Source organism: Cornus florida, unplaced genomic scaffold, assembly GCF_030987335.1.
Source record: "Cornus florida cultivar Cherokee Brave unplaced genomic scaffold, ASM3098733v1 CherokeeBrave_3.0.0_Hap2_Chr11, whole genome shotgun sequence".
Taxonomy (NCBI): Eukaryota; Viridiplantae; Streptophyta; class Magnoliopsida; order Cornales; family Cornaceae; genus Cornus; species Cornus florida.
The window spans coordinates 73,967,295-74,038,060 of NW_026775581.1; the positions used below are offsets into that span (position 1 = coordinate 73,967,295).

The window sequence follows — 70,766 nt, forward strand, 5'->3', positions numbered from 1 at the left end:
GGAGTTTGGCCCAATCTCACTGGTTGGCACTCACATAGTGCCTTAAATAAAGCTCCAGGAGAGCGTTGATGCGCTCCATCTGCCCATCTGATTGGGGGTGGAAACTCGTAGAGAAGTTGAGATCCGTCCCCATCTTCTTAAAGAGCCCCGTCCAAAATCTACCCGTAAAGCGCGGGTCTCTGTAACTGACAATGTTTTGTGGAACTCCCCAAAGCTTGACCACATGGTCAACAAACAACTCCACTGCCCTCTCTGCTGTGTAATCTGTTGGTGCGGGTATGAAGGTGGCATACTTACTGAACCGATCTACCACCACTATAATGCTCCCGCAACCCTCTGACTTGGGCAAGCAAGTGATGAAATCCATAGAGACGCTCTCTCATGGTCTCTCTGGAATAGGCAGTGGCTCCAATAGGCCTGCAGGATGTTGTTGCTCAATCTTGTCTTGTTGGCACACAAGACAAGTCCTCACATATGTCTCCACATCATCACGCATCCGAGGCCAATAGTAAGAATCTTCTAGGAGTGCTAGTGTGCGCCGCATACCTGGGTGACCAGCCCATTTGGTGTCATAGCACTCCCGTATTAGCTCCTTCCGCAAGTTGCCCCACCTGGGCACAAAGAGTCGGTCCCCTGTAGTGAGAAGTAAATCATCCCTTAGCCAAAAGCGCCGAGTCTTCCCTTCCTTAGCTAGCTGAATAAGGCTTTTGGCTAGAGGGTCATGCTGCAACCCCTCTTTGATTCGCTCCACAAGAGAGTGCTGGGACCGACTAATAGCTGCGAGCTCGGCCTTGCGACTAAGCGCATCTGCCACGACATTGGCCTTGCCCGGCTTGTATTCAAAATGATAAGTGAACTCTGCTAGGAAGTCCTGCCATCGAGCTTGCTTGGGGCTAAGCTTCTTCTGTGTCTGGAAGTAGCTGGTGGCAACATTATCCGTCTTAATCACAAATTGTGCCCCGAGCAAATAGTGCCTCCAAGTACGTAGGCAATGGCTGACCGCCGTCATTTCTTTCTCTTGCACAGTATAGCGCCGCTCGGTGTTATTAAGCTTGCGGCTCTCATAAGCTATGGGGTGTTCTTCCTGCATCAACACGCCCCCAATAGCGAAATCTGATGCATCCGTGTGCACCTCATATGGCTTGGAGTGGTCGGGCAAGCTAAGTACCGGCTCCTCCGTAACTGCCCTCTTCAAGTCATCAAATGCCCCCTGGCATAACTCTGTCCAACTCCAAGCACGCGCCTTCTTGAGAAGGTCTGTCAATGGGGCTGCTCTCGCCGAGTAACCCTTGATAAAGCGGCGGTAGTAGTTGACAAGCCCAAGAAATGAGCGTAGCTCTGTCACCTTAGTGGGCGGCTCCCACTCTTGAATGGCCCTCACCTTTGCCTCATCCATCATCAGCTTGCCATCCCGTATCTTATGCCCTAGGAACAACACCTCCTCTTGGGCAAATGAGCATTTCTCAGTCTTCACATAGAGGTCGTTCTCCCGTAGGACCTGGAAGACCGCCCTCAAGTGCTGCAGGTGCTCCTCTAGAGTGGTGCTAACACAACAATATCATCCAAGTACACCACCACAAAGCGATCCAAGTAGGGATAGAAGAGCTTGTTCATCAAAGTACAGAAAGTAACAGGTGCATTGGTGAGGCCAAACGGCATAACAAGAAACTCATAAGAGCCATACCTCGTCACACGCGTAGTCTTAGGCTCATCCCCGTCTGCTATCCGCACCTGGTAGTACCCCGAGCGCAAGTCAAGCTTAGTGAAGTAGCGTGCTCCACCAAGCTGATCAAAAAGATCGGCAATGAGAGGAATGGGGTACTTGTTTTTGATAGTCACCTTGTTGAGCGCCCGGTAGTCGATGCACATGCGCAAGGACCCGACCTTCTTCCTCTGGAACAACACTGGTGCGCCATATGGGGCCTTTGATGGTCGAATATAGCCCGCATCTAACAGTTCCTTAAGTTGCCTCCGCAACTCCTCCAACTCTGAGGGTGCCATCCGGTAAGGCACCAAAGCAGGGGGTTTAGAACCCGGTTCCAGCTCAATCTTATGATCCACCTCCCTCCTAGGTGGAAGCTTCTTGGGCAGCTCCTTAGGCATCACATCCGTGTACTCGTCTAGCACGGCTCGTATCTCCTTAGGCACCTCTTCTTGTGGGGAAGGGACTAGCTCATCTTCGGGTGTCTCAAGTAACGTAGCAAGGTAGCTAGTCTCTCCCTTCTTGAAGCCCTTCTTGAACTGCATAGCTGACAAAGCTTGGGCTTCCAACTTGGCGCCTCGCTCCACCGGCACCATGCATGCTGTGTTGCCTTCCATAATACACATAGTGTTAGCAAAAGGAATGGGGAAGGCTCTCACCTTGTCTAAGAATTCCAACCCAAGGACTAGTTTGAAGTCGTCCATGGGTACCACCGATAGGTCTATGTGGCCACCCCACTCGCCAATGCATGCTTGGACGCCGTGTGCCATGCCATGTATAGCCTTTGCCACCGAGTTAACTGCCTTCATGGAGCCCCCTTCTTTGCTATACTTGAGGCCCAACCTCTTGGCCTCGTCAAGGCTCACAAAGTTGTGGGATGCACCCGTGTCCACTAAAGCACGTGTGGGTCTCCCATTGATGCTCGCCTCCATGAACATTAGCCCTTTAGCCGCCGCCTTAAGGACTTCAGTTTTAGCCTTAAGGACTTCAGTTTTAGCCTTGATGGCATTAAGGATTTGCAGTGAACCCATCTGCGCCTCTTCCTGTTGTTGCTCTTCATAGCGGCTCGTCATGGCATTGAGGGTCTTCCGCTTTGGGCAATCTCGTACCCAATGTGGTCCATCACATATGAAGCAAGAACCCTTAGGCTTGGGTGCTCCTTCCTTGTTCTCCCTTCCCTCTTTGCCTCTATGGCCACCACCTGGCTTACGGGACCAATCCTTGTGGGGTGTAGCGCCCTTGTCTCCCCCACCTTTGCCGGCATACCTCCCCTTGTCCTTGTCTTTGTCTTTTGGCTTGGACGAGGGTTCCTTCTTGGAGCTGAAATCAATAAAGGACTCCGCCTCTGCAATAGCTGTGGCAAGGTCTTGCACGTTGCGCCGCCTCAACTCCGTCTTACCCCACAACTGCAATCCATCCATGAAGAAGAAAAGAGAGTCCTTGTCGGATAGATCCGGGATCTCAAGAGTCAAGTTAGTGAATTCCTTCACATAGTCCCAAATCGACCCAACTTGTTTTAGCCTTCGGAGTCTGCCCCTAGCTTCATCCTCGGCATTCTTAGGATAGAAATGCTTCTTAATTTCCCTAATGAAATCAGCCCAAGTATCAATAGAGACCGTATCTTTACCTATGTCACCATACTTTTTCCTCCACCATAGCATGGCATGGTCGGTGAGGTAGTGGGTCACCGTGCGTATCTTGATGGTCTCATCGGTCATGCCCGTAGCCTCAAAGTATTGCTCCATGCTGAAGAGGAAGTTCTCCAACTCCCTCGCTACCCGGTTCCCACCATAGCACTTAGGCTTGGGAATATCAACCCGGGGTGCTACTACCCCCGTAGTAGCTGTGCCGGACGCCACCGCCCGTTTGCACAATGTCCAGACTGCTCGCATTTCCTCCATTTGCTCGCGTAAAGTGCCAAGCTCCTGATCAACATAGCCACGTAGGGTGGCAAACTCCCCCAACATAAGTTCTCGAAGTGCTTGGAGCTCCTGCCGAAAGTCACCACTTAGGGCATTGAGTGACCCTTTGACAGCATTTTGGACCTCAACGTCCTCCGACTCCACCCCATCCATGCGCTGGTAAGCATCCTCAAGCTGCTCCAACACGTTGGCTATGGACCCCTCCATCTTTGCCACACGTGCCTCTAAGCCCGCCATGATGTCCTTCGACCTAGCCCTCATCCTCACTCCGCCTAGAGGGGGATTTGTTTCCCTTCCACGTAGAGTCTCCTCTTGGGTGCCAGTCACGTCTGATAGCTCCGCCATAGCTTCCTCCACACAAGGTGTGGCGCCTCACGACCTTAGCTCTGATACCAACTGTCACGGACTTGAACCTTTTCAAGCTACCGTGCGGCCTTAGACACTTTCAAGCCCCCTTGAAGCGCTAAGTCAGCCTACCCGAGTGTGCTAGCTTAGTGAAGACTAAGGCTAGACAAGTGTTTTGCTTACTTGGGTGTGTAGGAAGAGGTTAGGCAAGTGAGCAAGAGAGTTTGGAAATGTATAGAACTTGTATTGCTTGAGAGGAGAGATTACAACTTGGTTGCTTGGTGAGGAGCAAATGAACTCCCACCCCCTATTTATAGGCCTTTGGCCTTACAAGAACATTCTAGATGTGTACAAATGTGTGGCCTAGATTTAGTGTCTAGAATCCTCCAGAAATATCTACACAATTCTAGAACTATCTACTATGTACAAGACAAGTCTAGAGAATTCTAGAGAACTCTATACAACTCTAGACAAGTCTAGAAAAGGCTAGACAACTCCACACTAATCTAGAGAATTCCAGAAAGTTCCATACTTGTGTAGAGAAGTCTAGAAAGCTCCAGTCCATGCAGGCTCCATGTCATCGTCTGCTGGGCGTCTGCGTGGCGCCTGCGTGGCATAACCTCTTGGTAGCGGGGTGTGACATCATGCTCCCATATAATAAATGATACATTAAAGGTTTGTTGTTTCATATTAATGCACATGTAATGAGCAGGAAATTCAATGCATGAATTACATATGAGCATATTAAATGAAGAGAAGAGCCATGAATCTGTAAAAAATTAAAAACTATGTTTTATTACCTCACAGAAACAAAAACAAACGGAATTTGCCCATTAGGGATTATACATTTGGGCCGACAAGCTCACCATTCACCCCAAAGAAAAAGGTAATTGGGTTATATTCCAACGAAGGGGATGTGGGCAATGTTGGCCAGTAATCACCTCCATCCTCCAAGCATCTTTCTTTAAGAAGTGGACATTTATCAGTCTGAAAGCTTTGAAGCGTGGAAGGCAGGCCTTCATTTGGCAAGGATCGAACTTAGGGCATTCCTGGATATATGTGTGTGTGTGTGTGTGTGTGTGTGTGTGTGTGTGTGTGTGTTGAAGAGAGATCAGATTTTGGAGGCCCTTTAATGAAATGGATTCCAGATCCGGCAGACATTCGATACATAATTCACTTAGAGTTACGGGAAGTAGATAGTACTTGTCATTGTCATTGTAGTCATCTTCTTCTTCAAAAAAAGGAAAAGAGACCAGTTCTGGATATCCACATTGAATAGAGAACCGTCGAAGAGAGGTGAGTCTGCGCAGACCCCACTCTGACAACGACTTGAGTACTTTCCCGCAATTACCAATAGAAAGTTTAATTAGGTTGTGGGGCAAATTCCAATTCCCTTGACATAAGGACGTCTCAAGACCTGGACAACCACATATATTGAAGGATTCTAGGCTTTGAAGAATATGATCAAAAAATGACAAAGACCTCAGAATTGATTGTTGGTAAATATATGCTTCATGTGACATTTAAGATATAACAAATCTTATACTAATATGTCATGAGATAATTAACAATATGCTAAGAAATCATTAATTAAATATGTAATTCTATATTTAATTAAATATGCAAAATAAAGTAATAAAATAATAATAATAAATAAAGAACCTGGACCGAGGCTAGTATTAAATACTATGTCCTTAAGACAGATTCACCCTGCTGTGGTGCTAACGAACTCAGTGGCGTCTATCTCCCAGGATACAACGGTTTACATCCACCAGTAGCAGCACTACAAACTCGTGGATACGGCGAACCTCCTCCGTGTAATACTCTCTCTGACTCAAAAATGCATCTATACTATATAAATACCGAATTGGGTGCAATCCGAACCAAATGGTTCGGACTAATCTTAATATGGCTCGATGAAATTGGATTAAGGTCTAAGTGGCTTGGACCACTTAACCTATGGTTTGAACCCACTTGGGTTGGGTTTAAGTCTAGAGAGGGAGATAAAAGATAATGAAAATAAATGATTTGCAAATGATACAAATGGGGGTATTTATAGGTAACAAGGTGCCTTTTCGGATTGAGTGCAACCCTTTGGAAAAAACTAAAAAGTAGTTTTTAAGTAAGGTGCCTTTACAGATTGGGTGTGTCTCTTCATCATTGGACACAACCATTTATATGTGTCTCTTCACACTGGACACATCTACTCTAATTGGTTGCAATGGTTCACATGGTGTCTGTTCACCAATAGACACATCCACTCCAATAGGTTGCAATGGTTCACATGAATAGTTATGTCTGTTGGTTTTGAGTTGCAACCCTTTAGAAACAGATGCAACTCTTTGAAAAATAGATGCAACCATTTAGAAATAGATGCAACCCTTTGGAAAAAAACTAACTTTTAATTTAAATTCAAAAACTAACCACCCATTTAAATAAGCCCAGCCCAAAATTAAAGGCTCAATCTAAGATTCCATTTAGTAAAAAGAATAATTGGACTTTATAATTAGGCATATGCAATTCTATATTTAATTAAATATACAAAATAAAGTAATAAAATAATAATAATAAATAAAGAACCTAGACCGAGGCTAGTATTGGATACTATGTCCTTAAGACAGATTCGTCCCGCTATGGTGCTAACGAACTCAGTGGCGTCTATCTCCCAGGATACAATGGTCTACATCCACCAGTAGCAGCACTACAAACTCGTGGATACGGCGAACCTCCTCCGTGTAATACTCTCTCTGACTCAAAAATGCATCTATACTATATAAATACTGAATTGGGTGCAATCCGAACCAAATAGTTCGGACTAATCTTAATATGGCTCGATGAAATTGGATTAAGGTCTAAGTGGCTTGGACCGCGTACTTAACCTATGGTTTGACCACACTTGGGTTGGGTTCAAGTCTAGAGAGGGAGATAAAAGATAATGAAAATGAATGATTTACAAATGATCCAAAGGGGGGTATTTATAGGTAACAAGGTGCCTTTTCGAATTGGGTGCAACCCTTTGGAAAAAACTAAAAAGTAGTTTTTAAGTAAGGTGCCTTTACAGATTGGGTGTGTCTCTTCATCATTGGACACAACCATTTATATGTGTCTCTTCACACTGGACACATCCACTCCAATTGGTTGCAATGGTTCACATGGTGTCTATTCACCAATAGACACATCCACTCCAATAGGTTGTAATGGTTCACATGGTGTCTGTTCACCAATAGACACATCCACTCCAATAGGTTGCAATGGTTCACATGAATAGTTATGTCTGTTGGTTTTGAGTTGCAACCCTTTAGAAACAGATGCAACTCTTTGAAAAATAGATGCAACCATTTAGAAATAGATGCAACCCTTTGGAAAAAAACTAACTTTTAATTTAAATTCAAAAACTAACCACCCATTTAAATAAGCCCAGCCCAAAATTAAAGGCTCAATCTAATATTCCATTTAGTAAAAAGAATAATTGGACTTTATAATTAGGCCTAAGCCCAAGCCCAAGCCCAAGCCCAAATTTAGCTTATTTAAATTTCAATTAGTTTCAACATTTTTTCCATGTGGGACAAACACTTCCCACATTTTGCATACCCATTTAAGCTTATCAAAACACTACACTTTGGAGCTAATTTCTCATTCACCCGGAAACGGATTTGAGAAAATAAATATACCACATTCATTTCCTTGCGGAAAGAAACGCGCTCATCTAGAGATCCGTAAAAAATTATTAGCGGAATCTATTCCAAACCGTATCCAAAGTATGCCCCCGTTTCCAACATTGAGCAATTTCAGATTACAAGCGATCGGAGGTTGGGGGGAGACAAACAGCTTCCACTTTCCGAGAAGGACTCCAGACTTTGACAATCTTGTATATCAAGGAATTCAAGGCTTTGAAGAATCTGGTTGGTCGCAAGCAAGGATCGGAGATTCATGCAATTCCAGATATTAAGTGATCTGAGGTTGGGTAAGCCTCTTTCTCGGAAGGACAAGGATTCCAGACCATCGCAACTTTGTATCCACAGTTCACGGAGAATAGCGAAATTATTATTATTTACGCAACCCCCAACCCCAAATAACATTCCAACCTTTAGCCAATTCCAGATGTGTAACTCTTCAAGTGAAAGCATACTTATATTAATGTTGTTAAAGTCCTCCTCCTCCTCCTCCTGTTGCTGCTGCTGTAGCATTATTGTTGTCTCGGAAACGTTTGAGAAGTACTCCAAATTCATGCAATCATCAGTATGCTTCTTAAGCGCAGTGGGTAATGTTTCAGTGGGCCAGCACCTCAATGATGAACAACTTGCAATATTCAGCTCTTCAACACTCGAGATGCCGTCAGGTAGGGACTTCAGCGCATTGCAGTTCTCTATCCCAAGTCTTCAAAGTGTGGGTGGGACACCTGTCTTTGGAAACTGCACAAGTTTTGGACACCCAATAATCTTCAAAGATGTGAGAGACATGAGGTTATTCAGCTCATTTGGCAACTTCTCAAAATTCACACAATCTTCTTTGTTCAATTCCTGAAGATTAATGCAAGGTAGCCCTTCATCATTTAATTCATCTCCAAAGGAAACAAGTTTGGGGCACGACGCAACGGTCAAACTCTGTAGATGGACAAGATTATTTTTCTGTGTAATCCCCCCACCATTTTGCCACAAAGCCATCAGTTGGTCGCATTCTCTGAACTCAAGACTTCCAGTGCTCCAAAGGACTGCACCACTGCTTCCCCAAGGTAAGATAGCCCTACAACATTGTCAACTGTCAACCAGGTTAGTGTAGTTAGATCAACAATACTGTCCAGCACCACCTCGTGACACTTTAATCAACTTGGGACAACAACGTATTGTGAGCTCATGGAGGCAAGGGAATTGTCTTCCAGCTTCTTCAACACCAATTGAAAGAGAAGAAAACCATTCTTCCCATGCTGGCATGTCCTCAAATATCAGTGTCTCCAGTGATGGAAAAGTAAAACAATCCCCACAGACCTCAGCCCCCAAATTTTGTACTTCATGCATGCCTCGAATGTGCAGCTCTTTCAGTATGGGTAGTTGCCCCAGTGGTGGTAAACATTTGCATTTTCTACAACCTTCCAGGTTCACCATTTTAGAGAATGATGGATCACCTATCCACCTTGGAAATTTTGTGCCTCCGTAGAACTCAATTTTAAGTCTTTTTCATGTTTTTGTGAGATTATAGCTTGTCAAGTACATTCATTTCAAGGTTTTCATTTCGAAAACCATTGAAGTCACTACACCACACCAGCTCCAATTCATCAAGGTCCTGCTTAACCCTCAAATTTGCCTCATTTGCATCTCGAAGATCCATAATATTTTGCAACTCTGTAATAGAAATACTCCCCCGTAAAAGCCTCTGATTTCTTAATTCTTTTACTCCTAGCCTATCATTTTTGCCCACAACGAACTTTGACATTGTTTGTAAATTCGTCAATCTACCATCCCTGAGGGGATCTCTCATAATTGCACAGTATCACTAACGTCAAGATGACATAGTTTAATTAAATTTTCAATGTTTAAGGGCAACATACAAAGTTTTTGGCAACTGTGCAATAATAGTGTTGGTAAATTGTAAAGATTACTTACAGATTCAGGTAACTGATTGATTGAAGTCCTAGATAAATTAAAATACCTTAAATGTTTCAAATCACCAATTGAGTCCGGTAGCTCGGTTACGGAATAACCAGAAAAAGACAGCACCCTTAAACATTGTAACTTTGGGAATATATCAAGCAAAACCTTGTTTGCCAAGTAGCCTCCTCTAGTACCCGACAATGGTAGAAAAGTTCGCAAATGTTGCACTTTACAAAGAGGCATGAACTTCTGAAGTACTTCAAAATGTTGACGAATATATGACAAGTGCCGAGCTAATTAAGAATTTCAAATTGGTTATCACCCTCCAACTTATCTAGCATATATCCCCAACAACATGTAGAGCTAGATCATTTAGAAGGTAATGCATTACAAACCGTGATTTACTACAACCTGATTCTTAGAAAAACCACCTTGATAATAGATCATCAAAACATTCCTCGCCAAAATCTTCCATCCGTTTCTTTTCTTTTGATAGCTGCAGCAGACCTACCCCCATCCATAACAGAATTAGCTCATCTTTGTCAAATTCAGTCTTTTGGAAATATTGTACAGTAAGCAAAACACTCCTTTAAATGAGAGAGGAGATGATGATAGCTCAATCTAAGAGCTGGAAGAATACTACTTCTTTGTTGGGATAAATCCCATATCTTGCTATTCAATATATTCTCCCACTCTCTTTGTCGTGATTCATTGTGCAAGAGGCCTCCTAGTGTTTTTGCTGCCAAAGGCAAGCCTTTACATTTATTCACTATTTCTTCACCAATTCCTTTCAGATGTGGATGTGCATCAAAGTTTGCTCTCCCAAGTGCATGATGAGCAAATAAAGAGAGACATTCATCTTTCGACAGCTCATTTAGAGGGTAAGCCAGGGAAGGACGCATAGTTGATGTAATTTTTGCAACCTTTCCAAGGCGAGTGGTGACAATAATTTTGCTCCCAGGTGCCCCATGCATAAAGGGAAATCCCATTCTTCATAATTCTGGTTATCCTTTAGTTTTTGTTGAAGCATATTCAGAGCTTCCAACTCATGAGTTTTCGAAGTGACCGCCTCAAGAATTCTCCTTGTCATTCTAAGAACATCAAAATCATCAGAAACACAAACCCATGCCTTCATATCAAAAGGACCCTCTAAACGTTCGTCATCATAGACCAACTGAGCTAGAGTTGTTTTACCAATACCACCCATGCCCACAATGGGAATGACACAAACTTTGTCAACACTAGCTTCCTCCCTCAACTACTCCTCAACTATAGCCTTTTTATCTTCTTCCCTGCCATAAACATCACATTTGTCTACCAAAGAAGTCGTTTCCCGCCTTTTTCTTACTGTGTTAAACCTAATCCCTCCAACATTCTCTTTCAAATCCAGAATATTCTTCCGGGTTTCAATATCTTCTAATCTGGTGATGAGTTCCTCTACTTTAGCCATCATACTGCTACCAAGCCTAACAGCACTAGGAGGAGTGAAGCATGAGCAACAAATTGGGAATTTGGGATGAGCTTTCGTACCTTACTAGTACTGCTGCTAGCTTCAGATTCTGCCATAATCAGCTCGCATCGCAAAGTTTGAGTAGCGAAATCGTCGAGCAAATCATCCAAATCATAAGCCAAGTCAGTGAGATCCTCCATCCACGATTTGACTCGATCATCTGTGGTTTGCTTCTCCTCAGCGTTGGCGAGAACAGCCCGAATATCCGGCAACATTTTCTCCAATTTCTTCAACTGACGATCGATTCCCTCTCGACGGGCATAGTTTGACACTGAACCAGAGACCAATTTGTCAAGCAACACCTCAATGATCGGCCCAAGAAGGATCCCAACAACCTCCATCGATCGTTTCTGAAATCAAAGCAATACCTAAAAGAAGAAAGAGATGGGTCATTTTCTGAAATCAAAGCAAAGTGGGTTTTGCAAGTAATCAAATTAAAACCAAGTGCAAGACAAAAAGGGTTAACGGGAATTTTCAGAAGTCTTTGGACATACCTTGCCAAAAGGGTTTTGCAAAATTGTGAAAGATTGAGCAATATGATGATCAAAATGGGTTTTGCAACGAATCAAATTCAAACCAATTAAGTAAAAGGACAAAAAGGGTAGAGCAATTCAAAATTGTCGGCCAATGTCGAAATACTGTTATTCATAGCAATTGGAAAAAGCAGTTGATCGAAAATCAGAGAAGCAAAGCATCAAATCATTTAAAGGACAACACTCTTTTTCTTAGGATGAGTTCCTAACTTCTTTCTAATTAAGGTTTAACACGCTTACTTGGCATCATAATTAAAGGTAGTTATATCTGTGTAACAAGTTTGACTGGCCCAGTTTGGTAGAGGTGAAATATGCTCCACACTATTCTAATAAGGTTTTTTTTTTTAATTATTTATTTATTTAGCTTTTACAATAAATATACTCTTCAAATTGTTACGAAAATATTTTTAATATTTGTTGTAAAAAGCCAGTTATATTTTTTATTAAAAAAAAAAAAAAAAACCAAAACCAGATTGACAAAAATGTGGTGCTACTATTCTCCCACCTTGTAACTATTACATGTTTTGATATCTAATTAATACCAATTGGATAGACATTTTAAACTTTGTATTGTTTTCAAAATTGTTATGGGAGACTGTAGGATGTATTAATTAAGTGTTCAAAATGTATCAACAAGTGTTCCAAACATAGAGTGCGTAATTATACGGCACATTCATAAAAAGTGTTTGTACTCCTTGAATTAGTAACTTTAGTCTTTAACCGAATAACATCTATCATCCATATAAATTTTTATCAAATAACCAAAGGCTCGATTTTCCGCAAAATCCTTGATTATGCCTGAAAAATGCTCATTAAAAGGTCTAGGAGCAATGTGCTTTCGTTTTTGCCAAACATAAAACATTGTAGCCCAGCTTTACGCAGGAGCAAAAATGGATACAAAGAGAAGCGGATTCTTCCTGTAAATGAGATTTTTTTCTCATCATCATAAATTGAACAACTGTGAATCTGTGATGGCAACTTGAAACACTAGTAGTACAATAACACATTCAGAAACATAGCTAATTTGTTACCAACATCCGATTTGAATTTAATTTGAAGCCCAGATTGGGTTCTTCTGGCTGCTCTCCTTTGACAAATTTCAATGTGCGAAATCATCACAAGTACAACGGATAGGGCTAGGGGACAAATCTCTCATCAGCTTATGAAGAAATATAGCATTGAGCTTCTAGCTCAAGTGGTAATATCTTCACATTTACATATGGGTGGTTAAGGATGAAATACTATCACAAAACTTTTAACCATCCAGATCATAAAACAAATACAAATACAAAAACAAAACAAAACAAAACACATAAAAAAATGAAAAGGCATATTCCAATGAACTGAACAGGCAGCTATTTGTTAAATTTTTTTTATTCAGTGTACTACGCAAATCATTATGTAGTTCCAACCACAAAGCGAACAGCCCGGGTTTATTAGTGGATTGAATGAAACCGATATTTTATGCACACCTAAAAAAATAAAAATAAAATAAAAAATAAAAAATAAAAATAAAAAAGATAAATTGAAGAGGCCCCCGTAATTTGTACAGAATACTGCCACATATCTGATTCAGTATATATGAACTACACTTTCAAGGATGATTGTGAGGGTGTTGCTGAAGCCTTGCAGATTGGGCACCAATTCTTCAGCTGCAGCCACTGGTGTACGCAGACCATATGAAATGCATGCTCACATCCCAACCTCCCCACTTCATCTCCAAATGCATATTCTTCCTGCAAAATATCCCATAAATCTATATAATCAAATCGGGCAGTAGGTTGTGATTGGATGGCTGCAAAAGCAACGTCTCCATGGATGTTATACTCCGAGTGGGTTAATTCTAAGCTGAAGAATATAAGAACCTGTTTCTGGGATCATTGGGGGTGGGGAACCAATGTTTTGGTCCATATGTATATACATATAATTGATTGTATTGCAACAATGAGAATCAATTTGGAGCAGTTTGGCTCTCCAAAACCAAAACACATTGTACTTGCAGCAGATATAGCTAGGTCACGACTAGGATCAATCGCAAACTGAAATCCGACTGGCCCAGAAATACCTTTCAGTATGACATTGGATTTGTTGTAGGTCAACAACAGAGGATTGAAATGAACTTAGATGGGTTTACAAAGAGTCGAGCTAGATACATCCAAGTCATGAACTCAACTTGTACAATGTACATGGTTATTTGGGATGAAGAACTCAAACTTGGTTCTTTACAGTATCAAACCCAACCAACCTGCAAACAGAAAACTGCTTGGGCTTGGTTCTGTTGAATTAGATTAAAATCGGGCAGCTAGACATTGGTTTTGATTATGTTTGACACCCACCAAATGTAAGCTCTGTTCAATTCTAGTAACAGTTGCAGACTTGCAGCTGAATTAGAGACAAGCCACCGATTATTGAGAAATATTTGTAGTTATACGAAGAATACCTGGCAAATACTGCATTTGGTATCATCATCCCCACTGCATCCCGTTGTTCTTTCCACTGGAGGTGTAGGCTGATAGATGCTTCTCCTAAGACATCTGGATAATGCTTCTTCTGATAGTGCTGTGCTCACAGTACCCATCTTCTCCTCTAGAGCTAATAATTCCTAATGCAGCAGCAAAATATTGTAAGATAAAAACAGCTGAAGATAATATACTTAGAAACATATGAGATAATATAGTTTTCGTAAGTGTACGGTCTAATGTAAAAAAATAAAGATAAATTGTTATTCAAGTATATATTCTTTTAGAAGAAATGCCAATAATAATAAGAATTGCTCACCAAAAAAATAGAAAAAATAAAGGAGGAATACAACTAAGTCTGTGACAGAAATATTCAGGAAACAATTACTTAAGTACTGAGATGTATACTCTAAAATAATAACAAACCTCGTATGACATGTTATCAATATCCAGTCTCATGTCTCTATGCTGATCATAGAAGCTAAGGCTGCCAAGTAATAAATTTGTCTCCAAAGTAAGTAATTGCTGCAGGAAAAAGAAGAAGAATTAATGAACAAACATTCAATCTGGAGATAGTCTAAAGAAGAGAAGAATTCAACTACTTAATACCTCATATGTTAGCTCTTCATCTTGTTCAATTCTCTCAAGCGCCAATAGTACCTGGACAGTACAACAAAACATAAAACTTCAAAATACAATAAATAAAGTTTCCTCTTGAACTCCCCGTCTGTGCACCAGTGTAGAATGTAAATTGACATATAATATAGACAAAATACCTCAGTAATTCCATCCATGTTATATCGCCGCAAGCTATCATGATTCATTGAAGAAAGGGTAATGCCATGTTCTCCAACATCAATTGGCATCATACTCGGTACATTGCTACCACCAGCACTAGGACGGTTATAAGAATTCGAATAACTTGAAGAAGCTTCTGCTGAAAACTGATGTGATGAACTAGCATCATTTGAGCCAATAGCGATTTCAGGCTGAGGCATTTGTGGCATCCCAACAGGTGACCGAGTCAGTGATGCATTATTTTCATTTCCTTGATTAGAAAGCATCATCCTATTGTTACCATCTATTGACCTCCGAGTCCTAACAGATGCAACACCATTATCCCTGCTAGAAGGGAAATTTCTGGCTCGTCTTGAATCAGAAAAGGTGATACCATTGGTAGACATGGAAACAAGTCCTGATGATGATCCACTCATCTTTTTCCCTCTATCAGAATAACTGGTTTCTCCTTCAGGATTTCTCTTCTTTACCATATCCTTTCTTCTACTAAGTTTTGGATCTGATGATGAAGAACCTGATGGAAGGACATCAGATACTGAATTGCATTTTAAATTTTTCAAACCATACCTGCTTGCACTGGCACCATTTCTTGCCCCATAAAAGGTTCTTTTAGATGCCAAGGGAACAGAGGAACCCAATTGGGTATCTAGGTCTGCCAATCTAGATTTTTGCTGAAATGTCTTCTGGGATCTACTCTCTGATGCTATACTGGAGCTCCCCACTTCCGTCATTCCAACTTTGCCAGACTCCGCATCTTTTAATCTGCACTGAAACCCAGTCTGAACCTTTTCTGACGAGGGAATAAGTTCTGAGACTTCTGGCTCATCCTGAACGGTACTAGTTTCTGATGAATCTGGTTGTAGTTGAGAAAATCGCTTTCTGTGAAATTCCTGGAATGATTTTCTTGTGCTGGTCACCATGGAGGAACCCCTAGAGGAACCTTCAATTATTTCCTTGTCACTTGAAGAATGAATACAAGACCTTGAAGATTTGGCCTTCTCAGAACATTCAATTTGAGTACCTTTTCCGTAGTTAAGTCTGCCATTGCATCCAAGTCGGTTGCAAAATTGAGCATTTTGATCCCTATTGTCAACTGCATCTCTCAAAACAAGACCAGATCTCTTTCTAGGGATAGCAATCCCACCAACGGCTCTTTTACCAGAGTACTCATCCATATATAGAGGTGTATACCTTTTATTCTGTAACAAAAATAAGACACTCCTTGTCAGGACCTTTAACAAGTTTGGTCAATAATCTACTACTTAAGCCGAATACACATTTGTCAATAATATATAACTGAAGCTGAATACACGTTTTTTATACTGAAGAAATACCATGTGCCTATGTATTTTGCACTTCCAAGTACAACCCATGGAATGGGAATATGATGAAAATCAAACCAATAACCATAATAATTAACTTCTCAAAAGCCCAGAAATTTATTTTTCTAATAAAACATTGAAAAGTGTTTTTTTGACAAGGAGAAACTGCAAAATCTACATCCATTCATGGATCTACATAGTTTTAGACAATTAAATATTCTAAACTTTCCCCTCACAAGAATATAAAGCGAAGTGGGAAAGCAAGGCTACTTTGAGAGCATACAGACATAGAGAACTTGTAAGAAGTATTAAAAATAAAGAAATGGATAATAGTTAAGGGACAGATGCTAAAAATATGATAAAACTTGAAGCTAAATAAGGAGGTGAACTTTCATACAGAGGCGAACGCCTTCGTAGCCCAAGTGGGTTGCTCACCGTTGTCCTTGGGAGCCCGGCTTCGAGCCTTCACATCCCCACTCCCCACTAACCCCTAACCCCTAACATTCTTGCCATGAAAGGAAAAAATATATATATTTATGCAGAGAACAGTGGACAGGTACTTTGAACTGCTTGATCTTCAAGAGGAGATAGAAAAAGGAAACATTATTGCAGAAGGTCGTATGTCGCTGGGATAATGAAATCCTCACGTATCTCATTTTTGTTGCACATAAGTCATAACAAAGAACAAACATGATAATGTAGACTACTTATATTAGGAAAGTAATTAGTAATTACAAGTATAAACTAGGAGAACCAATAAACACTAAATGTTTGGCTTAATTTCTTATCTCAACAAAGAAAAGAAGAGATAATTGGCAAAACAAAGGAGAAGGAAAGAAGAGAGAAGATTTTTAAAAAATCATCTGTTTCTTCATGGAGAAGAAATGGAGAGGGAGGAAAGGGAAGTATGGGACCCCAATTTATATCCTTAATTTATTGTACCTCACATCTAAAATGTTGTACTTCTCCCCAGATGACTCCAAATCACCTCACTTTTGACATGAGGGTTTTAACAGGACAGCAGAAATATATTTCTCAATTAATTACTCAATTTCTCTTCTTTATTTCCTAATAAGTGAACAAAACCTTGGATAAGAGGACATCTAAAAAATTTTCTTCTCCTCTCTTCCCTTCCCTCAATTAGGTTGTCTGTAGACCATAATAGCACTGTAATGTTCAGTTGCGTCACAATATACACACACACACACACACGCAGAGTTTTCATTTGGAATCCTGATGCTAGACTGACTTGAAAGTATGGATCATAAAACAAAGTGTGGTAAACCACTTCTTTGACATTAAAACCAAACGTCATACCTTCAAGTCATGACTATCACTAAGCTTAATTCGCATAAAGAATTTTATATTTTCCAACCTTGAAATGGTCGCCAACTCTTGGAATATTGACAATAATACATATATATAGCTCAATGATAACCAATTCGAAATATTGACATATATAAAGCTCAATGACAACCAATTCGAAATCTTCCATTCAATGTTATGCAAAAAACCTACCACTCATTAGATTTTCTTTTATAAAGTTTGCTAAAATATCAACGTTTAGCTCCATTTCAGGAGGGCTTCATCCCCACTGCTCAATCCAAGAATATAAGCAATAATAAAGGTTTGAAGAAATTAGACCACCTTAATTGTCATTACAACAGTTTAGGCAGATTCGATTTTCTGAAAAACATAGTGAAAGGTTACCCATGAATACTAATATCCAGCTTTAAGAATAAACAGAGACCACATATGCCGTAGAAACCACCTCCTACTCCCAATGCAATAACAATAATTGAGAGCATTAACTATAAGGAGTTTGAACTAAACAAATTGATGCTTCATCAATCCAAAAGCCTATGGCATCACCAAGAGACACATAACATTCCACCAGATCAACGAATTCAGTCCAAATAATAAAAAAGAAAATAAGAAAATAAGCATTAAGCAGCAGACAAGCAAATAAGTTAAAATGTAATACTCTGATCTTCATGTTTCAAAACAAACAGTATTATTCGGGCTAAATCCCATATTACAATATAATTCAGAAGTATCTTTTCTCCAATCTACAATTTGACTGAACTTTCTATATAATGTATCTGTTTTAATCAATACCATCTAATTTATAGAATGACACAAGACCAAATATATAATCAGGCAGCACGCAAGCACTTAATCAAAGGTTTCCAAATAAGGTAAAAAACCGTAATGAAACCATTTTCCTAGCTATGAAAACTAAATCAAGATATATAGATGTCTCTCTCTCTGTATATATACGACTTTAAAAGGCTATAATCAATTTCATCACAAAAAAAAAAAAAAAAAATAAAAAATAAAAATAAAGGCTAATACCCCTCTGATTAGAAGGCTTTGATATAATTCAATTATCAAATATTTGTTTGAAATTCAACTCGAAAAAATTAAAAAATCAAAGAAACTCTCACCTATGAAAAACATTAAGATAACCAAATTTCATTAAAAGGGTCTCTAAGATCAGCAAAAGACAATAGAAACACAAGAAATAGGTCAATACTTGTATTTGTAGCCATCAAACATTAGACCAATCACCCAGATAGAAAACCAGATTATCTGGTCATCTTAAAAATTGAAAAGTGAGGTGAGGAGGTGGACAAAGCAAACTAAGGAGTAGAAAAGACCCACATGGCCAAAGACCCATAATTTTTAACCCAAAAAGATGGTTCTTTCTTTGCCTTTTATTTAGTAAAGAAGCTTTTGCTTGTTTGAATGATTCACAAACAAACTTTCCACCTTCTATTTATAAAGAAACTCTTACCCGCAATTTAAGCGTCAAAAAGCAGAAGAATGAAGACCTCTAACCCATAATTTCCAACAAATCAAACAGAATTATATATAAATATATATATGAAGAACAACTAGTCCACTTGCTCCTCTCTCTCCCCACTTCATCAGAGCAAAAGCCAAAAAAAAAATTAGTATACAATTTAATCAAGAATATATTATGCTTAATTTATTAATCAAATTGATTGACTTTTCATTCAAGAATTTTGTCCAGAAACTAAAAAATGGATTAAAAACATGTTAAACAAAACAAGCACAGACAAACAAACCAAAGAAAATTAAACTTTAAAAAAAAAAAAAAAAAAATTAATAATAAAAAGGTCCAAGAAAATTATTAATATTATTGATTGAACTTAATTGGGTTGAAAGAATTTCCATTCTCTACCTTTTTCTTCTTCTTCTTCTTCTTCTTCTTCTCCTTTCCACACAAGAAAAGAGAGAGGTTTGATTGAGAGAGAGGTTTGATTGAGAGAGAGGGAGGAGTAATCTTAATTTTGAGATCGATAGAGCTGAAAAAGGAAATGCAGTCCCACTGATTGGACAATGGATTGAAAAATCCCAGCCGTTGGATGAATTCTTTTTTTGAATCGGTCCAATATCAACGGCTGTTTGACTGAAACGTCACCGTTTAATGACCACCCCGGCCGCATCACCTAGACTATAAGAACCATGTGCTCTTTTTCTTGTGTGGACGGAACCTACCCCACCATTAATAGACCCACCAAACCCATTACTTTATTTATTTGCTAATTCTTCTCTTTTTATTATTATTATTATAGTTAATTTTTTATTTCAATAATACAGAAATGTTTTGCACTATAGAAAAATATAATGGGTAATTAATTGTCAGTTTTTAATGGGTAATTCAAAAAACAGTTTATGTTTCAAACGTTGGATCTTTATCACTTTAACTTCTTTTAAAAGTGTAAAATATATTTTATACCCGTATCTAATTTAATAAAAACAAATATATCAAACCAAATGACTGTAATATCCTCTTCTTTTTTTCTCATCTTGTAAATACTATCTTAACTAATTTTATTTTTATTTTTTTTGAAAAAAAAGTACCTAATCAAATGTCATTAATAAAAATAAAATTTATAAAATTTAAATATTATAAATTGGTATGAAAATTGATACTTCGCATTTTAATGACATTTCATGGTATTTTTGTTATAAGGTTATTAAGGTGTTTTAATAAAAGGAAAAAGTAACTTAGTCATTTTTAAAATTTTCATTAATTCAGGCAGGTGGAAGGTTAATGTAATCCTACAATGAAGATTTATTTGGTGAATAATTTTTTTTTTCACGGAGCATGTGAACAACTCTATTCAATAATTTATTTAGTTATTCTTAGTAGGTACTCACACACGCACATCTTCATTGAGGCTCGAACCCCTTGACCACCCTTTGAAAAGTAAGAATTTGATACCGTTAAGTGTTACAAGGAGTACTTGTCCCACATTGGATCCCGATAAGAAATAAAGGGGGTATAAATAGGAGGGTATGCACGCAACACTCTCCAATAACTTAAGCTTTTGGGTAAATAGGCAAAGATCCAGTCCTTAATCCGGTGTCATGCGAAGCGGCTGGCCCGGAGGCATCCGTTCAGATGGGAAAGAATGTTACAAGGGGTACTTGTCCCACATTAGATCTGGATGAAAAATGAAAGAGATATAAATGAGTGGATATACAGCACTACCAAATAACTTAAGTGTTTTAGTAAATATTAACACTAGACCACTAGCATGCTTATTCAATAATATATTTAATTTTAGAATTTTTACATATGCTTGTTTATGTTAGGTGTACAACTCTCCTCAATACTATATCTAATTTTAAATTCGTTACAAATACTCGTATGAACTTCCACAAACAATTCTCACATTGCAATAATATTTTAAATATTTTTTTCCCTGTCATTAATCAATTTTAAAAAATAATTTCTGACTATTTATTTCAAAAACAAATCATTTCTGACTTCCACAGGTCACCAAGCAATGAAGGCATATTCCCACTTGCTACTAATTTTCTTCCACCATTCAAGCCATGAAACAGACCTTTGAGGGTTAATATGAATCCACATGGGAGATAACTTCCACATCTTCATAGCTCCTCTCTCATAAGTGATCATTAAATGATCCACTATTTCATCAAAAACTTACACCAACTTTCCTCCACCACACCTCTTTCAAACTCAGAAACATCCAAACACAACCTTAAAAAAAAACATGTGTTTAATTTTCAACTTTACTTACCTCCAAAATTGACAGTCTACTGATACCTATTAAATCATTAAAAATATTTTTATTTTAAAATTTTGTTTTTAGATGTATTTGGTAACCATAAAAAGTAATTTTAATAGTTTTTCATTTTAACTCAGTAAAATTTTTGAATGAGGTTAAAATATATTTCAAGTAACTGTTTTTCTTAAATAATTTTATCTCTTTTTATTTCTTATAAAGACAATTTCATCTTTTGTTTTGGGGTTTATTTTTAGAATTTGAAAGGGAGAACTCCATTCTTTATCTTCATTTGGTGGGACAAAATTACCTTTCAAAGAGCACCTTCTTCCATCTAGAGGAGATTCTGTTTTTTCAATATCAGACCATCTATAGTAATTATATCAGTTTTACTAAGTTATTTAGTAATTTCTTTTGGCTATCAGGGTAATTTGATCATTTATAAGTCGATAGATTTTATTTTATTTTCTCTTTTTTCGATGGAGGGTAAGGGTTAATTCTATATTGAATTCATTTAGCATTTAAACTAGATTCTTGTTTGAAATACACACACACACACAAATATATATATATATATATATGATTTAGAGAAGAATCATTAGAAATCAGAAACAAGAATCACATTCGATGTGACACTCTATTAAAGGATATTAGTGTAAAATTAGAAATAGAAATGCTTTAAACAATAATATTAGCCAAACAAATTAAGAAGTTGTCAAAAGTATTTTACATATGTAAATGTATCACTAAACACCTAAAATGGTTTTAATTCACAATAATTTTATAGCAATTTTATTGAAACCAGTCTGGTTTTCGTTTTTTGAATGAGTTGATTTTTTACTGATTGGAAAAATCTGCTAATTTTGCCTTAGGCGACTCTTTATACTACTAGTTTTAGGTTCCTTTGGACTGAAAGAATGGATTTATTGTATTCAATTGTATAAGAACTATAGCTTGATGAATTTGAGAATTTATATGTATGTATCCATTTTAAATAACAAAGTGTAAAAAGTTATTTAAAATTCATTCGGTGATAGTTTAAGTTGCGTATTGTAACAAAAAAAAATTCTTCAATACCTCTAATTTAACATCTCCTTTAAACTTCATAATCAACCTTTAATTTATTTTATTTTTTATATCCAACATTTTGTGTAAGAAGTTATGACGAATTTTGGCCAGCCATGCAATCAATTTAGCTAGGATTTGTGTGACTCCGGCAATAAAGTAGGTCCCACACAAAAAATGTTTGCAGGCTGCCAACTGTGTCTAGGGGATAGGGATGGCTATACCAAAAGTGTGGGCCCACTTCATTTTATAACAGTCAAATACTGCAGGTAACCACGTCATCCCGCTGGCAAAAAAAAATTGTGCATCACCAACCGATACCGGTTGCCCTAAAGCGTTCATCTGTGTCTTGTACCTTTCGCTTTCCGCTTCAATCTCCCATGTCTTCCATCGCTATAACAAAGCGTTCATCTGATCAATGGATAGTAGCAGAGTTTCAAAATGAGAAACCTATAGATAGAATATTTCAATTGCAATACACAATAAAATGTTCCATATATGTTTATAGTATTGTATATCTGTAACTTCAGAATGTTGTATGTCACCAATATGCCATTTACCAGCAGCAACGTACTGATCCCAACCTGGTATCAATATTATTCAAGTACTTCAATCACTCTAGTTATATATGTATATTCACACTCCTGATCTCTTGACTCATTGTTTAAAAATGTACCACTAATTACATTTATACGGATCAAACCGAGTACTAGTTCGGTCTCACATCACCATCAATTCAGAGACAATACCAGCTTGAACAATGCCCTTACCGTGTTGGCCTGTTGAATGTATAAAAAGCTTTGACCATGAGTTTGTAACAAATGGAGCTTAGGCCAGATACTCTCTGCTGGATTATTTAGCTGCAATGAAACCCCACCTAATGACAATAGCAAAAGGATGACGAAGCATAACACAGCACGCTGCACCATCATCTATTACACAAATCCGAAAGCATTTGTAGACCCGAGTTCAGGTTTTTTAAAAGAATATATCCATTTCATATCTATATAGATGGATTACAGAGCATTACTGAAGTTGACAATCAAGGTTAGAGAAGCATAAATTAATGACTCATCTGTACAATGTTACAATGATATTCTACAAATAGGAAATTGCTGCCTTAGCACCTCTGATGCAGGTGTAGCAAGCTTAGATAATTGTTCAAATGTAAAAACTCCGACCGCCCTTAAACTTGAGTTGTAATACGGACTATACAAGTTGCTATATTTAACAACAATAACCATTTTGTACCTCTTCTCCAACATTAAATCAACCACGTGGCTAATAGATGTTGAGGCCGTAACATAAGGAGGTGGGCTTCTCATCATTGCTGAAAGTGACGCATTCAACTGCACAAGAACATACCACAATAGAATGCAATGTTAGAAGGCATCATAAGACTTTAACAATGAAGTTTGCAGTGGGTCACACAGTAACATGTTCATGACCTATATTTCTTGTTTAGGGTGCACAAAAATGCAGGAAACTAGTATCCTTCACGAAGCCTGTTCTTGATTGATTTTCTTGTTTAGGTGCATCATAACGCAGGAACTAAAATTCAATTGAAACTTGTGAACAACCTCAAAAAACAACATTTAATAATTAAGAATTTCTGATCCTGGAGTTCACAAGGAATGCTCCGTATACATATATTATAGGCTTCAAGGAGGTCGAACTAGGAGTATAATTAGACCCTTTTTGTAGTTCAGAATTAAATTGAGTCCACAATCACAATCTGAAAACTAGAACTGAAAAAATACCTCCACTATCTGAAAATTTTCAAAAAATGAAAAATCTATTAACCAGCTTCAAAAAAATCACCGCATTTCTTTAGAGAGGAAGAGGAGTTGAGCTATGTAGGTTTTGTCACTTTGTGACTGTATTCTACAAACGTCAGCATGACAACATCATACAGCAGATGACGTCAGCACAATCCAGTGGCCTCCAAACGCCTCCAACAAGCTTCGCCGGTGTGGGGACTTACAGGACTTTGATCAGTTGCTCTGATATCAAGTCAGAAATGTATTGCCAATTGATACTAGGCTTGGAAAGAATATGGTTTGAGGTACAATAGAGAGAGAAGAAAAGAGAGATGTAAGAAAAGGGTCCCAAGCGCTAGTTACGTGCTAATTACCCAAATATCGAATATTTAAATAGAAGAGAGAAAAATTATATTTGTTACAGAATGGTATTTAAAATAAGAATGCAGATTATTTAGAGGATAACTAACTTTTATAAATTTGGAAACTTTACAATAAAGTAATTATTTTTACTAGGAAGAAAATTCTGCTGAAGTTTGTAATTGGAATGCCCATGAAATTAACCGAGTTTATTGTGAAGCCAAACTTGTCTCAAGTTATTTATGCTTCTATCACAATGAAATGAAAGTTCTGTCACAAGAGAACTGCCAGTCTCAAAGGCTTCTGGACTTCTAAGCAAAAGAATAGATTCTACCACAGGAGTGCCACTCAATACAGAATACATCTCATCTGAGTTCTCAATATTTCATTGTGAACCCACGTGAGATCAGAAGAATCCTGACTCATTTTTGTGATATTACTTGAGCACTCATTAAAAATCCATTTCAGAAATGTTCCTGACTTCAACAGAGAGAATATATGATGAAAAGAAAATATATGCATTTAGGATAATATCAACTGCAGTAACATATTCTAGCAGATTGTGTTCTGGTCATCGGTTTGTCAACCATCCACAATAAATTCATCTCTGAGAAAGAGATACCTCCTCTACAAGCTACGGAAAAAACATAATTTTCTTGGAAACACATTTTGATCCATTAATGAACAAGAACAAAGAATCAGAAGAACATGAATGTATGAGTTAACAAAGTTGCCTATGAGGTGGTACATATTGCAGTTAAAGAAAAGCTCAGTAGAACTAAAGAGGAAGTACCTCTTTGCAGTCTTCACGGTGCAGTAGTCCTATACAGCTTCCCCAGTCATCTACAATGGGCACAACTGATTCTCTCAAGAATCGGGTGGCCACTTTCTTCAACTCCAAGTTAGCTTGCAGTGGCTGAGCTTCTTCAAATGGCATCATAATACACTCAATTGCATCACCCACTGATATCTAATAAAAGAGATCAAATTCAAAAGAATTTATCGATGTTAAAACAAATAGTTCATTTACATGATAAGGATGGTGGAGCAGTGACGAAGTCATGCATGAGAAACAGAGAGTAGCACTCCTTAATCAGGTAGCTCAATTAAATCTTCTATGCCCAAGTCCAATCATAACTGATTATCATTACTATAAAACCAAGTCAGATTTCTGGCATGAGCAATCTTCTCCACAAACTTACTGATGTAAGAAAGAATTTCAGTCTGTTCAACAAGTACATTTTCGACCCGAAAGGAGTGTCTTTTAGGTGGAAACGACCCATTGAGAAAAACCCATCACTAGCTTTAAAGCTAGTGGGCCATGTTGTTTTTCGGCTGAAAACCTTCATTTAGGACTCCGAAATCGCGTTTTTTCGTGTTATCGAAGGCCTGTTGACTATTTCGGGATTTTTGTTTGTGGCCTAAACAAAGTGGGATTGTACTGAATTTTTATATTCAGTAGTTTTTAGTGATTAGGTTTCTTATTCTATTTTTTCAGAATTTTTAGAGAGATTTATTTCTGGGCTTATTCTTTAGAGGTTGCCTTTTGCTTTTAGTTTCCTTTTGCTGCTAGGTTTCCTTACAACATTAGGTTTTCTCTATTATATAAATATTCAAGTACTGCAAAAGCAGAATTTAACCCTTTGATCAATAATATATCAGATTGCTTAGCAATTTTTCTTTAACTTTGTGGATTAAAACTTCGATCGATAAACTTGATGAAGCCTTGATCGATCGAAACCTATCACAGTTAGATTGACGGTTTTCATAGCTTCCGCTTAGTCACTTACCCCCAACCCCCAAAAATTAAAAATAAAAAATTCTCCACAAAACCAAATCATGGTAGGAAAATGTCAAGGCATCGATACATTTACAAATGCACCGTTGACTATCCACTATTGGGACATGGCACACTTCAATAGTGACTACAGAAACAAAGAGGATACCTGTGGAAGTACATAAGGACTAAACATGGATTTGGTGAAACCCAGCAAGGCCTCGATGCGTACAGCAACCTGCATTTCAATAGTGGACAAATTGGTAGTGATTGTATTCAAGAATGCTGATGAAAAGCATAAAGGGATTAGCGGTAAAACTACAAGAGATTTAAAAACAATATCAGACTATACAGGTTCATTACCAAAGAAACCCACTTAACGAGGGCCTCAAATATTTTTAATTACTCAACAAAAGGAAACTTGGACATTTAATGACCCAGAACAGCATGCTCAGTTCTCAATATCAGGAAGTCCAAAAGTAAGTCAGTGCAGAGAATTTATAGCTTCTTCATGTCACCTTGAATTAACTAAACTTTTTGTCTTTACAATAAAGTAAAGCAAAGGGCTACATACCATTCCTCCTCGACTTGTCCACGATATTCCCTTCCATCTTTTAATTATATTTGAAAGATTTTGTACAGCCTCATCAACCTAAGAAACTCAAACAACGTTAATTGAAGTGCAAACAAAAAAAGGAAAAAGAGGATAATTGAAATTTTTAAATGCTGCACAGTATCATGAATTTGCACATTTGGATAGAGTGATGAAATAAATTAGTACAAGTTCCAGCCAGACTATTTAACATGCAAGATACATGCACTATGACATAACCATAATGAAGAATATAGTGCAGAATATTCATTTTTAATGACGAACAATAATTTCCCTTGTCATAGAAACAAAGAAAATTATATAAAATAGGAATATCACTTGAATTTTATCTATCGATATTTGATAAATAACTGTTCTATCACTTCATAAATTTAGAAATTGATGCTCACTAGAACCACTACTCTCAAACCAGATAAACAAATTTGGCATAACCAGATAAACTTCTTCCTTTTCTTCGTCAAATTTGTACGCTTGCTCAGCAGATCCAGTTGTCCCACACTCTCTCTAGAGACAGATCTTCCATTGGTGCATTATCGTTTACATCTTTTCCCACCAATTCATCCATGTTTTTTCCAGCCTTCTCATATTGCAGAAACTTTAAATCGACACTAGCTTCGGTATTCAAAGCACATGTTACCTGTTCAACCTACTTGGGTTCTCCTATACAATTCTTGCTTTTATCTTCTTGTCCGCCCACTAGTCCACCATACAATCCCCAAACAAAGGCAAGAGATATTTAGTTATGGCTGCAACATCTAAACTGCTTTTGCAAATAATTAGCATTCCAAATATTTATTGACACAATCCACAATTGACATGGTACAGTCAAATTTGACACGAGCAATATGTCCTCTTCCATTTGTTTTCCAAATGTCTAATGTCTAGAAATCTCATGTGATATATATTTGTATCATGGTAGTATGGGACCCACTAAAGATTGCTATGTTCTTCAGTTTCTGATCACTCATGATGCATTGATGTCCAAGGCGCATAGTATACGTCGTCGCTGGTTTTTTTTTTGGGTGGGTGGGTTGGGGACATGAAACTTGTGTCTCAAAATCTGATGTTTGTTAACCACCAAGGGTTGTTGCTCAATGGTATCTCCTCTACCGTCCAAAGTGACAGGTTGAAAGTTCTAGCATAGGGACAACGTGGGTGTGTATTTATTTGCTACAATAAAAAATAAAGAAGTAAATCTGATTCTGAGCGGAACATCTTAAGCCAATATGAGAAACGGCAAAGAGTGGACAGAATTATATGAAGCCAAAGAAATAATAAATGCTTAAAATTCAGTCACTAGAAACAACAGAATCAATATTATTGTTAATTACACATAAAAACTCTCTTATTATGTTCATTTTGTTATAGTACTACTTTAAAACAGGCGGAAATATTATTTTACTCTAGAAAATAAATGTGAAAAACTAAACAACATGAATATTTAACTGTCTCTTCATATCCTTGAATATAGTGTTCCGTACCCAATCCTTGGACACCTACCCATACCTGACACATGCCCAAGTCCATGTAATAAAACCAATTTTGAAGTCTTGATATATTCAATAAAAATATAATTTATAGACAAATCACCAGAGGGGCGCAACCCGTATACCATAAAGTATACAGAAACTTATGCTGTTATTATACAACACAAATCACCTACAAAAGAATGTACAAGTATGGAAAACATATAGACATCCAAATTTTTTATGCTTGAGCATATTGCTTGAAGTCCCACATCCTCAAGCACATGCCTATTCCTCTCTATTTGAGGATACTACATAATGCAAATAGGCACCGCCTTCCAAGCTAATTGAACTCTCTTTCAAGCGCAACCCCCTTGACAACAAGCAAGCAACTTCTGCATAGACATCACCCAGAGGATCTAAAGGAAAGAGAACATCAGGTGATTCAGGCACCACATGTGCCATGCAAACTCACAGTGGAGGAAAAGATAGATACTTCCCTACCATCTTATACATGCAACACCAATTAGGAAGCATCTGCCTAGATTATCCATGGTCAAAAACACTTTCAACGTTGCAGACTAAACAAGGAAAGACACTTTGGATGAAACTTATACCTTCAAATATTCTTTCCAAGGTAAACCGGGCATATCCCACCACAAACCTTTCTAAGTAAGATCTCAGTCAACTAGTCATCCATATTCCATGGCACATTTCTACATCAAGGCATCTTTCCTCCCCTCGCAAATATAAAGGCCAAATTAGACCTCAAAGTGGGCATCACTCGGCTCCAACTCCAAACCCTGAAGCGCTTTGAGGAAGCAAGCTCCAACACAACTCCCCCAGTGAACTGATATAAGAGACTGCCTATCAGCTGCGGCACGGAAAAAAATTAAGAAAGGAGGGTATCTCAAAACATGTGTCATGCCAGAACCTCACTCTATGTGCATCCCCACCGCAAAGCCCAAGACCTTAGAGAACTTCCTCCTTCCTTAATCCCCTTTCACAGGCCAACTCCATAATAGTTCAAATCCAATCCTACAACCAGCTCAAACTTCCCCTCAAGTAGTCTCTTCCACAAATTGTCAGCTTCCAATGCATATGAGGTGAAAATCAAAAGAGACTGAAGCTGTCTTAAAAATATAATAGTTGAAGGGTTACATCAAAATGACAAAAATGAGTGGAAAACAGTGCAAACTAACCACTCAAAGACGCAAAAACCTTAAGGGGAGAAACTTAAGAATCATTTCATGAAGCCTTTAGCTAACCAGTTATATGAAGATCTTGCCTGAAAGGCTCACTAGTCATTAGACTTAGAATCAAATACATTTATAAAAAAATGAAAAATGTAAATCCCCAAGCAAAAGGAATTATGAAACTACTATATGTAGCACTTGTAAGCACCTATGAGTTTTGAGTTTTATAGCAAAATGCTCTTAAGGATAATATTTATTAACATTTTCCATAAATAAAATTAGGTTGGGATCTCTGACTGATTGCATTCTCCTTCCTGTGCCTTCCTTCCTCACTTTTATGTCTCCCTTTATTCCTCTCCTATTCAATAAAGCCAAAGCTACTTTCTTCCTACTGTTGCTTTTTCTGAGTGAAACTATCGCTCATTAATAATGGTAAAATGTAATGATCCAACATGCAATTATGCCGCATGTCTTTGACTTGATTATGCATGTGCATCATATTGCACTAAAGGTGGAGTAAAAGCTGATGCACCAAATGTGAAAATCAAATTGACAAGCAAACCAAGGGCCAAAGATAAGATGTCACATTTCTAGTGTAATAGGAAGGATGGCCAGGAAATATTTAAGCGGATATTCAAAAGTAAAAAAGCAAAGGTAAACCTTATAACCTCAACTAACCTAATTGAATCCTCAACAACAACAACAACCAAGCCTTTTCCCAATTACTTGGGGTTGGCTACATGAATCCCATATTTCCATTCCACTCTATGTAAGGTCATACCCTCAGTAACCCACATGCTATCATCGTATCTTTCTTTACAAACTCTCCATATTAACTTTGGTCTTCCTCTACCTAACTGAATCCTCATGATACAGTTTTTTTTTTTCTTTTTTTCTTCTTTCTGTGACTAGTAGAAGGATATACAATAGACTCCACATTGGAATTGAAATCAAAACCACCAGAACCCACTTCATCCTGATAGAAACAGAGGTAAGAAGTCATTGAGAAAACCTGCAATATTCTTTTGAGAAAACCTGGTAGATCCTGAACCACTCCACAAGACTTTATATGTAATATCAAAGCTCAAGCTTTAACATGCATGCTAGTTGGCGTTCCTTAGTTAAATGTTGCCTTTTTCATATCTTTAAAATTGAAATGCCAATGAATACATAATCATTTATGTTGAAAGATATAAAAGTTGAACAGCCACTAGGGCCTACATACACGTCACACAAAGCCCAAAGGGCTACAACTCTTTCATTCCATTCTCTCTTCATTTTGTTTACAATAAGCACCTCTATTTATAGGTGAATTGGGGAAGACTTGTAGCTATAATAAAGGAATTACACATAAAGTCAAATACAAATATGGCAACAACTTGTTGCCCAAGTATAGCAATTTAACATTCTGTCAAGGAGTGATCTAAGGGCTTAAATGTCTCATATAATTATTCTCCAACAATTTATAAATCTTTCACACTAACACTCGTAAACATGAAAGCAATGGGATTGTTAAGATACATTAGATTTATGCTCACAAAACATATTCACAAAGCACAAGTAGTGTACAGTACTAGTATTTGCAAGACCATATTGTATACTGCCCCATATACCTGTTTTTACTCAGATTTTCCTCATTGCTATATCCTACAATTTATTCTTTCACAAATCTAACATCTTAAGCTGTAAACAAAGCCAGTAGGTAATATTTTCCATGCAGTGTATTCTAGGTTGCTTTCTGTTAACAAACTTTAGAAATCACTTGAACAAATTGAACACCTTACAGGAAAAACAAGAAAAATCTAGAAGGCGTTGACATTTATACCATTATTGAAGAGGCCCCAATGTTCAAGACCAATTATAAGAAGATAGGGTACCTGGCCATCATTTAGGGCCGCCTCCATGAGAAGGTGATCAGCTTCTTCCTGAACTGTTGGGGAAATAGTTCCAGCAGAATCCGGCCATATGCGTTTGTTCAAACATTTGACAGTGTCGTAGTCTCCTTTTACAGCTAAAGCACGCATCAAGGAAAGATAGAGGTGAGGCTTCGGCCGCAGGTTTGGATTCCTACCAGCTCGTTTTAATATTTCCCCAAATATACAGAGGGCCCCTAGACATATCCAAGACAAAGATTGAATAAGTATAAGAGACAACAGAACTCTTGCCCATTTACAAACTGAAACGCTAACTAAAACATAAACCGGCACTAGATACAGCATTGGTGTAAGAAGGATGAAGTCCACATACCAAATGTGACTGTTCTATTAAAGAGGGATGACTTAGATAGTCCTCAAGATCATCTTTTTAGTTTCTAAACTCTAAATACGAAAATATAGCAAATGGTATCACTGTAGAAGTGAAGCGTGAAGTAAACCATCAGACTTCAAAAAGGTCTTCCGTGATATCCTTTTGAGATGACAAGGGTATATAACGGTACTGAATGAAGAAAGTTACCATAAAGGTTATAAAGTTCATTTTATAAAATATGGAGGGATAGAACTATGCCAAAACATAGAAAAAGGAACAAAAACAAAGGGTAGAACCTCTTCAGGGAATATAAACTTTATATGATTGTAGGGGGGACGATGTGCACATGCATAATGCAGCATTATTAGAAATTAAAATCGTCAAAAAGTACATAGACTGTACATGCTTTTGCCCCCAAACTCAGCCAAATCTGTCTAGATTTCCTTAGATTTGGATCATTGTCAAAAATTATAAGACACCTCGTTCAAACTTGGATAAATATCAACAATATGACAAATTCTAACAATATAGAGCAAATAAAGATTTATTATCTATAACTTTTCTTCATAACTATGTTATAGGACTTCATGTTCTGTTCACTTTGAATAAATTATTTTGGATCACACCTACATCCCTTCGGATCTGAGCCACATTAGGATGCTGAACAAGTATAAATATGTTAAAGAGTACTGGTTATGAGTGCATACTTGTTATTAAGTGGCATTATTTAAAAAATTTAAAGCCAGATTAGTAGTAATATGTTGGAATATGAGGGCATATTCTTGTAACAAGAGTAATTAGTGGAAATTTACCACGTAGGGTATTATTGTAAATCTTCCTTACCTTTAATATAAATATGTGGGCATAGATATCCCGTAAATGATCTACAACCCTTCTTTAAGAGAGTATAATAAAAAGTGATGTAGCCCTTTGCGCTTTGTGTGTCGTGGATGTAAGCCCTAGTGGCTGAACCACCTTATATTCGCGTGTTGTTCTATCTTATTTCTCTCTTCAATTTTTTATATATTAACACCATTCAATCTCTCTCTTCCTTCATCAAACCCTAATCATTTAAAACCTAAAACACAATCAATAGTGTATTTCAACTTGGTATCAGAGCCACCAATCGGAGTCCTGAAACCTTCAAAGAAATCTGTAATACACCAGAGCTGGCTGAGAGAGTCCGGATGTCATCAGCAAGGTGCTGGCGTCAGCATCTGTACAGTTGAAACTTGGCGAAAAACACATGGGTCGACTCACCTGAAATTTTTATGATATATGGTGTAATTTGTTTAAATGTTGAAGGAAGATGTTTGATGGGCCTTTTATATATTTGAATAATTTTGGAATTTTGGGACTGAATTTGCAATCTGCTTGTTCTAGAATTTTTTGGCTGCTTTTTGGGTTCAAATCAGTTCCTTAGGATGCGCCTAAGCCTCTTGAGTATTGTTGTGAAGTTTCATTGAGAGCCAACTTTGTTTTGAAGGTTTTTTGCTGATATTTTAAGAGTGGCTGACCGCTTTGGCTGCTGTCCATGGACCATGGATATTTGGCTGCTGTTTTCTATGTTTTGCAATTCATTAATCCTAGAAATTATTTGGGAAATGATTTTTTTGGTAGTTGTTGAGCATTTTTTTGGCTTCCTAAAGCTTCTGTTTTTGGCTTTTTGGGCAACTGCTATGTTCTTTCCGTCTTTGGTCAAGCCTAACTTGTTTATCAGTCATGTCTGGAAAAGACGAAGGATCTACCCGTAGTGCAGGAGGAGGATTGTGTCATGTAGGGACTCTTGGATATAACACTTCTCTTCAAATTAGTCCAGTAAAGTTGGATGGGAGCAATTACCTAGTGTGGTCTCAGTCTTCCCTATTGTCAGTTTATTGCGCAGTATTACGCCGAGCTCAATAGTCTGTGGCAAGAAGGGGACTGTTATCAAAATTTTCAGCAGATTGTGCCGATGATAGTGCCGAATTTCAAAAGCTATTGGACAAGGAGCGTGTGTGATTTCTTAGCTGGGCTTAACATGAAGTAAAACCAGATTTGTGTTCAGTTGCTTGGCAGGGATCCCTTCCCATCTATGAGGCAGGCTCATTCATGTATCCAGCAAGAGGAGAGTCGTAGGAGTGCTATGATTCGCACTATAGCTCAGGATTGCTCTGTCCTTGCCAGTATTTCTCATAAAGATCAGCAGGAGGGGATAACCTCGTGTTGATACTGTTCAAACTGATGAGAGAGAGAGAGAGAGAGATCATGGTGGCTACTGAAATGTATTTCTCATATGTATTAAACCCTAAGCCTACAGTGGCTTATATAAAGATACAAGACTCAGCTAATTACACAATGACCCTCCCAACTATATGTAATTACATAATGACCCAAAACATTCTAACACTCCCCCTCAAGCTGGAGAGTATATATCAAATAATCCCAGCTTGGAACAGATAGTCCTTAACCGATTATGACCCAATGCTTTGGTAAACATATCGGCTAATTGATCTTCAGACTACACAAATGGAGTAGAGATGCTCCTACTTAATATTTTTTCTCGAATGAAGTGACAATCAACTTCAATATGTTTGGTCCTCTCATGAAACACAGGATTTGATGCAATGTGAACAGCTACTTGATTATCACAGAACAACGGAGTGGGAGTTCCAACTGTCAACCCAAGTTCTTTTAGAAAATGTTGTATCCATGTCAACTCACTAGTGGTATGGGCCATTGCCCTATACTCAGCTTCAGCACTAGATCGACCTACCACCGTTTGCTTTTTACTTTTCCATATAACAAGATTTCCTCCTACAAATGTGCAGTAGCCTGTAGTAGATCTCCTATCTGAAAGAGAACCAGCCCAGTTAGCATCTGTAAAACCTTCCACCCTGAGATGACCATTTGATTTATATAGTAACCCAAAACCTGGAGCTTGCTTGAGATATCGGATAATCTGAAGAACAGCAATCCAATGTGGCATTCTAGGAGCTCCCATGAACTGACTCACAACACTAACTGCATATGAACTATCAGGTCGAGTGATAGTGAGATAAATTAATTTCCCAACAAGGCGACAAAATCTGCCCGGGTCATTAAATAGATCACCCTCATCAGACACAAGTTTTGTATTTGAATCCATAGGAGCATCAACTGGACGACCACCCAACATACCTGTTTCTTCTAATAAGTCCAACACATATTTGCGTTGAGATAAACTTATACCCTTCTTGGATCTAGCAACTTCAATACCCAAGAAATACCTAAGTTTACCCAAGTCTTTAGTGTGAAATCGATTTTGTAGAAACAACTTCAACTTAGCAATGCCTTCAGAATCATCACCCTCGATCACAATATCATCTACATACACCACAAGAAAAATGAAGCCAGCTTTAGTGCACTGGTGAAATACCGAATGATCGGTCTGGCATCTGTTAAGACCAAATTCTAATGCCGCCTTAAAGAATTTTCCAAACCAAGCCCGTAGAGATTGTTTCAATCCATACAGGGCCTTTTGAAGGCGACAAACAGTGTAACAATACTCCCCCTAAGCAACAAACCCAGGTGGTTGCTCCATATAAACTTCTTCAACTAAGTCACCATGCAAGAAGGCATTCTTGACATCCAATTGAAACAATGGCCAGTTACAATTGGCAGCAATGGAACTAAGTACCTGAATAGAAGAAATCTTAGCAACAGGAGAAAAGGTCTTATCATAGTCAATACCATAAGTCTGAGTGTACCCTTTTGCCACCAGACGAGCCTTCAACCGCTCAATAAACCCATCGTGAAGGTATTTAACAGTGTAGACCCACTTACAACCAACCGTTTTGGAGCCCGGAGGTAAGGGAACAAGATCCCAAGTCCAATAACGGCGAAGGGCATCCATTTCATCTACCATGGCTTTGTGCCAATCCGAATGAGAAAGAGCATCTTGCAAAGTCTTGGGAACAAAAGTAGCAGACATTTTGGATACAAAACAAGATAAAGAGGATGAAACATTATGGTAGGAGACAAAGTTAGAAATGGGATGTGCTACTACACACGACCGAATACCCTTACAGAGAGCAATAGGCAAATCATCAGGCGAAGTAGATGGCGTTGGATCAGAAGACTCTGAAGGAGATGGAGGGAGCGAAGTAGGCGGTCGAGGTCGTAGAGTATAAACCTGCAATGGGACAACGGAGCGAGGAGGTGGGGAAGCAGGAAATAGAGAGGGAACAGTTGGCATAGGTGGCTCAAGAGTAATATCGAGAGGGGTAGAATAATTAGAAAAATATGGGAGAGACTCAGAAAAGGAGACATCAGCACTAGTGAAATAGCGCTGAAAATGAGGACTATAGCAACGATAACCCTTCTGAGTGCGAGAATACCCAAGAAAAACACACTTAGTGGCACGAGGGTCGAGTTTGTCAAGACTGAGCCCAAGGTTATGGACATAACACACACATCCAAAGACCTGAGGAGTAAGATTAAACGATGTGGAGTTGGGAAATAGAACAGAATGAGGAGATTTCCCTTGTAACACCGACGAAGGCATCCGATTAATAAGATGACAGGCCATGAGAACAGCATCACTCTAAAAACGTTTGGGAACATGCATATGGAATAAAAGCGCACGACATACTTCCAGGAGATGACAATTTTTACGTTCAGCTACTCCATTTTGTTGAGGAGTATAAGTACAAGATGATTGATGAATGATGTCTTTAGCATGAAAATAAGTCTCAAAAGGGTCCAAGAAATATTCTTTGGCATTGTCAAAACGTAGAACTTTAATGGAACATCCAAATTGAGTTTTTATTTCTTTGCGAAATATTTGAAAAATAGAGAATAACTCAGAACGATTTTTCATTAAAAACAACCAAGTCATACGAGAATGATCATCCACAAAAGTCACAAAATAACGAAATCCATTAATAGAAATATGTTTTATTGGCCCCATACATCTGAATGAATTAACTGAAAAGGACTAGCAACACGATTGTGAGCTCTCGGTTCGAAAGCACGACAATGCTTATTAAGCTGACATGCTTCACAAGGCATGGACTCAACACGACTAAGACTAAGACGGGGGACTTGACGCTGCAAAACTGATAAGGACGGGTGGCCGAGACGACAGTGCCACTGGAAAGGAGACAAAGATGATTGAAGAGCCGTGGGAGATGGTGAAAGATCAAAGTAATACAAGCCACCTATTTCATGTCCCGTACCAATCTTCTTCATCGTCTTGAGATCATGAAAAATACAACATGAGGGATAAAATGTAACGGAGCAATTAAGAGATTTAGTAATTTGACTAATGGACATCAAATTAAAAGGGAATTGAGGAATATATAATACAGAGGAAAGGGACATAGAAGAGGTGAGTTGGGTAGATCCCACACCCAAAATTTTAGCGGAGGAGCCATTAGCAAGAGTAACACTTTGAGAGGAAGGAACAGACTGAAAATCAAATAAGAGATGAGAACTACCAGTCATGTGATCTGATGCGCCAGAGTCAAGAATCCAGGAACTCTGACGAGAGAATAAGAGACATGCAGGTGCACTACCTGATTGGGCAAAGGAAACCATGGAAGATGAGGTGGAAGGCCGTTGTTGAGACATAAACTGAGCATACTCATCGCGGGAAACTGTCATAGTGACCATAGCAGGCTCAACAGCCACTGATGAAGCAGTTGGTGTGGCAGAGAAAGAAGAATCCCCTTCATTAGAGGTTACTTGATGTGCATAGGAAGAAGGTGACGGTTTCCCATAAAGATCCCAACAGTAATTGACAGTGTAATTAGTAAGACCGCAGTGAGTGCAGAGTTTGGAGTCTCTACCTCTGCCACGACCATGGCTACGACCACGTCCACAGGTAAAACGACCGCCACTGCCACGAGAAGACTGATAACCACCTTGGTTCACAACTAATGCAGAACGTTCACTGCTAGGAGGAGCAGTGACACCACTTGAAGCACTCCCGGAAGCGCCACTAGATAGAGTAGCACGCTGGAGCCTGGAGAACATATCAAGAAGAAAGGGAAGTGCAGGGCTACCCAAAATCTGTGCACGAACAGATTAATATTCTGGTGACAACCCCGTGAGAAACCGAACAGCATTAAAATCCTCACGTTGTTGTTGCATGCTCTTCACATTAGAGGTGATAGGCTGATACAAGTTCATTTCTTCACAAATTCCCATGGACTATGAGAAGTACTCTACGAGATTGTTAGTACCTTGCCGGAGGTCAAAGAATTGTCTGCACACCTCATAAATTCTGGTGATATTACCAGTACCGGAATATAGTTGTTGGAGGCGGTTCCATATCTCCTTGGCAATATCCAAATACAACAGGTTGGAGCTGATATTGGGTTCAATACAATTCAGCATTAAGGAAATGATCTGAGCATCCCTTTGTTCCCATGAACTGAAATCTGCATCACTGTCTTTAGGCTTCTCCTTAACCAAATGAGAGCCAAAGCCTTTGGCTTTCAGAAAAATAGCTACTGATTTGGCCCATAAAATATAGTTCTTCCCATTGAGCTTGACCGAAGTCATAGGAGGATTGAAAGAAGCAGAAGAAAGCAGGTCTGAACCGGCAGCCATAGAGAAGGAAAAAAAAAAAAAAAAAAAGATAGAAGAAAACCGAACCTTTAAAAAAAAAAAAAAAAAACTGAATCTGGATCTGGTCAGACGGGCCGGATCTGGGCAAACGGACCGAATCTGAACGAGTTCTCTGCTATTCCGGTTTTAGTAAACCAAGGTTGGGATAACTTCACGCCTGCAGCCAAACACCACCCTTCTCCTTCACAATCAGCGCCAGTAAGAACCAGAACTCTGCCACCGACAATAAACTCCAACAGCCGAGGTTCGCAATGGAGAATCAAGGCTAGTACACACCCTAGCCCTTGCAGCGGTGACGGCAAACCAACACAAACGGCGATCTAATAACTGAGCAGAGAGGGTTCGCGATGATGGAACCTCTACAACTTGCGACAGCCAAGGCAGCCTCGGCCAACAAAACGAAGGGCTTCAGATTTGAGAACGATGGACAAGAAGCGCTGAACACAACGACAGCTTCAAACCTCCGGCTCGAACAGAATGACGGCCAAACCTTCGGCGAAGAACAAAATCGGCTTCAATCTCGATTTCGATTTGTAGAAGACCACCACAGATGTAATCACAACCACAATCTTAGTTTCCCATTGTTTCGTACTGCTCTGATACCATGTTCAAACTGATGAGAGAGAGAGAGATCATGGTGGCTACTGAAATATATTTCTCATATGTATTAAACCCTAAGCCTACAGTGGCTTATATAAAGATACAAGACTCAGCTAATTACACAATGACCCTACCAACTATATGTAATTACATAATGACCTAAAACATTCTAACAGATACCAAGAGTGGGGGTTCTGAAAAGACCAGCTGAAGTGTGATTTCTTCAAGAAGACAAAGCACGCTAGGAACCATTGCTGGAAACTCCATGATCGTCCCACTAGAGGAAGAGGTGGTGGTCGATCTGGCACAACAGGTCACATGCCTATACGTCGGAGGTCTTAGAGGTTGTATCTCAACCTACCAATAGGGATACTACCACTCTTAGAGCAATGAGCTGCAGATACATCAATGCTTGATGACTCCGGTTAATACCTCATCTTGTACTAGTGGCTCATCTTCTTCTAACTTTGCTCACACAGGTATATCTGCTAGTGCTTTGAGTGAGTTTCCACCCTCCCATCCACGGGTCATCGACTCTGGAGCCACTGATCACATGACATGTTATTCTAATCTTTTTCATTTTTTATGTTAATTAAATTCTTCCAATCTTTTCTCCTCTTGTTCCACATTTATGTCAATATGCCACAACAGATATTTTAACACATTGCATTCACATCAGAACCTAGAAATCAACTTAAGACATAAGATCTGGGATCTGAACTAGAACACTAGATAAAATCCAGATCCAATCCATTTATGCAATATACAAATAAACTTCAAGTACAGAATACCTTTAATTGAGCCACAATTGAGCAATGCATCAACTATGGCAGTGTATGCTACTCTATCAATAAACAAACCATGACATGATTTCATTTCTGTCACAATCTTTTGAACTGATAGAAGATCATTTGCTTGCCCGAAACCCTGCATAAACGAAGTTCTTTTAATAATTGGATTAAAGGAAAATGAACACCCACAAAAAAATGTTTAAAAGTCCATTTTCAGCACAAGATCCCTTTGCTTATGACCAGATAAAGTGAAAGACGAGAAATTTAGAAATTCGTTGATATAAAAAAAGATATATATATATGACCAAGTAAAGATAAATATACTACTATAAATATTGTTTGCTTATTTTCTCACAGAAAGAGATGCAATATTTCATACACAATTCAATTGACATTGCATCCAGTATATGGTGCCAAGAGATCTCCTTTGGCATACCAGAGATTCTTAAAATTTTCATTTGTGCCATTTTAAAATTAATTAACTGAAAGACTAACTCACCTTAAGTAATGTAGTGTAAGTAACAATATCAGGAAAAAGATCACCATGGCCAACTTTCAATGCTTTATCCTGCAATAGTAACAGGTGTGTTTAATCAAGTGAGCCTGATTCGTTATACCCCTAAAATAAATTCTAAGCCTCTAAACATGTATTTCAAGTACATGGATGAGACCTTCATTTCCTCAAAAAATTGCATGGCAAAATCAAAATTTTCAGCCTTGACACATGCAAATATTAGAGTGTTATATGTGAGCCTGTCAGGACTTATTCCTCGCCGTAGCAATTCATCATGGACACCTAGTGCTGCTAGAGGAAGATCCGAGCTAATATAACCCTGAAAATAACAGAGGAAAAAAATCTCACCAAATGAACATTATTATCCATCTTTTGTCACAAGCACAGTAGCATGCATATTTTATAAACACTAGAACTCATAACTAAAAAAGAAGAAAATAAAAATAATATAGTAAACAAATAAATAAAATTTTATATGTTAAAAGTCTTGAGAAATGTATGTCAGTGTAAAAACCTTCATTAATAAGTTGTAAATCAAGATCGGTGGACTGCTGCCTTCATGAAGCACAAAATCATAGCGTGCAAGAAGACCATTGGCACGGCGTAGATCCCCTGCACTAGACCAACGCAACTAAGAAGGCACTATCAGCAAGCAAAAATGTATAACTTGCGTTATTTTCATCCAATATTAGAAAATGCATCTCGTGGTAAAAAAATACCCAGCATACTAGTAGTGATTTTTTAAATGAAGGACTTAATTCAATTAAACCACCCTCATTGACACTACTGATGTTGTGGCTTTAGCATTAAAAGAAGCTCCAAAAGCAACAGAAAAAGTAACACCGTACTCCTATATGTATCATGTGAATGTATATGCATATATATAACAGTATGTTGATAGTTGAGATAAAAGAACTAACCCAAGGATTTTTCTACTTGAAACAAAAAACAAAATAATATTAATATACATTAATGGATTAGAATGAATCATTTGTCTGTCTATACATTTGGAGCAGACACATCCCTTTTCAATTTCTACCACCAAAAGCTTAAAATGTTGGGATCAAGATCACATAGAAGGACATAAAATCTTAACATTGTTGGGATCATAATCACATTGAAGGACATAATGGGATAAAATTGAGTGATGCAGGAGCAATCCTCTTGAAAATGAGAAAATCATAACACATGATCACTGGCACTGTATCAGTTAAAGCAGTACTGTTCACAAGTATTATGGAAATTGCTGTCATAAGTATTCTACCAATACTCTAGTGCGACACAGTTAACACTACAATGGCAGAGTGCTGGAATGGGGACAACCCAAGTACAGGATAAGTATAGAAGAATACCTTAAACTAAACAATGCAGACTAGCTAATCAAACAGGAAACTCAAGCATTTGTTCAACTCATGCCTCGAAAAGTCCACCCATAAGCAGTAAGGCCACCCCCCCTCCCAACCACACCAAAAGAGGATAAAGGCGCCAACACCTAAACTGAATTTCTCCTTGTAATGTTGTGAGCTCTATCTTAATGACAAATTCAGCATTAACCTACTCACTTCAAAGAACTTAAGAAGTCTAGAGATAGAAACCCAAGGCTCTAATAAGTCAGAGTACACATGGTGTTTTATAATTTGAAATTTTCAACTAACTTTTAAAATCCTGCTGATTGCAATTTGAAATTCAGTTAATTAGTTCTATTTGCTACTAATACTTGTTCACACAATCACATAAACATAAAGAGTAAATAGAGAGAGCAGAGACACAAGATTCTTAACATGAAAAACTCTAAACAGAGAAAACCACGGGACCTATTTGAGTTGCGCCATCTCCGTTAGAAAGACCTAGAGCAGGTGAATAGGTCCAGTTTGCTCTTCTAATTGATTTTTAAACTCTTTTTAGATTTTAGTGAATTAAGCACAAATTCAATCAACCAACACACAAAACAGAAAAATAAAAGTAGAGTAAAGTAAGAGAGTAACACCAATAATTTTTACTGGAAAACCTGAGCGTGATAAAACCACGGAGACAAGTCGTCTCAGGCAAATCAATCCAGTATACTCAAGAGAAAGAGCACAATGAGTTCCAGTGCCTCGAGAACTGTTCTCCATGAGATGCAAATTCAATGCCTTCAGAATCACCTGTCGTTGATTTGTCTCCAACCCCAGTGTCCTCTAACTCTAGTGCCTTTGGAATCATCAACAATACTGATCCATGTCAACGCAATCACCTTGCGATGATCCACTTCTCATAGTGATCGATTGCCCTTTCTTCCACAGGAACATGTGAAGAACTAAAATGAATGCTGCGCTGATTATACTGAATATGTTCCGTAACAAGGTTCACAGCAACAACAATCAAGAAGGAACAACACACTAGACACTCAGATATTAACTTGTTCGAATTAAAGAAACAAAATTAAGAAAAATTTCAGCTTAATATTTCTCAAAAAGTCTAAAAAATACTCAATAATAGCTCGTCTATGAAAATCCGATAAAAGCTGAGTTTTTATACCTTAGAGAGTCCTCAATTCAACTGAAAAAGTCATCCAAAATCCTTAGAAGAAGTCTCTAGGAGTTTTGATAAGAAATAAAGAAAAAATAAAATAAAAATAAAAATAAAAAACAACTTGAAAATTAGTTTCTCAGTTGAAGTTGACAAGTTTGAACCAGTACAAGATTTTTTAGATCCGGTACAAAGGAATTCTGGACCAAAATGAATCAACTACAGAATCATGTACAACTGGTACAAGGTTTTGGCCAACCGGTAAAGCATTCGGGACTAAATTTTGTACTACAACAGAATCACATTTTACTGGTTTTGCATTTTCTACAACCGGTATAATAGCATTCTGCTTTAAAACCTCTAAGTCCAGTAGCTTCTTCAACTGGTACTAGGATCCTTAGAACTGGTTCAATCTTATTCTGTTGTAAAAAAACACTAACGAAAAATTTCACAAAAACACTTCAACTAGAACCATGTGCAACGTGTACTCACAACACTCACTTACCTGACCTGAGTGTTGTTCAACCAAGTTTGTCCGTACTCGAGCTTGTGTTTATCAAACCATTCTCCGCTTTCAAAACCGAGACTCAAAGAAACAAAAATTGAAACTCAATAAACAAGTTTTGATTACAAATTTTGCCCAGACTCAATTAGGTCAGCCTTGTCCAGCCATGAACAAACCACTATGAGAAAGAGATAACAACAGGTTACCAGAATCCCTAGTTACCTCTTGATGTGAACATACCAAACTCTGCACTTGAGTCTCTAGGTTGTCTATTCTGTTAACAGATTCACTCCTCACAATCTACTTCTCCGTGGCTTCTCCAATCCCTCTACTCTTTCATTGATTGGTTGTATTATACTTTTGGAATTGATTCTGCTAATCTCTTATTTTAAAACACTTGATCACACATATCAGCCTATTGAAAACCCTAGATTGAAAAACAAGGACTTTTCTCTCTCTCTAATGTTTACAGGCTCAAGTCTGTCCTTTTAGACTGACTATGACCTCATATTTATAGCCGATATAGGAGTTCATTAGGATTAGAACTTGGTGTTGGCAAATTTTGTATCAAAAGTTGGAGTATGTAACTTGTGTTTTATTTTCAAAAATTAGTTTAGTTAGTTAGTTACATGAGATACTGTTAATAAGGGTTAATCTTCCACTCTGATAATTACTGCCTTTTTCTGAAATTATTCCTGGTGCTCTATCCAAGTAAAACTTCCGAGCCACGCATACACTTTTGGTATTATTTTAACTTCATTGTTGGAATTTTAGTAGTTTCAAGAAATACAACTTAATAAATAAAACAGAAAAAATTTAATTTTCTCTGAGTGTATAGAACCTAACCTGCTTCAATAAGAGCATTTAGCAGACCATAGATAAGTGGTGCTGACAACTTTGGCCTTCCCACAGCAGTGCCTTGTTCGACAGATTCAAGTAATTGAAATGCTTCATCAATTCTTCGAGCATCGCCCAACCCCTTTATAAAATAAGGAAGAACCAGTCATACTTCAAGATGGATGAATTCTGTGAGTTGCAACTACATGTACTGCAGATAACAAATTACCATAACCCAAAAAAAATAAATAAATAAATGTTAAAGATAATACTGAAGTTGTGGTAGTCAAAATGGCAAGGGGGCACAGGATATTGTCCTATAGTTATTAAGGCATCAAAGCAATCGCTAATGCACCTCTTATAATTGATCAGACATGACATACACGGATTTATAATTGCCAAGTCGTCTCTAAATATACATTTGCAAGCATTGTTCTGCTATAAGTACATAAATAAAATATAAATAAATAAAAACGTAATTAACAAAAATTATATCTAACAAAGTACAAACAACAAGAAGAACGAGAACGAAAGAAAGAGGAAAAACTGTTTATTCAAAAATAATTTACAAATATCTGGAAGAGTGTTGTATCTCCAATATGTAAAGACAATCCTACAGAGAAAGAGAGAGAATCCTTCTTACATGTTGAAAAAAAAAAAAAATTTTGAAAAATGATAAGGAAAAAAAAAGAAGCAATTTCTTTTCCCTCCCACTAAAGTGACAAAACATTGCTACATATTACCCATAAACTATTGAAGAATATAAAATCGATTAGAATGGGGTAAAAGTATTCATAAAGCACCCAAAAGAGTTCAAAATCAGGGCTTTGCTTAGTTTTTTCTTTTTCTTCTTATGCCCTTTTTTTTTTTTTGCCCATCCCTATATTGTAATCATTTTAAGTTATTTGCTTAAAAATTTATTGGATTATTTTTTAACTAAATCCCAATTAGCTTGTGTTTATGTTCTTGTTCCAATTATTTGAACAAATTTTTTTTTTCAGATTCACAATTGTTTTCTGAAGAGCAATCAGTGACAGATGAGATTTGCATTCTACAGTTGAATAGCAACTGCAGCATTGAGAGATCTATCAATCACTAGTGAAGAAAAGGCAACTCATAAAGAGTAATTGCGTTGACAAGGAAAGCCAAGGGCTGGTGATTACGTGTGGAGTTTGGACTTGTGGAGATAACTTTGTGAGTCAAAGCTAAAGCAACTGGCTAGTGATTCTAAGGTTAGAAAGTGGACTAGCAGGGTAAGGTTGTATCCATTCTTCAATGTAATGGACTATTTGAGCTCTAGACTTGGTCCGGTAGTTTCCTTCCATTTGAGTTTTCCACATAAGAATTTGGTGTCTTTGTACTTTCTTGTTTCTTTTAACTTTTGCTATATTAATGCTGTTGGTAATTACTGAAAAGTGAAAATTGTTCACTGAGCAAAGTCAATCTATAAACCCTTCTCCGCGTCAATTCAAACTAAGGATCCAACCAGGTACTCCATTGTGCAAGTCTCATTTATAAATTCTACAAAGTTTATTAACTATCAGTAAAAATCCAAGTTCATGGAGTTAAAACATCTCTATCACAATATATAGGGCATTGTGCAATGGAAAACTATCACAACTGTGATAGCACATCTGTTACGTAATGCCATTACACACAATTTCCACGTCATCATTTTCATTACCATTATTCCGGCCATACAACTTTTTCAAAACTATGCTAAAGACACACACGGACCAAAAAATATATATATGAAGAAGAAGAAGAAGGAGGTCATATTGTGATTATGTTTATTGCATTACACCTATGATGTCCACAATAGTACAATGACATTTGGGATCCTCGATATCATCAATGGTTAGATGACTAAAATCGACTTGATCATGTCATGATGACTAGAAGTTTATAAGATTTAAAACATAAATCCTGCATCATAAATATATGTCAATAAACCATAACATGTGTCTTTTAGATCTAGAAATACAACAGAAAAGGATCTTCATAAATTTGGAATTAGTTGCAAGATCAAGTAACCTTCTTGAATGCAGTCAACTCCAGTTTTGTTTATATCATTTTCCTAATTGGTTCTCCGAAACAGAAAAATAAAATGCCAACATAATTTTGCAGCTGTATTTAGTGAAACCAGCAAGGAGAAATTTGTGCACTTAAAGACATAGTCATAGATGCATCATAACTGGATATAGCTTCTACACTCGTGCTCAATTGATCATACTCTGGCATAATGAAACACAGACACATATAATTGAAACAATATTTACACAAGAGAACATTGAAGTACCTTCAACAGTGTACCATATGTGATATCATCAACCCCACAACTCTCTGGCCTCGACATTTCATCGAACACCCGGAGAGCTGAATCAACATCGCCGCAATGAACACAAGCCCGCATTACCGCGTTCATCACAATTGTATTCAACTTCCCACATTGCTTCTTTGCAATCTCAATTTCCTCAAAAATCTGACCAAAAAAAAAAAAAAAACAAACAAGCAAACAAGCACTCATAAAAATTGAATAGTACAGTGAGTAAAATCACAGAGATACATACACAAATACCTATATATATATATATATATATATATATATGTTCAAATTGATCATAAATGACCTGACAAAGTTGTCGCCTGCGAGTGAGTTGGACGATGCGAGAAGTGAGTCGTTTGAGATTGGGTATGGAGGGGAGGGTTTGAGGTTTGTGCCTTTTGAGTGGGTGTCGAGAGACTGGCGAAGAAGAAGAAGAAGAGAGAGTGTGGAAAGGTTGTGAGGGTTTTGATTTTGAAGGATTGCAAAATCTGAATGAGGGAGTGAGAAAGGTTTCATGAGAAAACAGTGAGGTACAAAGTTGATGCATTTTTTGGTTTGAATTTGATGTAACTACCCATCACCTATGCATACACGGCTGAGTGTTCTGCATTGTTCTTGCAGCTACACATGATACATCAGCCATGAATGTACAGGTTAGAGAGAGAGAGAGCGGGAGTGGGTGGATAATGTGAGGGGACAATTGGCGCGTAATCTAGCCATCTTACCCCTTTCCTTTTTTTTCTTTTTTTTCACTGGATTACAACCTTTATTTTTTTTTTTAAATAATATAAATTAACTATGGTTTTTACCGTGGCAATTAATGATTGCCGTATATTTTGATTGTTGTAAAATGGGAGCTAATTAGATTGGGAGCACGTGCCACTGAATTCTGTGCTGGATCTCTCCTGTGTTGGAGAGGATCCTTACTTCCCAGAGTCCTTATTTAAGTCAAATAAAATAGAAACGGGTGTGAGAGTGGAAGCTTGGACAAATAAAATTTAATCACCCCAGAACATTTGCACATTTTGTATGTTATTTACTAGAAAATATATTTGAGTTAAAAGTGACATTATTTCAAATATACCAGGAGATACATAATATTAGTAATAATTAAAATATAAATATTATAACATATATATTCTTTTTAGAGAAATGCAATCTTAGAAATTTATATATTTATTATACATTCTTAAAGGTCATATTGTTTAATTTGTACATAAAATGAATACTTTAAACAACTAAAATAATAATAATAATAATAATAATAAATAAATAATTCGAAGGACTTAACAAAAAAAGTATTTGTATAATTTGATTGCACACTTAGATGTGACAAAACAAAAGTGACCAATATAAAGTTAACTATAATATAATATGACAAAGATTTATTATTCTTTTTTTAATCATAAGTTTATTCTTAGTTCAATATATTTCTAATCATTTTTATACCATATTAGATACATTTTGGTAATTGCTTTCAATAATAAATATCACATTTAATTGTCCATAATTTTTTTTTTTTTTTCTTTTTCTTTTTCCTGGCAACAACAATAACAGCCAAACAAAGAAACCAACAAAACCAGAACCCACAAAGGAATCGAGCATGAAACCCCATAGCATCACCCGAGGCCAAAGCAGCAATCAGAAGAGGAAAAGTCTCAAACACTCGATCAAAGTCCAATAGGTCACGTGAAAGCTGAGCAAGGGCATGAGCCACCCGATTACTAAATCGCCAGGCATGAGAAAACAAAGTCCTAGAGAAAGCTTTCAAACCCTGATGAATATCGAACACAACTGAAGTAATTTCATATGGACAAGAGCTGACTTTGGCCAAAGCATTCACAACCAATTTCGCATCAGATTTAAAACACACATGTTGATAACCAAGAGAACTAGCCCAAAAGACAACACAGCGAAAATAAATGCCTCTGCCACTAAAGCCAAAGAACAAGGAAATTGTTTAAACACCACAGCATGAAGTATGGTTCCATTAGAATCCCGAAAGACTACACCCCCTCCACCCAAACCAGGATGCAATTGAAATCTAGCATCAATATTACACTTCACAAACCCAGACAAAGGAGGCAGCCAAGTCGGTGAGGAGGTACACACACATTCCTGCCCCATCTTCGTGCAGTTAAGCTGAGCCTCTTTAAATTCCCAAAAGTGACACACAGCTAGACTAACCACCGCATCCGGCTTCCATACCTCACCCTCAAAAACTTTCTATTTCTAGCCTTCCATAGAAACCAAACACAAAAAGAAGATAACCCCAAAACAAAAATTTTATCCGGTGAAGATTCAGCATGGGAAACAATACGATACCATCCGTCCACAAAAGACTGTAAATGCTCAAAGGAAAAATCGAATCGAAAGGGCGATAATTTCCATACTTGCAGAGAGTGAGGATAATAAAAAAATAAATGAAGAACGTCCTTCTCCTCTAAACCACATCTGGGACAGATACGAGACTCCAAACATCGTTTAAACATAAGAGCATTTCCTGTAGAAATAGCTTCGTGACAGTACTGCCATATAAAATGTTTCACTTTAGAAGGAACCAAGCATCGCCATAATTTAATTGTCCATAATTAATGAATGAGAAATCGTTGTAATTTTGAAGATTCACAAATTGAATTCATAAATTGACAAAATTGAATTTACGAATTATAGAATGATTTGCTCTCAGAGCGCCAATTTGTGTGCATAGCGTGAGAGCGATACTTCTTTAAAAAGATTATGTAACTTAGGTACTTATTAGACTCTATTTATTTGGATAATTAAAAAAACGATGGATTTTTGTAACAGTACTAAAAAAAAAATTAAATACTTACTCCCTTTAATATTTTTAAAAATTATAATTATATCCTTAATTTAAAAATATTCATGATAAAATGCAAAAAAAAAAAAAAAAAAAAAAAAAAAAAAAAAAAAAAAAAAAAAAAGAAGAAGAAGAAGACCTGCTATATACACAATGTGCAAATATCCCTTATGTTCAAAAAAAAGAATTCCCTATATTTTTAAAATTGAGCAAATAAGGACGATACTTCACTTTTGAATAACGACATTCACAAAATTCCCTTAAGATAAAATTAAAACAAATTTGTTTAAAAAAATTTCTTGCGACTTTTGCTTCACGCTATTTTTTTCTAATTCATTTTAAGTTTTGAAAAATGTTCACATTAGCGTAATAAAAAATATAGTTATAAAGTCTTTTTAACAATTACATTGACTAAAATTTAATAATTAATCCAATCACATTTAACCCAAAAAAATAATTAAGAGTGACAATAGTGATTTCTTAGTACCGTGTTGCAAACTCTGATATAGATACAAATACACCAATGCTATATATGGGAGTACCATCCACAATTTGGATTTAAGATGGAAAAAAATTAATTATAAATTTTAAACTAAATTTTCTTAGATTCAAATCCAAAATACCCATTCCATGCTTCTAAATCTTCTAAATACAACATAATTAAAATTATGCTGTATTTTATTATGTGAATGTGTTATTATGCCTATTGTTACAAGGGGTAATTGTCCTAGGATCTAGATGGAAAGTAAAATGAATATAAATGGATGGATATGCAGCACTACCTAATAGTTTAAGAGCCCGTTTGGAATTGTTTATCTACTGCTTAAAAGCGTTTTTCTTTTGAAAAAGTTGCATTTAAATATGCTTTTAAACTGGGTTTTGAGTATAAGTTGAATATTTTAAATAACTATTTTTTGTTAGATAATTTTGTCCTTTTAATTTTTTATAAAGACAATTACATTCCTTACTTAATAAAGTTAATATTATCAAATATGGTAATATCATATTAAAGGATATTATTGTAAAATTAGCAATAAAAGTGTTTTATAAAAAATTATTATCAAACAAATTAAAAAATAATTTAATTGTGTAAAGTACTTATTATATTGTGTCGCCAAACGCCTAACATACTTATTACTAACTGCAATTTTTTTAGAGCTATACTTATAAAAGCATTTTTTTATATTTATTTATTCCAACAACAACCCCAAACGGGTTCTTAGCTTTTGGGTAAATGAGCAAGTGCTCATCTATTATAGGTATCAGAGCCAGACTCTATTACTAAAGGTTAAACATGCTTGACTCCGGAGTTCTGTGTAACGACCCAGCTTCTCATGGATCTGGATCATTAAACGGGTCCTAACCCGGCCTAAAAACATCCAAGGGTAAAATGGTAATTTCACGTTAAATTAAAATGTTGAGTTCCAAAAAGGGCAAGATGGTAATTTGCCATATTTCAATAAATTAAGACCCAAAGGACGTCATAATCATTTACGTGCATCACACAATAATTAAAATGAGGTCCGGGGTAAAACAGTCCTTTTGAGGCAAAAATAAAATTATGACATTTAATTGGGTCATAAAAATAATTAATTTCAACTTCAAATGATGCCAAAGTGTAATTTTAAGAACTTAAATTGGTAATTACATGAAAAGGCAGAACCGGTCGACGTATACTCCTTATACGTCGTTTGGGATATGAACAGTAGGAAAACCCACTGCCATGATACCGGTCGACTGATTTGGGATACCAGTCAACTGGTTTGGGACGTGAATTGCTCAAACATACTGTGAAGATACCGATCGACCGGTTTGGGTTATACGTCGACCGGTTCTAGAAAATCTTCACTCCCACTTTCCACTGTCCTGTGTGACCCTGTACTCCAACTTTTGTTCGTTTAACCACCCACGTGACTACACTTACGTACAAAATTAATACATTCCAACTTCAACAATAACCACGTTCCTATCACAATTTGCCATATGTCACTAAAATACACTAGAGGATTTAATGTACAAAAATAATAAATACATTTTAACATCAAATAAAAATACAATAACCATCAACAACATGAACTACCACACGTTACTCAAATACACAAAAAGGCTTATGATTGGTTAAAACTTAATTACATTATCCAATGGCCATAATTGCAAACTTATTTATATTCTCCAAAAATTATGATTATACGTGCAATGGTCAAATACAAAATAGCAAAAAAAATCATCTTCAAACATCTTTCAATTTTGAGGTGGATTGGCATCCGCCGGTTCTTTTCCAAGACCTGAAAAAAAATAATAATAATATATAGTAGAGTGAGCTATATGCTCAGTAGGTGACACTTAAGACATGCGTCTTGTGTCCCCGTGAATCCAATCAAAGCATAGGCCAATGGGAAATAGGAAGCATGCAACATAGGGGATTAATACATTATTCCAACCAAATTAGAATACAAAGAACGTTATGCCGTGGAATGCGAATGCATGCTAATGCCACTCCCCATTTTCATTCTCAAAACCATCACTTTCCAAATGTTAATACAGCCCGCCCTTTGGTAACCGCGCCGCGACACGAGAGGAGGATTGGCTAGTGTCCTTGACCCTTGGTAACCTCGCGGCGTCATTATGGGGCCCAGCTAGCTTAACCACGCTAGGGCGACTCCCTAGTTCCCCCCTAAGCTATATTAACCTCCGGCCCGTTGGTAACCCTGCAGCGACCGGGTTTGCATAAAACCATTTCCAAAACATTCATATCCCAAAAATCCCCTTTTTCATTTCAAAACCAATTCCTCCCATTTCATGCAACCTAATGATGCATTTGTGTATATATGCTCCATGGTTCCAAAATTAAGACATTTAAATAACAACAACAACCACTCAAGCATATATCATGTTCAACATTTCAAAATGGATTATCGTCAAATTAAACACAACAAGGTAGCATCTAGACATACTTTTCACATAATACAAGTCACATTCAATATCATGAAATTCTCTAGACATCACTAATATAATCATTGATACAATTAACTCCTAAATTAAACACATTATCACACAGGGAAGGTATAATTCACAAAAGAGCAAGAAAACATGAATTAAGATGCCCCTACCTTAAGTTTGCATCAAAACCCTAATAATGGCTCCCCAGATTCGAACTCCAAGGAGGGAACTAAAACTGAAATTGCTTGTATGGATGCGTAGAGCTCGTCGCGCTCGTCGTTTTGCCTCAAATGGCACCCAATTCCGACAAGTAATGAAGATGAACTCAAGGATCAAAGTTTGTCTCAAAAAGAAAAGAAAAATGGAAGATAAATTGAGAGTGAAGAGGGATTTACGGGGAGAGAAAGTGTGAAGCAAAATAGTGGTCTCTAGACCACTTTTGAAATAGTGGTGGGCCCCGAAATTTCTTTTTATTTACTCTTTTTCTTTAATCTTCCATTTTCTACACCACACAACTCATATAGTGCACCACTACATAAAAATACTACTCAACCCACATAAATTAAAATGCACAATACAAATGGACCCAACCACAATCTCGAACACAACATGCGAAAAGACAGAAATACCCTTGTCTCCATGAATTATTGGAAAAATGAAAATGCTGAAAAATCAGAAACATCACATTCTGGTAAGTCCACGGCCGGCATGGCTTTAAAACGCGTTGTGTCACCTTAGTCAGACACAATATTGTTCACTTTTGGCTCACCTAGACTAAAGACTTCCCAGGGGTCACCCATCCTGGTACTTCTCCAGGTTAAACACGCTTAACTCCAAAGTTCTGACGAGTTCATGGCTTTAAAACGCGTTGTGTTATAAAAGGGTGTTGAATCTACATATAGCGCTGACCTCTTCCACACCCAGACGATGTGGGATTGTGCACCTGTAACTTGTCCAGTGTAGTAGTCTACTAGTACCACCTGCACACGCTCACACACACCCGTCCATAAGGTCGCCACACTCAATCCTTAATTCGGTGTCACACCAAGCCCCCGATCTAAAGGCATCCGGGTGAGCCCATCCGGGTAGGCAGGGGACCAACCGACCAATTGCACCTATATATATATTTTTTGTTGTATTTTTTAGGGGTGCCAATTTGTGTTCGTGTGTCATAATCGTGTCTTGTTCACCTAAGAGTATTCAATTGAAGAAGTTAATCCAAACACGATCCATTTAATAATCGCGTTAGGAACCTTTAACACTGACCCGATCTGTTTATTAAACGAGTTAGGCATGTTAATCTATGATACACAATCATATATTATATTATTTAGATTATCTATAATACACAATCAAACAATAAATACTTTAAAATATATACAATAGTTAAAGAGCTAATATATATATATATATAAAACTTATGTTGAAATGGCATAGCTATTCATAGTAATTGGGTCTAAACAGGTAACGAGTTACACGAGTGATATTAATACGATTACGAAACTTTTAACTAAATGGATCTAAACGAATTACATGTGTTGAACTCTTCAATCTTAACACAACACTATTAATTAAATGGGTTAATAATATTGACTCGATTATAACCCAAGTCCATTTAAAATAAATCCGAACTCGTTTATATCGTGTCGAGTGTCAAATTTTGTACTATAATTATTATTCTAATTTTCTTTGAAATTATTAGGTGACATCATCAAAAAAAAAATGTTAGGGTAAAGTACAACCACACCCCTTAAGGTTTGATAAAAGGACATTCAGATGAAATTTACTTATTTTTTGGACAAAGATACTTCCTAAATGTTAAAAAATGGACAAAGACACCCCTTTACATGAGAAATTGACCAAATTATCCGTTGACCGTTTAAGAGATTTTTTTAACTTTATAATTTAATAAATTGGACCAATATACCCTCATGAACAATTTATGCATAAAAAAAAGTAAAAAAAAAAAAAAAAAAAAAACTTTATATTGTTCACTTTTTTTTTTTTTTTTTTTTATTTACTTTATAAATGTCCCAACTTCTTGAAAATGTAGGCGTCTAAAATAATTTTTTGATTCAATACATATATTTCAAATAAATTATATTTTGTTATTACTTCTTTTCTTTTTCTTTTTTATTTTTAAATTAAGATGCTTAATTCTTTCATCTAAAAAAATTAAACCAATATTTTTTCCTTAAAAATAAAAAATATGGTACCAGTATAACTTTATGCATCTTAAATTATATATCAAATATTATGCATATCTCAACATAAAAGGGAAAATAATAATAATAAAACAAAGGGAAAAAAAATAAATAAAATAAAGGCATGCATAAAGTTATACTGATACCTATTTTCTTTTATATTGGGAAATGAGTAATATTTTATATATAATTTAAGATGCATAAAGTTATATTGGTACCATATTTTTTATTTTTAAAGAAAAGAGATTGATTTCATTTTTTTAGATGGAAGAATTAAGCATCTTAATTTAAAAATAAAAAAGAAAAAGAAAAGAAGTAATAACAATATATAATTTATTTGAAATATATGTATTGAATCAAAAAATCATTTTAGACGTCTACATTTTTAAGAAGTTGGTATATTTTTTAAGTAAATAATTAAAAAAAAGTGAATAATATAAAGTTTTTTTTTTTTACTTTTTTTAAAATTTTTTTTATGCATAAATTATTAATGAGGGTAGATTGGTCTAATTTATTAAATTGTAAAGTTAAAAAAAGTCTCCTAAACGGTCAAACGGTAATTTAGTTAATTTTTTATGTAAAAGGGTGTGTTTTTCTATTTTTAAACATTCAGGGGTATTTTTGCCTAAAAAATAAGTAAATTTTTTAAAAATATTTTTGTACCAAATCTCGTAGGTGTGAGTGTACTTCACCCTGTTACTCCTATTTGATTGCATTTGCAACACTTGATTGGCCGAGATCCCTAATAAATTATTCTTTTACTTTTTCTCGCACGGTTACTAATTTAGCCGAATAAGTTTACAGTGAAGTTACACAATCGCTTGGTCGTCCGTTGCAATACAACACACTGTGCGGATCGCAGATCTGAAATATTACACCCAAACACTTGTGATAGACTCATATATATAATCACACTCTCTGTTGCTGTGATCGCAGATCTGCTCTATTTCTCTCTCTATACACACACTATATATATATACACACACACACACTATACACACATCTGCAAAATTGAGACTTTGTTTTTCCTCTCCGCACGGAGGATTTGAGAAGATTGGGATTGAATTTCTGAATCGGACTGGTAAGTTTAGTCTCTCTCTCTCTCAATAAATTTCAGACAGATTTAGGTTTCAATTTGGATCTGAATTGAGAATTTATGAATCTACTAGTATCAATTGTTTATCAGAAAACAAGGGCAAAATTTTTATCTTTTGTTTGCAAGTAGAAACCGAGGGAACGAACAGATCTAGTTGCAAGCTCAATAATATTTGTACTAAGCCCCTTAAATCGTTAACCTTAAGCCAGATCTATTTTGTATAAATGTTATTGTCTTTTATATTTAACTATATCTCTGTGTATGTCTGTGTATATACCTGTATCTTTTCTGATTTGGGCTTAAAATTTGATCGTCTCTCATTTTCTCCCTCTATATGTGTTATTGTCTTTTATTCAACTATATCTGTGTGTGTCTGTGTATATATATACCCGTATCTATTCTGATTTGGGCTTAAAATTTGAACTTATCTCGTTTTCTCTCTCGTTGCACATTTTGTATGCTCCATCAAGGTTACCCACGAGTGCCATTCCTATATTATGTTCATAGATAGTCAGATTTAAGATTAATTTCTGGATCTGACTTGAGAATGTTTAAATTTAGTTTCAGAGTGTGATTGTAAAACAAGGGTGGCACTATGGAGAAATCCTGCTCGCTTTTGATTCACTTTGACAAAGGGACACCTGCTCTTGCGAATGAGATCAAGGAAGCTCTTGAAGGGAACGATGTTCCTGCAAAGGTGGATGCCATGAAAAAAGCAATTATGCTTTTGTTGAATGGTGAAACCCTGCCTCAGCTTTTCATAACAATTGTTAGATATGTGTTACCATCTGAAGACCACACGATTCAGAAACTATTGCTTCTTTATTTGGAGATCATTGAGAAAACCGATGCCAAAGGTCGGGTTTTACCTGAAATGATTTTGATATGTCAAAATTTGAGGAACAATCTTCAGCATCCGAATGAGTACATTCGGGGGGTAACGCTACGATTTCTTTGTCGTTTGAATGAGGTGGAGATTATTGAGCCTTTGATTCCTTCCGTTTTGGCAAATTTGGAGCATCGGCACCCGTTTATTAGGCGGAATGCGATTCTTGCTGTGATGGCAATTTACAAGCTTCCACATGGTGAGCAACTTTTGGTTGATGCACCAGAGATGATTGAGAAGGTTCTTTCAACAGAGCAGGATCAGTCCGCCAGGAGGAATGCATTTCTTATGCTTTTTACTTGTGCCCAGGATCGCGCCATTAATTACCTTTTGACTCATGTTGATAAAGTACCAGACTGGGGAGAATTGCTTCAGATGGTTGTGTTGGAGTTGATCCGAAAAGTATGTAGAGCAAATAAGGGTGAGAAAGGGAAATACATAAAGATCATTATATCTCTACTGAATGCCCCTTCATCTGCTGTTATTTATGAATGTGCCAGCACTCTTGTTTCATTGTCTTCTGCCCCTACAGCTATTAGAGCTGCTGCCAATACTTATTGTCAGCTTATTCTCTCTCAGAGTGACAACAATGTTAAACTTATTGTGCTTGATCGGCTGAATGAACTCAAATCCTCTCATAGAGAGATTATGGTTGATTTGATTATGGACGTTCTTAGGGCACTCTCAAGCCCGAATCTTGACATTCGGAGGAAAACAATTGATATTGTTCTTGAGTTGATCACCCCTCGTAACATCAATGAGGTTGTTCTCACTTTGAAGAAGGAAGTTGTTAAGACTCAGAGCGGGGAGCTTGAGAAGAATGGAGAATACCGGCAAATGCTTATTCAAGCCATTCATTCTTGTGCAATCAAGTTCCCAGAAGTGGCAAGCACAGTGGTTCATCTATTGATGGATTTCCTGGGCGACAGCAATGTTGCTTCAGCTATGGATGTGGTGGTTTTTGTGAGAGAGATAATTGAAACCAACCCAAAATTAAGGGTTTCTATTATTACCAGGCTACTGGACACTTTCTACCAGATCCGAGCAGCACGGGTGTGTTCCTGTGCACTTTGGATTGTTGGAGAGTACTGCCTATCTCTTTCTGAAGTTGACAGTGGTATTGCAACCATTAAGCAGTGCCTCGGAGACCTACCATTTTACTCGGTATCAGAAGAAGGGGAACCTACTGATTCTTCACAAAAGTCTAATCAAGTAAACTCCATAACAGTTTCATCTAGAAGACCAGCTATCCTTGCTGATGGGACTTATGCTACACAGAGTGCTGCCTCTGAAACTGCTTTCTCGCCCCCTGCTATTGTTCAAGGATCCTTGGCTTCTGGAAATCTGAGATCCCTTCTTCTCACTGGTGACTTTTTCCTTGGGGCAGTTGTGGCCTGCACGCTGACAAAGCTTGTTCTGAGATTGGAAGAGGTTCAATCATCAAAAGTTGACGTGTACAAAGCCTCCACTCAAGCATTATTGATCATGGTCTCAATGCTACAGTTAGGGCAATCTTCATTTCTTCCGCACCCAATTGATAATGATTCTTATGATAGGATTGTTCTCTGCATAAGATTGCTTTGCAACACTGGGGATGAGATCAGGAAGATATGGCTGCAGTCCTGCCGTGAAAGTTTTGTTAAAATGCTTTCAGATAAACAGTTCAGAGAAACAGAGGAAATTAAAGCGAAGGCTCAGATTTGTCATGCACAACCAGATGACCTTATTGACTTTTACCATTTGAAGAGCAGGAGGGTAAGAATTTCAGCAATGATGTTTGTATTTGATTTTAGAAAGCCTGATAAACGTCATACCGTTTTATTGTTGACTTCTATATTTTATTTTTCTTAATTCTAATGTCAGCTCAATTTGCACTTTCTCATTTTGTAGTAAGTTTATTAACATTAGCCTTTTTCTTTGCATAATCCTTACTTACTTGAGTAGTTATATATACCTTTATTAAAAGAGTTGCAGTTCTACTTCCAGTGGATGGATCCAACTGTGCACATTGTCTTTTCTCTTCTTTTTGTGCACTTGTTTTTTGTATACTTGCTAATTGTTACTAAATTTTTTTCATAGATAAGTCCATCCATTATCCATCTTCAACGTCAAAGTAAAATTTTAGTTTATGGTGCTAGTACTTTATCTAAGCTTCAAAATAGTTGATTTTTTATTTGTTTGTTTATTTTTGGTTGAAATTTTACCTAGTTAGTCAAAATGAAAAAAAAAAATGTATGTTATATATAATAAAGATTATGTTCACTACATCTTTAGGAGATTCCTTAGGACAGTTTTTATAGGATTGAAATATATTTGTGGAAATATTTTAGCTTGCTGCATAGTGTCGGCAAAACCACCCCCACCACCCCCCCCCCAAAAAAAAAAAAATTATCCTGCTTGATCTTCTTGGCTTATGTTGGTACCTGATAATCGTTCAGTGTGTCTTTCATTTATGAATGTGAGGTTTGTGTAATTTTTGTTGTTACTTCGATAGTTTTTGACTCCTTGTGTATGGCATACCATTTGTTTCTGATGTGTCTCAGCTTTATCTACTTTCCAGGGTATGAGCCAGCTGGAGTTGGAAGATGAGGTCCAAGATGATTTGAAACGTGCTACTGGGGAATTCATCAAGGATGGAGATGACGCAAATAAGCTAAATCGTATTCTGCAGCTCACTGGATTTAGCGATCCAGTTTATGCCGAAGCTTATGTGACAGTCCACCATTACGATATTGTCCTTGATGTTACGGTTATTAATCGAACCAAGGAGACCCTCCAGAATTTGTGCTTGGAGTTGGCAACTATGGGCGATCTTAAACTAGTTGATCGTCCACAGAACTATACTTTAGCTCCTGAATCAAGCAAGCAGATAAAGGCCAATATTAAGGTGTCCTCAACTGAGACTGGAGTCATATTTGGGAACATTGTTTATGAGACATCAAATGTACTTGAGCGGACAGTTGTTGTCCTCAATGACATCCACATTGACATTATGGACTACATCTCTCCTGCTGTGTGTAGTGATGTGGCTTTCAGGACCATGTGGGCAGAGTTTGAGTGGGAAAACAAGGTACTTCAACCATTCCTCTGTTGACTTATTTCCACAAGTACAATTTTGAACTGAGTGTTCATTTTTTGATGCAAGCTTCCAAAATATTTTTGTAAAAGAAAATGTGAAGGGTTTGATTCACATAACTAAAAGGCCACTAGTGATAAATTAATCGAACTTCAGGAGCAAACTAGAGTGGGAACACTCCCTTAACTCCTCCATGAATCTGGACTAATTTAAATCATTTCCATTATGATTGAATTTTTAATCCAGACTGCATATGATTCAATTTTTTGCTTAGTGTTCAGGACCTGCTTAAAAATGTTAGAATTGCTGTAGTCACAGTTGTTACTGCATATGATTCATTGAATTTGGCCATTCTACTGCCTTCTGTTACCCCACCAATCTTCCCAGGCAATTATTGTATTTTAAATCGTCTATGACTTTGCATAACTTGCGAATCCAACAGCTGTTTTTATCGATGACAGTTTATAATTCAAAATAATTTAAACCACTTGCTGTCTGTCTGATTTGCACAAGGGAGTTTTCCTCAGTCTCTAACCCATGTATTTTTTTTTTTGGTCACTCCTAGCCTTAACCATTACATTATACCAATCAATGGTAAATATACCCAAACACGTGCATGCGCTTTTAAAATAAAGAATTCCTTGTTATAATTCGAATGCCGTTTTTGTTAAAGCAATTGATTTCTTGGACAGATAGCTCTTGTTACATCACTTCAAAATTCAAATATTCCGGAGAGTTGAATTATTTAGGACAGAATTCTTGTTTTGTTTGATCTTTCTATTTGTGTTGTGATATGTTTCTATTTTGATTTGCTCAGCTGAATTGATTTTTTTGTGATTAGCAAACAAAATGAGAATGCCTAAGTTCCTAACTAACTTTACCTAAGCTTACTTCTGGTAGTTGTTACACTTGTTTGTCATGCAGACTGATTTTTAATGCACTAGTATTATGTTGCTAATATTTTCGACTTGTCAAAGGAAAAATGTTGCTGATATTTATTGAATTAGTAAGTTGAGACATTTGAGTTAGTAAGATGCATGATATGGTTTTCCTGTTCTGCACAGACGGTGTTTGGTCCGTAAGATTGATAGTGTGACGATCAAATTAAAGAATTTCAGTGCTTGGTCTTTTTTTTGTTTTCTTTTTGAAGGATTGCAATAATATAAATGAGAAGGGTGCATAAGTTTACAAAGGGTTGTGAAACAAACCAAGCTACTGTAGCTCATGTCTATATCATCTTGGTAAGATAAATAGGCCTAGCTTAATCATACTTTGAAGCTCAATTAATCTATCAAGACCAGTAAGAACTCAACTTGATAAGCTAACGGGCAATCTAGTACTATATAGATAACGGGTAATAAGTTACAGTCACACCCCCTAGGGTTAGCCATTATTACACACGGTGGTCGAGAATGTCCTTTATTACACTGACCACCCTATTGTAATATATCTATGTAATTACAAATTTCCATAGATTTATAAACCTGAGTATCCTAGTTAAGCCAGTATCAAAATAACCCAGTAATAAATGCATGCTTGGACACTTGTTATATAACCTGGTGATACTTGATATCCCAATAAAAACCAATATCAAGTAGCTTCACATATATAAACAGTTGACCATCGCTATTGCGTCCTTCATGCAGATTGATTAACAGGTTTGAAACCTTTTGTTTCTATCTCTCCATGCAAAGATTAGGGTTTCAATATCCTCCATCAGTAGGGTTTCAATATCCTCCATCAGTAGGGTTTCTCTCTCTAAGGTTTTGGCCAATATGATTATCAGACAATAATAAACATAAACCCTAGGTCTCATCCATGCATAAACATAAACCCACATTAAAACCTTACATTTATGCATATAACAATTATTAAAACACATACGAACAACATGCTTCCATGATTAAATATGATCCATGAATAAGATTTTAATATGATCTACATGATTTACAACAAGTAATGGGTTGTCTCTGATATCAATTGTTGGAAAAACGGGTCTATATGCGGAAGCTTTAAAAAAAATTTCCATTAGTTGTAGTAAATCATGAACCAAGAGGAGCAAAAATTCTATACCTTTTAGCAATTCGTAGTGCTGCCAATAATGAGAGTTCTTTAATTAAAATTTTGAGCTCTCCTACCAAAACTCAAAACAGAAGCAGCAACTTTAAACCTCCAGTAGTGTAGGCAAACGTCCTCCAAAAATTCTGTTGTCGCCCCAGATGTTGGCTTCGCATCACTGCTGATTTCAGGTCAATCGGAGTTGTAATGAAGTATATATGGCTGTTTTACCGACTGCTTGTCTGTCCACCGTGAACCTTCGAACTTTCAATCTTGAAACGGCTTGGGTAAATTATTGTGGCTGTAAAACACTCACAAATCTTTTAACAAGCTATGGAAGAGTGGGCTCCAATTTCCAAAAGAGAACGTAGGAAACTCTTCAGAATTCTAGAGATAGAAAGTAGCAAAAGCTAGTATGTAAATTGCATGACTTGTGAGAACCTCAGAACATGTATTTATAGAGGCTTGGCCGCCCACCCTAGGAAAGCTCCTAGGGCTATTGAAGAGGTCTGCATGGTAGTCACAGGAGAGGTTCACGTGGCACAATCAAGGCTCCATGTGCCTTGAAGCGAGACAGTAGGGCCAAACCACATCTTCTATTCGAGAAAGGGGGGGAACTGCCCCTCTCGCAAATCTTCTGCTCCCTCATGGAGCCACCTGTGAAATATAGTGTCTGATGCTCTATCTTTGTTTACCCTGGAAACGGTTCAATTCACACATAACTGAATCTTGCATTTTCTTGCGTTATTTTAGGCATTCCTTTTATTAATGTCTCTGAGTTCTTTATTGGTGCAAGTGACTTTGTTTATGATTTTGCTGGTGCCTGATTGGCCACTTGATTTTTTATCCTTTTCTGCATTGCAGGTTGCTGTCAACACTGTAATTCAAGATGAGAAGGAATTTCTTGATCACATTATCAAATCAACCAACATGAAGTGCCTTACTGCTCCGTAAGTTACTTTTTTATGCCTGCTGTTAAAAAAAATTCTTTATAATTTTTTCATGACATACTAGCAGTGTTACCATGTATCAGAGAGGTGGTGCTTGCTTTTGTGATTGCCATGGCATTACTGTAGTTTCTTACATTTTTATTTTGCTTTCTTATAAAGTATCAGGGTTGCCATGGATCTTTTTATGGGGAAAATGTTTGTAAAATTTGTCTAAACATTTCCTTTGTTAAAGGTGACTGCAAGATAAATTGTAATGATTGTAAACTAATTTTAGTTAATAACTGATGTTTCTGTTATTTATGAATATATAAACTAGAGAGTGCAAAGCTAAAAATGATTATCAACTATAGACTTGCTGTGCAAAACGTTGCTTGATCATTAGCCAGTTTAAAACCTGGTTGAGCACCAGTTGAACTTGTTCCTCAGAAAGCCTGATTTGTGGTAGAGGAAAAAAGAATCCCATCTTGCAGGTTTCAAGAGAAGTGTTTGTATCTGAACAATTTTGGCTTTTGTAACTACCAAGGGCTTAGCCCAGAAGTAGTATGTTGTCCTCCTCCCACCTGGGAGGTTAAGTGTTCAAGTCGCTGTTGGGGGAATAGTGGGTGTGTGAGTCTGTCTTACCAAAAAAAAAATGAATTAGTGAGTCTTGCCTATCGAAAGGGGGAAAAAAAAAGGGCTTCTGTAGAAAGTAGTGGGAAACAGGACAATTACAGTATGCAAGTGTTTCTCTACTTATGCTGGGTGCAAATGTTGGGGGAATAGTGGGTGTGTGAGTCTTATCAAAAAGAAAAAAATATTGAGTTTTGCCTTACCTATCAAAGGGGGGAGGGAGGGAATAGGTTTTTGTGGAAAGTATTTGGAAACAAGACAATTATAGTATGCAAATTCTTCTCTACTTATGCTGGGTGCAATTGTTGAGAAAACTGGGCAGGCAACTGGATTCTGGGCAAAACTATAGGTTTGCGCGTCATGTGAGTGAGTAAAATAGTCACAGGATAATGTCGCGTGCTACTGCATAATCAGGAGAAAGAAAACACACACAAAAGAAAAAGAATAGTGACTCAATGGAGATGTCAACCAAATGTACGGACAGAAATCCAAGACCATTTAAAAAAATTCTTCCTTAAATTCTTCCCCTGTTGTACTCTTCTTACGATAGGATTAACTCTCATTTGGAATATGGGCTGGGGCAGTCTAGGTCAAGCTTTCTGATCATTCTTCTTATGAAGTATCATGTGCCATTTGATCAATGCCCTAGAAAAAGAATTCCATTGTGCACTTTATTTTCTGTAGCTAAACAGTTATTTACAATGCTGGGAAGCCATTATTTTTTTGCGTTCTGTCATACTTGGTTTTCTTTGCATTTCAGATCCGCGCTGGATGGCGAGTGTGGATTCCTGGCTGCTAATTTGTATGCGAAGAGTGTGTTTGGGGAGGATGCTTTGGTAAATCTGAGCATTGAGAAACAAGCAGATGCTAAGCTGAGTGGGTATATTAGGATAAGGAGCAAGACTCAAGGAATTGCTCTTAGTTTGGGCGACAAGATTACACTCAAGCAGAAGGGTGGCAGCTGAGATTGGTCATCATTTGCACATTAGATTTGTTGTCAGTCATCATTCTGGTACCTATTGATACTACCTTACTTTTAAATTGTTAGTATATAATGGCATTGATTATGCCTCTTACTCTCATTTTGTTATGCTGAAAGGAGAAGAGGAGACACTAAAAGACGGGAAAGAGAGAATTCATTCATTTTCCTCTCTCATACGAGCGAAGGAAAAGCCCAATGTATGTTTTAGAAGTTTTTGTTTTATTGTGGTAAAATGTTTTGCCTGAACTACATCCCTTCAGTTTGCACTGCTTCCCTACCAAACTGGTTGCAAGGTCATCCGTCGAGATGCATTTTTTATGAGAGCGAAAAAAGGACAAGACTTGTCATTGTTCCTTGGAACTATGAATTTGTAGGTTTTTGCAGATTATAGTCAGACTGTTATATGATGTTCCCTTCACACTTTTGGGAGAATTATGTGCAAATTGGAGGTTCACATGTAGCATTATCTTGATTTCTGGTTGTGCTATTCTAAAACAAAGAATTTATCATTGATTTTTTTTTTTTCGCAGAAAAGATTGCAAAAGAATAATGTTACTGTTGATTTTTGGCATGTTTAGAAGAACAGTAGTATTTGCTGAAATTGAACTCGTAACTTTTAGTGCTGACTGCTGACCCCCAAGTATTCCTAAATGGGTAAATCAATATTGATGATGCGTGCTGCTTGTCAATAGTAGTATTGTTATTGGCAGGAGGAAGAAGAAACAAGCTGTAGGGGTTGGACTTGGGAGGGCCTCTTGTCCAAATTTTTTTTTACTAGTAGGGTGACTAGGGTCCGAATCTATTTTGGATAGGATTTGTAAATTTTTCAACTCCCCCAAGCCAAGTCTGTAATTTTTGTGGCTAGGTTGAATGATTTTTTCTTTGGTGAAAGTTATTGGTAGTTATAAACTTGTTTGAAGTAGAATTATACTAATAAATAATAGTAAGTTTACTTTATTACTTACCCAAAATAATAATAATAATAATTTATTAACAAATTAATAAAGAGCACAAGTGCTTGTTTGGTTTGTAACTATTAGATATTTTTTTTTTTCTTCAGAAAATTGAAAATAGAAAACTAAACAAAAATTCTGCTTGGTTGAGTTTTACAAACCAAGTAACCCTCAAAGTTTTGAACCCTTTCTAAAACTGAATACGGAACATTATTGAATTTTACATAACCCTCTTCAACATCAGCAATAATTAGATCTTCTACTTTCTCTCTCTCTCACGATTGAAGAAGATGAATGTAGTGATGGCTATTATGTGAATACACAGTACTCCCATCTTTCTCTCTATTGGAGAAGATGAATGCACAGTACATTAATATTGCAGTGGGGATATTTGGTCTACTAGTGCATGATTTTTTTTCTTTCAATTTCATGACACTTTAAGGGTATTTTGGTTACTTCAACTAATTTTTTTGACAAAAAATGATTGATTTTTGTACAAGGGAGGTCTTTGCAAAAATGGGCAACCTTAAGGGATGCATTGCAAAAAAATGACAAATCTCAGGTTTGGTTGTAATTAGGCCATATATTACGTGGACGGACCATTCAGATTAGGTTGTAACGCGTATTCAAGACTTAAAGTTAAGAAGGCACAAAATTTGCAGTTTGGATTAAGTTGGAAATGGTTCTATTCCTCCCTTTCCACCGAAGACCATAAAATTGCATAGCCCTACATATCAAATCACCCACCAGTTGTCGAAGACAACCATGCATAGCCCAACAGATGCTTATTTCCTCAGCAAAGCAGTCCTTGTAGTGAAGAAGGCACAAAAGGATGAAACAAATAACAGTAATAGAACATGACCTTGTCATTTCAAGGATCCCTTGCAAAAAGCAAAAGAATATGGAAATGAAATCCTTATAATCAACTTCGAAAATGGTTGAATATATTTTTCGGTCTCAATAACAGAAATCTCGTTGTTTGATAACTCAATTCAGTGCTTACTCTTCAATTAAGCGCGTTTGATAACGCAATTTGAATATAACTGAAAACGGTAAACCACTGAAAATGGGACAAATTTTTAAGTGACAGAGACATTACTTATCATTGAATGCTTAAAAACTTCAGCACTTAAAATTCAACTTTTAAAATTTTCAGTTTTATCACATAACACCTTAATGTTGTTTGATAACTCAATTTAGCGCTTAGAGCCTGTTTGAATTGGCTTTTCAAACACTGCTTTTGACTTTTGGTACTTGAAAGCCGTTTATAATGGTGTTTGGCTAATCAAGCAGAAACAAAGGCTTTGCCAAACAGAGCCTTAATGTTGAACTAAGCGTAGTTTATCTAGTTCTGAGTGTATGATAACGCAATTTAAGTAAAATGATAAGCACCATGCGCAAACTGAAAAAATTAAAAAATTAAAAATCCCCCTCAAAATAAAACTTGACACCTGTGTGGATGCCCAATCTTAGCTGGACATATCCAATTGGAAGCTTGGTAACGAAGACCAGACAAGGCCGGCCCAGTCCAAGAGAGGAAAGCCGAACGCGTGGGGTCCAGGTCGTGATTCATAAGAGCATGTTCATCGGCCCAGAAGAAGTCCTTTCCAAACCAAAAAACTTAAAAAGGACTCCCTCTCTCTCTCCTAGGGTTTTAACCTAACCAACACTGCCCCCAAAAAAATTCCAAGTTTTTGTGGTCTGTTTGTTAATTTGTGACTGTTCCATTGCAAAAGCGTCTTCCCAACCATGACCAAAGCACAAGAAGAAATCAAAGAGCTTCAGCAACAAAATGATGTCCTCCGCCGAGAGAATGCTGAACTGCGGGCAAGGGTCGAACGAGCAGAACAGTCGAGAGAGCCAAAGAAGGGTACAGCAGCACAAAGAAGTTGGTGGAAGTCACCGTTCACCGATGAGATCTTGCGATTTGAGAGGCCAAAGAAGTTCGTAGTGCCCAACTTCAGGCCCTACGACGGGACCGGAGACCCGGTGGAGCACATCTATCACGTGCAGCAGAAGATGGTGTTCGATACGGAGAATGATAGCCTGATGTGCAGGGTATTCCCCACCACTCTAACAGGGCCACCCCTCCATTGGTTCATGGGCCGGCCACAGGGATCGATATCAAGTTTTCAGCAGCTATGTGAATTGTTTCTCGGTCAGTACTTTTGCGTCTTTTTCAATTATCCGGCCGGTAAACGCTTTCTCACGGAGAATTATCCTCAGGAGCCGCTTTCAAAAAAACAAAAGACCTATCAGAATTTCGGAGGAGGTTGAAGTCGATCTTCAACTCTGAAAAAAGGGAAAAGAATATTTAACCTTTCTTGACAATTCCACGTGAAGCAATTACTAGGGCAAATCTAAGCATTCATTTATCATTGCTATGCATGCATGTCAGGAACGAAACAGAATTGCTTCTGAAGATGAGCAATAAAGAATTTGTCTTTTATCTTACTGCTCCTCATTGTGATTGTGAACAGTACATTCAGAATAATACAAATAAAATTATACACAAATGCTATTTGATTCCAATAAATTACTTAATTTTCAAGAAATCATGATTTATTGAATTTCTTCGATCTCAATAATAAAATTAGACAGCTAAATGTCACGCTCCGCCCCCGTGACATAAAGCTCAAATGGTAACATGGAGTTACAAGCCCTCATAAGCCGGTAACAACCCCTTATTAGATAGTCTCATATATCAAATCCGAATGGGTGGGTATGTAGCACTATCCAAATTGGAATTGCCGAAAGTAAAAGCAGAACCATCATGGAGTTGGCTCGAAGTATGTTGACAACAAATGAGATGCCAAAGATTTTTTTGGGGTAAAGTAGTATCATGTGGTATATTTACTAAATCGAGTTACAACAAAAGCTGTTCAAGGAATGACTCCTTATGAAGCTTGGAGAGGTTTAGAGGTTTAAAGCCAAGTGTTAATCATCTAAGAATTTTTTGCAGTATTGCTTACTCCTATATTCCAGACGAGAAGAGAGGTAATATAGGCTGTACAATCTTACCTCAAAGAAGATAATAACCAGCCGAGATGTGATGTTATACGAAAAAGAAGTATGGAAATGGAAAAATACCATTCAAAAAAAGAATTCAATTGTTGTGGATATGGAAAGTAGAGAAGAAGATCAAGATGTTCAGCATGTTGAAAACACACTAGATTCTCCAAGCTCGAGTTCATCATCATCAAGTGGTGAAGAATCGCCTCCTCCAAAAACAAGAAGCATCCAACAAATTTATGAAGTAACAAGAAGAATTGATGGAGATGACTTGATAAATTTTGCGATGTTTGCTGATGCAATAAATTTTGAAAAAGCTACAAAAGATAAGAAATGGAAAAAAGCTATATGGACCAAGAAATTGATGCAATCAAATGGGAAAAGATATGAGAATTGACCGAGCTTCCAAAAGCCAAGAAACCACTTGGTGTGAAGTGGGTTTACAAAACAAAGCTAAATGAGAAGGGAGAAGTGAACAAGTATAAGGCAAGACTTGTTGTAAAAGGTTACAAACAAAATTATGGCATCGATTATAAAGAAATTTTTGGTCCGCTGACTTGATTGGAGATAATTCAATTAATTCTTGCAATGACAACTCAAAAAGGATGGAAAATACATCAAATGGATGTAAAATCAGCATTTTTAAATGATTACATTAAAGAAGAAGTTTATATTGAGCAACCACCAGTTTATGTGAAGAAAGGTGAAGAAGGTAAGGTATGTCATTTGAAGAAGGCCTTATATGGTTTAAAACAAGCTCCAAGGGCTTGGTACAGTCGTATTGATAGTTTTTTCATAAAGAACAGGATATATCCTTATGAACACGCTCTTTACACCAAGGAAGACAAAAGTGGAAATATTTTAATAATTTGCTTATATGTTGATGACTTAATTTTCACTAGCGTGTGATGAGTTCAAGATGCCAATGATGAATGAGTTCGAGATGACAGATATGAGTCTTCTTCATTATTTCCTTGGAATCGAAGTTAAGCAAGACAGTGATAAGATCATAATTTTACAAACGAAATATGCAAAAGATTTACTTGCAAAGTTCAAAATAGAGGAAGCCTCACCAAGTAAAACAGCTATGGAAGTAGGTTTGAAGTTAAACAAAAATGATGAGAGTGAAGAATTTGATGTTACTGTCTATAGAGGTCTTGTGGGAGGTTTTATGGGAAGTTTTATGTACTTAACCGTAACAAGACCAAATTTAATGTTTTCAGTTAGCAAGCTAAGCAAGTTCATGGCAGCACCAAAGCAAAGTCATTGGGATGCTGGAAAGAGAATTCTGAGATATGTTCGATGTACAATTGATCATGGAATTCATTACAAGAGGGGTCAAAATTCAACTCTGATTGGATATAGTGATAGTGATTGGGGAGGTAGTGAAGATGATCACAAAAGTACTTTTGGTTATGTCTTTAACATTAGTTCAAATGCAGTATCTTAGGCATCGAAGAAGTAACATGTAGTAGCACTTTCAACTACAGAAACTGAATATATTTCTCTGTCTACAGCTGGTTGCCAAGCACTGTGGTTGAAATGGGTATTAGAAGATTTGACTTATTTTTAGGTGAAAGATACTGTTCTGTTTTGTGATAATAATTTAGCAATTGCACTTAGCAAGAATCCAGTTTTTCATGGCGGAAGCAAGCATATTAGAATCAAGTATCACTTCCTTAGAGATTTGGTTAAAGATGGAGAAATTGTCATCAAACATTGCAAAACCCAAGATCAGATTATAGATATTTTTACAAAAGCATTGAAGTTAAATTTTTTTTTTATCAAATTGAAGGAGAAACTTGGAGTTGCACAAGTCTAGCTTAAGGGGGGATGTTGGAAGATTAATCTAGACTTGTTTAGATTCATCTAAGAAGACCAAGTGATATTTGGGAAGGTAGAAAGTCATCTGATAGATGAAGAATCTCATAATAATTGCTAGTATATGAAACATTTTGGTTCATTGAATGTATTAAATTCATTGTAGGTGAGTCATGTAAGTGTATGGAAGACATAGACAATTGAGCAATACAAGATATAAGAATTCAGTTATATAGAAGTGAGTGTTTCTGAATTGTACGTTTACTAATTTAGTTGAATATATGTGAGTATATCCCATTTGTGTTCACTTGCCCACCAACTCCAACAAGCACTATTAAACTTAGGATGTGAAAATATAAGATGTAAAATATATAGAAAGATGAAAAACACAACATATATATGGTTCGGCACTAAGGTCTACATCCATGGATCAAGAGCCACTGAGGCTACATTTCTCTTATTGCTTGTATTTCTTGATATGTTTACAATGTATTGACACACAATATATAGGAAATAAAGTTGCAGACAAAATGAATAAATCAAAGAGGAAAGAAGGGAAACAAAAAGAATAAATCAAGAAGGAAAGAAAGGAAACAAATATAATATATATGTATAATATATATATAATATTATATATATATTATACATATATATAATATATATTTTAACATTCTCCCACAAACTCAAGATGGGTTTCTTGAAGCCAACTTGAGTTTGGAGATGAAATATTGAAAACGGTGGTGGAGCGAAAAACATCTGAAAGGTCGAAACAACGCTGGGAAATGAGTCGGAACAAAGTCGATAAATGGGCCGGAGCAACACTGGGAGACATCTGGGTGATCCATTTGAGAAATGAAAAAGATCCGAAATAAAGCCGGTAAAAGGCCGAAAAATGCCGAAACAAAGTCGGGAAATGGGTCGGAATAAAGCCGATAAAATGGGTTGGAACAAAGC

General features: G+C 37.0%; 6 protein-coding genes across 10 annotated transcripts; 1 reads left to right on the forward strand and 5 right to left on the reverse strand.

Moving 5' to 3' along the window:
- Positions 1-1,533: 1,533 nt before the first annotated feature.
- LOC132281297 (uncharacterized) lies at positions 1,534-3,969 on the reverse strand. Its single transcript, XM_059783013.1, has one exon. It carries the CDS (start codon positions 3,967-3,969, stop codon positions 1,534-1,536), a length of 2,436 nt encoding a protein of 811 aa, XP_059638996.1.
- Positions 3,970-9,159: 5,190 nt separating this feature from the next.
- LOC132281298 (putative disease resistance RPP13-like protein 1) lies at positions 9,160-10,764 on the reverse strand. Its single transcript, XM_059783014.1, has 2 exons — positions 10,481-10,764; positions 9,160-9,427 (listed from the first exon to the last, which is right to left on the reverse strand). Exons 1-2 carry the CDS (start codon positions 10,762-10,764, stop codon positions 9,160-9,162), a joined length of 552 nt encoding a protein of 183 aa, XP_059638997.1.
- A 242-nt stretch (positions 10,765-11,006) lies between these two features.
- Positions 11,007-11,408, reverse strand: LOC132281299 (putative disease resistance RPP13-like protein 1). Its single transcript, XM_059783015.1, has one exon. It carries the CDS (start codon positions 11,406-11,408, stop codon positions 11,007-11,009), a length of 402 nt encoding a protein of 133 aa, XP_059638998.1.
- A 1,505-nt stretch (positions 11,409-12,913) lies between these two features.
- On the reverse strand, positions 12,914-19,510 carry LOC132283980 (uncharacterized). Of its 3 annotated transcripts, none has more exons than XM_059786040.1 (6): positions 19,388-19,510; positions 14,836-16,056; positions 14,669-14,719; positions 14,486-14,584; positions 14,041-14,202; positions 12,914-13,336 (listed from the first exon to the last, which is right to left on the reverse strand). In XM_059786040.1, exons 2-6 carry the CDS (start codon positions 16,030-16,032, stop codon positions 13,187-13,189), a joined length of 1,659 nt encoding a protein of 552 aa, XP_059642023.1. In that variant the 5' UTR covers positions 16,033-16,056; positions 19,388-19,510; the 3' UTR covers positions 12,914-13,186. The 3 variants fall into 3 exon arrangements, with proteins under 3 accessions (XP_059642023.1, XP_059642024.1, XP_059642025.1); XM_059786041.1 differs by lacking the exon at positions 19,388-19,510 and adding an exon at positions 18,977-19,118; XM_059786042.1 differs by lacking the exon at positions 12,914-13,336 and having other exon boundaries at positions 14,070-14,192.
- A 3,768-nt stretch (positions 19,511-23,278) lies between these two features.
- LOC132286902 (pentatricopeptide repeat-containing protein At5g10690) lies at positions 23,279-47,230 on the reverse strand. The gene is made up of 12 exons (XM_059789325.1): positions 46,709-47,230; positions 46,378-46,560; positions 44,088-44,220; positions 40,743-40,840; positions 40,386-40,547; positions 40,214-40,282; positions 39,715-39,850; positions 31,360-31,592; positions 26,782-26,859; positions 26,377-26,445; positions 25,224-25,400; positions 23,279-23,659 (listed from the first exon to the last, which is right to left on the reverse strand). The coding sequence occupies exons 1-12, from the start codon at positions 46,949-46,951 to the stop codon at positions 23,396-23,398; spliced, it is 1,845 nt and encodes a 614-aa protein (XP_059645308.1). The 5' UTR covers positions 46,952-47,230; the 3' UTR covers positions 23,279-23,395.
- Positions 47,231-55,187: 7,957 nt separating this feature from the next.
- On the forward strand, positions 55,188-64,560 carry LOC132285459 (coatomer subunit beta-1). Of its 3 annotated transcripts, none has more exons than XM_059787652.1 (6): positions 55,188-55,450; positions 56,027-58,106; positions 58,912-59,421; positions 62,350-62,435; positions 63,805-64,056; positions 64,144-64,560. In XM_059787652.1, exons 2-5 carry the CDS (start codon positions 56,061-56,063, stop codon positions 64,007-64,009), a joined length of 2,847 nt encoding a protein of 948 aa, XP_059643635.1. In that variant the 5' UTR covers positions 55,188-55,450; positions 56,027-56,060; the 3' UTR covers positions 64,010-64,056; positions 64,144-64,560. The 3 variants fall into 3 exon arrangements, with proteins under 3 accessions (XP_059643635.1, XP_059643637.1, XP_059643636.1); XM_059787654.1 differs by having other exon boundaries at positions 64,147-64,560; XM_059787653.1 differs by having other exon boundaries at positions 56,033-58,106.
- The last annotated feature ends 6,206 nt before the right edge of the window (positions 64,561-70,766 follow it).

Excerpts from the sequence above, each read along its gene's own strand:
- LOC132286902 (XM_059789325.1), bottom strand. The coding sequence starts at position 46,951 with ATGCATCAACTTTGTACCTCACTGTTTTCTCATGAAACCTTTCTCACT. Across the intron at positions 44,221-46,377 it reads CATATGGTACACTGTTGAAG|GGGTTGGGCGATGCTCGAAG; the intron begins GTACTTCAATGT and ends TATTTTATAAAG. Across the intron at positions 40,841-44,087 it reads AAATGCTCTTATTGAAGCAG|GGGATCTACGCCGTGCCAAT; the intron begins GTTAGGTTCTAT and ends GGTCTAGTGCAG.
- LOC132281297 (XM_059783013.1), bottom strand. The coding sequence starts at position 3,969 with ATGGCGGAGCTATCAGACGTGACTGGCACCCAAGAGGAGACTCTACGT.
- LOC132281299 (XM_059783015.1), bottom strand. The coding sequence starts at position 11,408 with ATGGAGGTTGTTGGGATCCTTCTTGGGCCGATCATTGAGGTGTTGCTT.
- LOC132285459 (XM_059787652.1), top strand. The coding sequence starts at position 56,061 with ATGGAGAAATCCTGCTCGCTTTTGATTCACTTTGACAAAGGGACACCT. Across the intron at positions 58,107-58,911 it reads ACCATTTGAAGAGCAGGAGG|GGTATGAGCCAGCTGGAGTT; the intron begins GTAAGAATTTCA and ends TCTACTTTCCAG. Across the intron at positions 62,436-63,804 it reads ATGAAGTGCCTTACTGCTCC|ATCCGCGCTGGATGGCGAGT; the intron begins GTAAGTTACTTT and ends TTTGCATTTCAG.
- LOC132283980 (XM_059786040.1), bottom strand. The coding sequence starts at position 16,032 with ATGGATGAGTACTCTGGTAAAAGAGCCGTTGGTGGGATTGCTATCCCT. Across the intron at positions 14,720-14,835 it reads ACATGGATGGAATTACTGAG|GTACTATTGGCGCTTGAGAG; the intron begins GTATTTTGTCTA and ends TGTACTGTCCAG. Across the intron at positions 13,337-14,040 it reads CCAAATGCAGTATTTGCCAG|GAAGAATATGCATTTGGAGA; the intron begins GTATTCTTCGTA and ends GATATTTTGCAG.
- LOC132281298 (XM_059783014.1), bottom strand. The coding sequence starts at position 10,764 with ATGGGTGGTATTGGTAAAACAACTCTAGCTCAGTTGGTCTATGATGAC. Across the intron at positions 9,428-10,480 it reads TCACCACTCGCCTTGGAAAG|GGATGGTAGATTGACGAATT; the intron begins GTTGCAAAAATT and ends AGATCCCCTCAG.